The sequence below is a fragment of the Petromyzon marinus genome, chromosome 3, assembly GCF_048934315.1.
Source record: "Petromyzon marinus isolate PM22_M1 ecotype Great Lakes invasive population chromosome 3, UKy_Petmar_22M1.pri1.0, whole genome shotgun sequence".
Taxonomy (NCBI): Eukaryota; Metazoa; Chordata; class Hyperoartia; order Petromyzontiformes; family Petromyzontidae; genus Petromyzon; species Petromyzon marinus.
The window spans coordinates 25,782,570-25,854,658 of record NC_133669.1 but is presented as its reverse complement, the minus strand read 5'-3'; the positions used below and the strand labels follow the sequence as shown (position 1 = coordinate 25,854,658).

Below are 72,089 nucleotides of genomic sequence, written 5' to 3'. Positions count from 1 at the left end.
GGCCTCCTTTGCAAGCAGCAGGGGTGGATTTGAGGCCAGCAGTGGCAGTCGCAGGGGTGGTGGCAACGGCAATGGTGGCGGTCGATCCGCCGGCATCATCTGGAGTTGCCATGGTGGACTTGCGGGCGGTGGCCCACCAGTGAAAGTTCTGGTATAATTTTCGAAATCTATCGGCCCTGGTGGCTTTGCCACGGGCAGAGGTGGTGGTGGTGGTGGTGGCGGCGGTGGTGGCGGCGTCGGCGGTGGCATCAGCAGAGGCCGACCTGCCAGGGGCAGCCGGAGTAGCGATGCCGGTGGATGATTTACCGGTAGCGGCAGCCGACTGAGGCCGTTTTATCACAAATCTCGGCACGGCAGTGGTTGGGGTGTCAATGCCGGTGACTATTTCCCCAGCAGCAGCCAACCAAGGCCGCCTTAGGACAAGTTTAGGATTGGTGGCGGCAGCTGTGGCGGTTTCATCGACGGCGGCAGCGGTCGAGGAATGGTGCGATGTGGCGGATGTGGCGACCATCATGTGTCCAGCTTTGGCGTTGGAGCCTTCGGCGATGGCGGCGGCGGCGCCGGCTGGGATGGCGGTGTTGCCATAGGTGGTGGCGGTGGCTCCAACAGCGGCGGCAGAGATGCTCTCAGTGGCAATGCCATCAGCATCGTCGGCTCCAACGTTGAAATTGCCGATGCCAGACACGAGGGCTGTCAGCTGAGCTTTGTTTTTGCGCAGCTGGGAAAAGAGGCCCCCCAGGTCGGCCTTCCTGGCCTCCTCCGCCCGGAGCATGCGACGCTGCGCCTTGACTTTAGTACGGAGCACCACGTTCTCCCGTTCGTAGCCTGGGATGGGCGGTAAAAATTGGCATTCTGTCAGTCGCGGCAGGAATAACTGATTACGCATCAGGGCATTCTTCTTCATTGTCATTGCTGCATTGCTAATGGCAGCCCCCTGTTGTCTTTTCATGCGGCCCTTGACATGCGGTTCTCGACAAAACACAAATGTGGGAAACACCCCATCGTCGTGCTGTCACAAACCCCAATGGTTTGAAATGTGCGGCGTGCCATCACATTGATGTCTTGTCGGCGAAAGTGACCCTCTTCTGAAAAATGGTGAAGCTCACTACATCGGGGCTGTGAAAATGTCGGAGCCCCGTGAGCAATGTGCTAGAATCAAGTTGCACAGACGGGTCCATAGATTCAACCAAGTTGCTCAGACAGACGTGTAGATTCACGCAGAGGTCTGTAGTCTCAAGTACACACAGACAGACGTATAGATTCACACAGAGGTATGTAGACTCAAGTTGCTCAGACAGACGTAGAGATTCACACAGAGGTTTGTAAACTCAAGTTGCACAGACAGACGTAGAGATTCACACAGAGGTCTGTAAACTCAAGTACACACAGATAGACGTGTAGATTCACACAGAGGTATGTAGACTCAAGTTGCACAGACAGACGTATAGATTCCCACAGAGGTCTGTAAACTCAAGTTGCTCAGACAGACGTATAGATAAACAACACAGAGTTCTGTAGACTCAAGTTGCTTAGACAGAAATAGAGATTCACATAGAGGTCTGTAAACTCAAATTACACAGACAGACGTGTAGATTCACACAGAGGTCTGTAAACTCAAGTTGCTCAGACAGACGTATAGATTCACACAGAGGTCTGTAAACTCAATAACACACAGACAGACGTGTAGATTCACACAGAGGTCTGTAGACTCAAGTTTCTCAGACAGACGTGTTGATTCACACAGAGGTCTGTAAACTCAAGTACACACAGATAGACGTGTAGATTCACACAGAGGTCTGAAGACTCAACTTGCACAGACAGACGTGTAGATTCACACAGAGGTCTGTAGACTCAAATTGCACAGAGAAACGTATAGATTCACACAGAGGTCTGTAAACTCACGTTGCTCAGAAAGACGTGTTGATTCACACAGAGGTCTGTAAACTCAAGTACACACAGACAGACGTGTAGATTCACACAGACGTCTGTAAACTCAAGTTGCACAGACAGACGTGTAGATTCACACAGAGGTCTGTAAACTCAAGTTGCACAGACAGACGTGTAGATTTACACAGAGGTCTGTAGACTCAAAGTTGCACAGACAGACGTATAGATTCACACAGAGGTCTGTAACTCAAGTACACACAGACACACGTGTAGATTCACACAGAGGTCTGTAATCTCTTGTACACACAGACAGACGTGTAGATTCACAAATAGGTCTGTAAACTAAAGTTGCACAGGCAGACGTGTAGATTCACATAGAGGTCTGTAAACTCAAGTTGCACAGACAGACGTGTAGATTCACACAGAGGTCTGTAGACTCAAGTTGCACAGACAGACGTATAGATTCACACAGAGGTCTGCAGACTCAAGTACACACAGACAGACGTATAGATTCACACAGAGGTCTGTAGACTCAAGTGGCAGAGACAGACGTGTACGTTCACACAGAGGTCTGTAAACTCAAGTACACACAGATAGACGTGTAGATTCACACAGAAGTCTGTAGACTCAACTTGCACAGACAGACGTGTAGATTCACACAGAGGTCAGTAGACTCAAGTTGCACAGAGAGACGTATAGATTCACACATAGGTCTGTAAACTCAAGTTGCTCAGATAGACGTATGGATAAACAACACAGAGGTCTGTAGACTAAAGTTGCTCAGACAGACGAAGAGATTCACACCGAGGTCTGTAGACTCAAGTTGCACAGACAGATGTGTAGATTCACACAGAGGTCTGTAGACTCAAGTTGCACAGACAGACGTGTAGATTCACACAGAGGTCTGCAAACTAAAGTTGCACAGGCAGACGTGTAGATTCACACAGAGGTCTGTAAACTCAAGTTGCACAGACAGACGTGTAGATTCACACAGAGGTATGTAAACTCAAGTTTCACAGACAGACGTGTAGATTCACACAGAGGTCTGTAGACTCAAGTTGCACAGACAGACATGTAGATTCACACAGAGGTCTGTAAACTAAAGTTGCTCAGACAGACGTGTAGATTCACACAGAGGTCTGCAGACTTAAGTACACACTGACAGACGTACAGATTCACACATAGGTCTGGAGACTCAAGTTTCTCAGACAGACGTGTTGATTCACACAGAGGTCTGTAAACTCAAGTACACACAGATAGACGTGTAGATTCACACAGAGGTCTGTAGACTCAAGTTGCACAGAGAAACGTATAGATTCACACAGAGGTCTGTAAACTCACGTTGCTCAGAAAGACGTGTTGATTCACACAGAGGTCTGTAAACTCAAGTACACACAGACAGACGTGTAGATTCACACAGACGTCTGTAAAATCAAGTTGCACAGACAGACGTGTAGATTCACACAGAGGTCTGTAAACTCAAGTTGCACAGACAAACGTGTAGATTTACACAGAGGTCTGTAGACTCAAAGTTGCACAGACAGACGTATAGATTCACACAGAGGTCTGTAACTCAAGTACACACAGACACACGTGTAGATTCACACAGAGGTCTGTAATCTCTTGTACACACAGACAGACGTGTAGATTCACACATAGGTCTGTAAACGAAAGTTGCACAGGCAGACGAGTAGATTCACATAGAGGTCTGTAAACTCAAGTTGCACAGACAGACGTGTAGATTCACACAGAGGTCTGTAGACTCAAGTTGCACAGACAGACGTATAGATTCACACAGAGGTCTGCAGACTCAAGTACACACAGACAGACGTATAGATTCACACAGAGGTCTGTAGACTCAAGTGGCAGAGACAGACGTGTACGTTCACACAAAGGTCTGTAAACTCAAGTACACACAGATAGACGTGTAGATTCACACAGAAGTCTGTAGACTCAACTTGCACAGACAGACGTGTAGATTCACACAGAGGTCAGTAGAATCAAGTTGCACAGATAGACGTATAGATTCACACAGAGGTCTGTAAACTGAAGTTGCTCAGATAGACGTATGGATAAACAACACAGAGGTCTGTAGACTCAAGTTGCTCAGACAGACGAAGAGATTCACACCGAGGTCTGTAGACTCAAGTTGCACAGACAGATGTGTAGATTCACACAGAGGTCTGTAGACTCAAGTTGCACAGACAGACGTGTAGATTCACACAGAGGTCTGTAAACTAAAGTTGCACAGGCAGACGTGTAGATTCACACAGAGGTCTGTAAACTCAAGTTGCACAGACAGACGTGTAGATTCACACAGAGGTATGTAAACTCAAGTTTCACAGACAGACGTGTAGATTCACACAGAGGTCTGTAGACTCAAGTTGCACAGACAGACATGTAGATTCACACAGAGGTCTGTAAACTAAAGTTGCTCAGACAGACGTGTAGATTCACACAGAGGTCTGCAGACTTAAGTACACACTGACAGACGTACAGATTCACACATAGGTCTGGAGACTCAAGTTTCTCAGACAGACGTGTTGATTCACACAGAGGTCTGTAAACTCAAGTACACACAGATAGACGTGTAGATTCACACAGAGGTCTGTAGACTCAAGTTGCACAGAGAAACGTATAGATTCACACAGAGGTCTGTAAACTCACGTTGCTCAGAAAGACGTGTTGATTCACACAGAGGTCTGTAAACTCAAGTACACACAGACAGACGTGTAGATTCACACAGACGTCTGTAAAATCAAGTTGCACAGACAGACGTGTAGATTCACACAGAGGTCTGTAAACTCAAGTTGCACAGACAAACGTGTAGATTTACACAGAGGACTGTAGACTCAAAGTTGCACAGACAGACGTATAGATTCACACAGAGGTCTGTAACTCAAGTACACACAGACACACGTGTAGATTCACACAGAAGTCTGTAATCTCTTGTACACACAGACAGACGTGTAGATTCACACATAGGTCTGTAAACGAAAGTTGCACAGGCAGACGTGTAGATTCACATAGAGGTCTGTAAACTCAAGTTGCACAGACAGACGTGTAGATTCACACAGAGGTCTGTAGACTCAAGTTGCACAGACAGACGTATAGATTCACACAGAGGTCTGCAGACTCAAGTACACACAGACAGACGTATAGATTCACACAGAGGTCTGTAGACTCAAGTGGCAGAGACAGACGTGTACGTTCACACAAAGGTCTGTAAACTCAAGTACACACAGACAGACGTGTAGATTCACACAGAAGTCTGTAGACTCAACTTGCACAGACAGACGTGTAGATTCACACAGAGGTACGTAGAATCAAGTTGCACAGATAGACGTATAGATTCACACAGAGGTCTGTAAACTCAAGTTGCTCAGATAGACGTATGGAAAAACAACACAGAGGTCTGTAGACTCAAGTTGCTCAGACAGACGAAGAGATTCACACCGAGGTCTGTAGACTCAAGTTGCACAGACAGATGTGTAGATTCACACAGAGGTCTGTAGACTCAAGTTGCACAGACAGACGTGTAGATTCACACAGAGGTCTGTATACTAAAGTTGCACAGGCAGACGTGTAGATTCACACAGAGGTCTGTAAACTCAAGTTGCACAGACTGACGTGTAGATTCACACAGAGGTATATAACTCAAGTTTCACAGACAGACGTGTAGATTCACACAGAGGTCTGTAGACTCAAGTTGCACAGACAGACATGTAGATTCACACAGAGGTCTGTAGACTCAAGTTGCACAGACAGACATGTAGATTCACACAGAGGTCTGTAAACTAAAGTTGCTCAGACAGACGTGTAGATTCACACAGAGGTCTGCAGACTTAAGTACACACTGACAGACGTATAGATTCACACAGAGGTCTGTAGACTCAAGTTTCTCAGACAGACGTGTTGATTCACACAGAGGTCTGTAAACTCAAGTACACACAGCCAGACGTGTAGATTCACACAGAGGTCTGTAGACTCAAGTTGCACAGAGAAACGTATAGATTCACACAGAGGTCTGTAAACTCACGTTGCTCAGAAAGACGTGTTGATTCACACAGAGGTCTGTAAACTCAAGTACACACAGACAGACGTGTAGATTCACACAGAGGTCTGTAAACTCAAGTTGCACAGACAGACGTGTAGATTCACACAGAGGTCTGTAAACTCAAGTTGCACAGACAGACGTGTAGATTTACACAGAGGTCTGTAGACTCAAAGTTGCACAGACAGACGTATAGATTCACACAGAGGTCTGTAACTCAAGTACACACAGACACACGTGTAGATTCACACAGAGGTCTGTAATCTCTTGTACACACAGACAGACGTGTAGATTCACACATAGGTCTGTAAACTAAAGTTGCACAGGCAGACGTGTAGATTCACATAGAGGTCTGTAAACTCAAGTTGCACAGACAGACGTGTAGATTCACACAGAGGTCTGTAGACTCAAGTTGCACAGACAGACGTATAGATTCACGCAGAGGTCTGCAGACTCAAGTACACACAGACAGACGTATAGATTCACACAGAGGTCTGTAGACTCAAGTGGCAGAGACAGACGTGTACGTTCACACAGAGGTCTGTAAACTCAAGTACACACAGATAGACGTGTAGATTCACACAGAAGTCTGTAGACTCAACTTGCACAGACAGACGTGTAGATTCACACAGAGGTCAGTAGACTCAAGTTGCACAGAGAGACGTATAGATTCACACAGAGGTCTGTAAACTCAAGTTGCTCAGATAGACGTATGGATAAACAACACAGAGGTCTGTAGACTCAAGTTGCTCAGACAGACGAAGAGATTCACACCGAGGTCTGTAGACTCAAGTTGCACAGACAGATGTGTAGATTCACACAGAGGTCTGTAGACTCAAGTTGCACAGACAGACGTGTAGATTCACACAGAGGTCTGTAAACTAAAGTTGCACAGGCAGACGTGTAGATTCACACAGAGGTCTGTAAACTCAAGTTGCACAGACAGACGTGTAGATTCACACAGAGGTATGTAAACTCAAGTTTCACAGACAGACGTGTAGATTCACACAGAGGTCTGTAGACTCAAGTTGCACAGACAGACATGTAGATTCACACAGAGGTCTGTAAACTAAAGTTGCTCAGACAGACGTGTAGATTCACACAGAGGTCTGTAAACTCAAGCACACACAGACAGACGTGTAGATTCACACAGAGGTCTGCAGACTCAAGTTGCTCAGACAGACGTATAGATTCAAACAGAGGTCTGTAAACTCAAGTACACACAGATCGATGTGTAGATTCACACAGAGGTCTGGAGTCTCAAGTTGCACAGACAGACGTGTAGATTCACAAAGAGGTCTGTAGACTCAAGTTGCACAGACAGACGTGTAGATTCACACAGAGGTCTGAAGACTCAAGTTGGACAGACAGACGTGTAGATTCACACAGAGGTCTGTAAACTCAAGTTGCACAGACAGACGTGTAGATTCACACAGAGGTCAGTAGACTCAAGTTGCACAGACAGACGTGTACGTTCACACAGAGGTCTGTAAACTCAAGTACACACAGATAGAAGTGTAGATTCACACAGAGGTCTGTAGACTCAACTTGCACAGACAGACGTGTAGATTCACACAGAGGTCTGTAGACTAAAGTTGCACAGAGAGACGTATAGATTCACACAGAGGTCTGTAAACTCAAGTTGCTCAGAGAGACGTATAGATAAACAACACAGAGGTCTGTAGACTCAAGTTGCTCAGACAGACGAAGATATTCACACAGAGGTCTGTAAACTCAAGTTGCTCAGACAGACGTGTAGATTCACACAGAGGTCTGTAGACTCAAGTTGCACAGACAGACGTGTAGATTCACACAGAGGTCTGTAGACTCAAGTTGCACAGACAGATGTATAGATTTACACAGAGGTCTGTAAACTCAAGTTGCACAGACAGACGTAGAGATTCACACAGAGGTCTGTAAAGTGAAGTGGGTCAGACAGACGTGTAGATTCACACAGAGGTCTGTAGACTCAAGTTGCTCAGACGGACGTATAGATTCAAATAGAGGTCTGTAAACTCAAGTACATACAGATAGATGTGTAGATTCACACAGAGGTCTGTAGTCTAAAGTTGCACAGACAGACGTGTAGATTCACACAGAGGTCTGTAGACTCAAGTTGCACAGACAGACGTATAGATTCACACAGAGGTCTGTAAACTCAAGTTGCTCAGACAGACGAATAGATAAACAACACAGAGGTCTGTAGACTCAAGTTGCTCAGACAGACGTAGAGATTCACACAGAGGTCTGTAAACTCAAGTTGCTCAGACAGACGTGTAGATTCACACAGAGGTCTGTAGACTCAAGTTGCACAGACAGATGTGTAGATTCACACAGAGGTCTGCAGACTCAAGTACACACAGACAGACGTATAGATTCATACAGAGGTCTGTAGACTCAAGTTGCTCAGACAGACATGTTGATTCACACAGAGGTCTGTAAGCTCAAGTACACACAGACAGACGTGTAGATTCACAAAGAGGTCTGTAAACTAAAGTTGCACAGGCAGACGTGTAGATTCACACAGAGGTCTGTAAACTCAAGTTGCACAGACAGACGTGTAGATTCACACAAAGGTCTGTAAACTCAAGTTGCACAGACAGACGTGTAGATTCACTCAGAGGTCGCTAGACTCAAGTTGCACAGACAGACGTATAGATTAACAACACAGAGGTCTGTAGACTCAAGTTGCTCAGACAGACGTAGAGATTCACACAGAGGTATGCAAACTCAAGTTGCTCAGACAGACGTGTAGATTCACACAGAGGTCTGTAGACTCAAGTTGCACAGACAGACGTGTAGATTCACACAGAGGTCTGTAAACTCAAGTTGCTCAAACAGACGTATAGATTCACATAGAGGTCTGTAAACTCAATTGCACAGAAAGACACACAGCTTTACAAAGGGGCCCATAGACTCAGTCACTGACAAGGTTGGACAGAGGCTGAAACGCCATTTTGGGGATGAAAATCTGAACTCGACTGTGATGTTCCCCAAGGAAGCAGGAACACGTGTAATGGTGGATCGTTTATATACACATTTGTACCCGAGACTGAGACACTCAGAAACACACAGACGCACACAGAAACCAACAGATAAACACAGATACCTTCAGACAATTACAAAGACGTAGATACACTCAAATAGACCCACACATATGCACAAAGATGCACATACATGCATAGTAACTCATAGGCTTGCACAGAGACCCACAGGCAGATGCAGAGACACACGCACACGCAGATACTCACAAACAGATAAAGAGACCCACAGAAACGCAACGAGACCCACAGATACTCAGAGAGAACCAGAGACACTCAGAAACGCATAGATACTCATACAGACCAACAAACGAGCACAGAAGCCAAAAAACACTCACAGACACCTACAGACACACACAGAAACCCGAGGATGCCCATAGAGACCCAGACACATGAAGAGGCCCAAACATTTTCAGACACCCACAGATACTCACGCAGTTCCAGACACATTGACAGAGACAAATAGACATGCAAAGAGACCCGCAGATGAGCCCGAAAACCCACAGACACACGCAGAGACCAACAAACACTCATAGAGTGTGCACAGAGACACAGACACGCATAGAGACCCACAGACATGCAGGGAGAACCACACATGAGAACAGAAACCCACAGACACACGACGAGACCCGCAGACACTCAGGGAGACCCAAAGACCCACACAAAGCCCAACAAAGACAAAGATCCCCCATATAGCCTTAATATACTGTAGGGGAAAGTGCTGATAGCGAGCAACTATGAAGGCCGGAACGGTACACTACGGGGTGGGTGGCCACCACCACGCCCGACCGCCTTTGTCTTCCCAGTGGCAATTTATAAACACCGAACCAGGTCCTCATTTGAGACTAAGGGAGGCCCAGGGAATCGAACCCGGGTCGCCGGGTTCATAGCGCAGCGCGCTAACCGCTACACCACCGCTCCCCAAAGATCCACACAAAGCCCAACAGACACGCACAGAGACCCACAGACACAAACAAAGAACCACAGCCACGCACGGAGCCCCACGTATGCACGTGGAGACCCATGGACGCACAACAGGGACTCGCGGGCATCCAAAGAGACTCACAGATGCCCATGGAGGCGTAGAAACACGCAGAGAGCCACCGACACTCCTCAGGCATATTCTTAGTTTTTTTCGGTAAAGTCACGTTGAAGGGAAACAACAAAATAATAAAATATATATATAAAACAATAAAAAAAATTATCACGACGTTTCGACCATAGCTCAAACGGTCATCTTCAGGTGTGTTGGTTTGCATAAATTTATTTTTAAACGGCGCATTTATTTATAAAAACGTTAGCGCCACGCGCAACGATTTGGCAGTTTATTTAGGACTAGTTCATCTATATTCTGAAAAGAGGAGGGGGGAGACGATATTTTTTTTATAATGTATGCTGTCTGAAAGCCACTGTAAGCGTGAACAATCAATTAAGACCTGAAATGGTTTATCAAGTCTTAATTGATTGTTCAAGCTTACAGTGGCTTTCAGACAGCATACATTATAAAAAAATATCGTCTCCCCCCTCCTCTTTTCAGAATATAGATGGACTAGTCCTAAATAAACTGCCAAATCGTTGCGCGTGGCGCTAACGTTTTTATAAATAAATAAATAAATGCGCCGTTTAAAAATAAATTTATGCAAACCAACACACCTTAAGATGACCGTTTGAGTTATGGTCGAAACGTCGTGAGAATTTTTTTATTGTTTTAAATATATTTTATTATTTTGTTGTTTCCCTTCAACGTGACTTTACCAAAAAAACTAAGAATATGAATTACTGCAGTCACGAAAGCTTTAAATCAAAACTCCTCAGGCACTCGCGGATACTCGCAGGCACTTACAGAGAGTCGCACAACGAGCGGCTTTGCTACTCACCACTGCTCCTGCGAAGAAGGACGAGGATCAATGTCCAGGAGACGGCGAAGCCCACGGCCACCGCGACCCTCCCGGCTGTCGCCCCTGTAACCTCCATGGGGCTGCCCTTAGTTGGGGGCAGCTCACACGGGCAGCTGTTGCAGTGGTTCTCAACAGCTCCTCCTCCTACTCCTCCTCCTCCTACTCCTCCTCCTCCTTCTCCTCCTCCAGCGCTGAAGCAGACCGACAGCGCTAGCCAACCGAGGCCGAGTAGCATCTCGAATTTGCGGTATAGCTTGGCGTCGTCTGACTCGCTGCGTGGCTGCTGTTGCTGGCTGTGGCTTCTGTGTGTGAGGTCACACTGCAGCACGTCACCGGAAAGGGGCGGGGCCTAGGCGACATCCACATGACGACACCCTTGAACGACGGTCACGTGGGCTGCTGCATGCACGCACCTTGTGATGTCACAGACCCGCGTTCTGTGCTGTGTATTGCCCTTAAAGATAACACCCTGGTGGTGTTTTATTATCACTGGTGGTGTTTTATTATCACTGGTGGTGTGTTACTAACACTGCTGGTGTGTTATTAACACTGGTAGTGTGTTATTAACACTTGTGGTGTGTTATTAACACTGGTGGTGTGTTACTAACACTGGTAGTGTGTTATTAACACTGGTGGCGTGTTATTAACACTGGTGGTGTTTTGTTGAAACTGGTGGTGTGTTATTTACACTGGTGGTGTGTTGTTAACACTGGTGGTGTGTTATTAACACTGGTGGTGGTGTGTTGTTAACACTGGTGGTGTGTTACTAACACTGGTAGTGTGTTGTTAACACTGGTGATGTATTATTATCACTGGTGGTGTTTTGTTGAAACTGGTGGTGTGTTATTAACACTGGTGATGTCTTGTTAACACTGATGGTGTGTTATTATCACTGGTGGTGTCTTGTTAACACTGGTGGTGTGTTGTTACCACTGGTGGTGTGTTATTAACACCCGTAGTGTATCGTTAACATTGGTGGTGTTTTGTTACCATTGGTGGTCTGTTGTTAACACTGTGGCCGAGAAGACCTGAAGCTTCATGTGGAGCAACAGACCAGGTAGCTTTCACACAGCATTACGCAACAGATGAAAAGATAATGACTCTGCTGTAAAACTGGAACCGGCCATGAGCACACTGCCCAGGAATGGGAAACTCTCCACTCTCTCCACAACTGCCCTATCACCGATTGGGAGTTGTGGGGGTGGAGTGTCCGATGGTACAAAATACCCAGGCAGGTGCTTAGTTTTAGTGGGGCTGATGGTAAGGCCCCACCTCTTTGTGGCACACTCCAGGTTCAACAGCAGCGTCTCCAACTCCTCCTCTGAGTGAGAAGTAATTACCAGATCATCGACATGCATCAAATGGTTTACCGATAGGGCAACCATCCTTTAACAGCACCCGGGCATCGATCATTCTCCCGTTGTATTTGTACCAGATGGGAATTCCCCTGTTACAGCCATCGAAATATTCACAAACTACATGTTCGAAATAGATGTTAAATAATGTGTGAGCCAGAAGACATCCCTGTCAAACCCCAAGGTAAACGGAATGGCTCCGACTCCTGGCCACGCAGTTTTATCTGGGCCCTCTCACTATCTTGAAGGTCCTTAATGATTGGGAGCAGAGAGTCAGCGACTTCCAAAGCACGAAGAACGACCCAGAGGCCAGGCCTACTGATGGTATCATCGGCCTTGACCAGGTCAATAAAGCAGAAATGTAGGTCTTGTTAGAATTCTCTACACATCTGCTTTAGCAGACAGACATAAAACATGGCATCTGTCCAGGACCGCCCTTTCCTGAAACCGCATTGGAGCTCCGTAAGACTCTGCTCAGTATGCCTGGCAAGGCGATGTTGAATAATCCTTGCCAGACCTTTCCCGGCACACTGAGGAGTGAGATGCCCCTGTTGTTCTTATAGTCTGTGCGGCCCCTCTTCTTAAAGAGGGGGACCACTAAGGCATCCTTCCAATCTTGCGGAACCCATCCAGTGGTCCAGACTGTTATTTGATGTCATGTAGGGCAATCTGGGCACAAACGTCACCATCCCTCAGCATTTCTCTTGGGAGATCATCTCTGCCCAGTGCCTTCCCTGGGTTCAGACTCTGGATCACCTTCAGTACTTCCTCAACAGATGGCACCTCAGCCAGCCACTCACGGGGGGTGACTTCTTCTTCCAACATTTGTGGCACTGCAGCGTCAGCAGGGTCATCCCCACGTTGTGCCAAGATGTTTTCCAGGCTGAGGAATTTCCACTCCCTCAGGACCTCACAGAAATGCTCAGCAAATCTGCAAACCTGTTCCTGGGGGTCAGAGATTGGATCGCCGTTCTTTCCCCTAATGATGGTAATAGGTAAGGCACTGCAGGTTATTTTTGATGGAATTAAAGAGCGATTTGTGATCGCGGGATGTTGAGGCGGACTCCATCTCTTCAGCAACTCGCGACCACCACCCATCCTTGCAGCGCCTCACGGCTCTCCGACTTAAGGCTGCGATAAGCCTCCTCATTCTCTGACATGGGATGCTGTAGTCGATGAGAGTGGGCCTGTCGCTTTTTGTCAGCCAGCTTGAACAACTCCTCTGTCAGCCAGGGTCTATGGGGAGGTCTGAACCGTGTACCCAAAGCAGCCATTGCAGCTGCATGAGCCACAGTCACAAACCTCGCCTATTTCCCTTCGACATCAGGAGGAATGGGGGACGATGCCAACCCCAGCCGCAAGCGATAATTAAATTATCGCTTGTAACTTTCATCAGCTAGCTGAGACCATGCCACTATGGGTGTGAATGGGGTCCTGGGTGTACCCACCACTGGAGTGGAAGAATGGCAGGAGCATCTTACAGATGACAAGTCGATGGTCAGTGGGGAGATCAGCTCAACGGTAGGTCCTGGTGTCCAAGATATGGGCCCACATCCGCTGATCCGTCACTATGTAGTCCAGCAGATGTTTTTGCATGGATCCGGCATACATCCATGATGTTGTGGATGCGCCGATGTCGGAACAGCGTGTTGGTAATTACAAGCCCATGGGCTGCACAAAAATCTAGCAGCCTCTTGCCGTTGTTATTGAGCTGATCTGGCCCATGCCTGCCAATCACTCTAGACCAGGTGCCAGCATCATTAATAACTCGGCAATTGAAGTCACCCAACCAGATTTCTCTATCCTGAGGAGCCACTTTAGCTAGCACCTGTGACAGGAGGTCATAGAAGGCATCTGATTTATTGGCCTTGCCTGCATCCCTCCACGAATGCTCGTCTTCAGTGGGGGCATAAGAAACCACGACCACCACTCCTCGACTCCGGTTGATGGGAAGGGAAGCCCAAAGTAGCCTGGTGCTTACAGATTCCCACACCTCACAACCACGCTCCCACGCCCCCTTAATTATTTTGTTAAGAAGAGCCACCCCTTGTTGTTTGGAAGTCTGCTGCCCGGAGAAGAGGACTGTCCACCCCTCATGGTGGCAGGAGCCAGCGCCGGTCCACCGGACCTCCTGAATACCACAGAGATCCAGGCGGTGCTGGTCCAGCTCCCGACGGAGGAGTGGCAGCCTCTCCTCCGCAGTGAGCGTTCGATCAAACCACGTGGCCACACGTAGTGGTTTTTTGTTGTTTCTGGCCAGGAGATGTCTTAGACGCCTGTCCCCCTGGGGCCTCTGGGACAAGCTTATTAATTACATTTTTCCATCGTGGTTTAGCGGTAATTAATTGAAGGTGGAAGGGTTACCAACCCCACCCAACCAGAGCCCCCTTTTGACCGCTGTCGTGGTCACAAACGCCATAAGGGGAAAGGCCAATCGGAATGCACCCACTCACCCACTCACTCAGCCACTCGCTCACTCACTCATTGATTCGTTCGCTCACTCAAACAGCCACTTGTTGTATATGTGGGTGTGTGAAAATTGATGAAAAATAATTAAAATTAAATGAAATTCGAAATTTGCATAATTAACCCGAAATTATGCTAATTCGTGTAATTATGCGTGTAACTATGCTAATTAGAGAGGTAATCGTATTAATTTATACGAGTGGGTGTGGTTGTGTTAATGATAGCCTTCATGATAATCAGGCCCCGCCTCGTTGACGAGGTGGGGTTATCAATCAGGATAACGCAATCAATCGTGTGCAGTTACGCTAGTGTCAATTCGGCCTCGTTGTCTAACTTCGTATTATTGATCAGCATAATACAATGATTCTCGCTTTAACACTCCCCGAGTGTTCATATTTTAGGTCCCAAGTTCATATCGTTCGCTTTAGTTTAATGAGTGTGTATTGGTGTGTTTATAGTTTAGGTTCCCGAGTTCCTATCTCGTCGCAGGATACAGATCTTATGCAAAAATTTCAGGAAAGAATCACACGACCACTTCTGTATTAATCAATTTATTTTCTAATTAAACCTTATCTATAATATGTATGTGAACTCTCAATCTCGGAACTTCAACACGGTATCCACACGGTATCAAGACAGTATCATCAACGACTGTACGATTTCACTTTGATAACACATGGACCCCGCATAAAGCGATTGCGGTTAGTGAGAGAGAGAGAGTCAGGACATGCAAATGCTATGCTACACAAAAGCTTGTACATTATAATATGAACGATCATTATGCTTGAAATGGTCAGCACATTATCACAGGCGATTGATTAACATGCAACGGTATTCATATAAAAAGACAATCAAACAGTTATTATTTCCAAAGGCTTAAATGTAACAACCGATCCACCCTGGACAGACTATAAGATTACCGAAATGGCTTAGTGTGAGGGTATGCGGCGGAACGTGTTATCTCACGGGATATTAATTAATTAATTCGTGAATAAGATTGTATGATCAGAAAATCGGTTTAGCACGATTCCTCCCCGGGAGCGTAGCTCCGTGGCGAAGGTGCCAAGGGTTAATTCGCATTGATGGATCGGTTGGTAACTTATGCGATTAGAAGTACAGTCCAAAACAAAATATTAAAGAGGGAAATTGTGAATATACTTATAAACGACGGACTTTTATCACACGATTGATGCTTCCACGGCCAGATGGTTCGCGGACTTGAGTGTGTTTGTGTGTCATGAATTGTGTGGAGCAGTCATTGTTTGGAGTTGAGTCTTTAGGTCCAGCGAACGTCAGATTGGTCGTGTAGTGGGGCATAGCGCATCATCGTATCGTGGAGTTCTCTTTATAGGGTAATGTGAGTGTGGTTGGTCTTCTCGCGTTAACATACGTCGACGTGTCCCTTGTATGAAAGGGATACTCGCTCCCTTTAGAGCGGTCAGGGTGAGTGGGGGTTGTGCATCATACGTATCGGCGTTCCCTCCTCCACACAGCAGCCAGCCTCTGTCCACGGGGGAGAGTTGCTTGATCGCTCTCAGTGCTGCTCAGTGGCCACCTCTCTCCACTGCTGGATGAGCTGCGCAATCACGTTCGTGCTGGTTCGCTGACAGCAGTTTCTCTCCGCTGCTGGATGAGCTGCATCGGCACGCTCCCTCTCTCTGGGTGGAGAACTCGAACGTTCGTTGCTGGTTTGCTGAAAGCAGGTTTTTCTCCACTGCTGGATGACTCAAGTAGCACGTGCTCTTGCTCTGGTTTGCAGAAGCTCTTGCTTGGTGCGTCGGTCGCTGTGCAGCTGGACTAAATGTAGAATCAGCAATACTCTGTCTTTCAGCTCTTGTAAATCACACTAGGTGACGCCTCACTACCCTGCGAGTCTTGCCAACGTCAGTGGGTAGCGACGGGGCCACTTTGGCCTCTGCTCGCCGCGCCCTGCTCTGCAGCTCGCCGGCTGGCGACCTGTTGCTCTCGTTCCCGATTTGAACTGCTCCTGAGCTGACCCACTGGTCGAACTCTCCGCGTTCCGACCCCTCCGAGTCGAACTCCCCGAGTTCCGACCCCCCGAGTCGAACTCCCCGAGTTCCGACCCCCCCTGGTCGAACTCCCCGAGTTCCGACCCCCCCTGGTCGAACTCCCTCGAGTTGAACTCCTCCGAGTCGAACTGTCTCCCGAGAGTCGACCCCCCGGTCGAACTCTGGTGAGCCGACCCCCCCCGGGTCGAACTCTGGTGAGCCGACCCACTCCTGTCGAACTGAGGTTTCAATGCTCAGGATACTCTTTTTATGCCCAAAAATCCCTTCACTCGGATCCTGCCCACAAGGCGGGGTTTCTTTCGTTTTTTGCTGTGTCAGGATTTGTCCGTATGTATCTGCGTCCGTGTGTGTCCGTACGTGTGTCAGTGTGTGTCCTTGTGCATCACCCACGGTATATTCCGTTGTCATACTCCTACCATAAAACCCACAAGTAAAACAATCAAATGTTATAAATTGTCTCGAAGGCGCCTCTCTGTCTGGGTGCACAACCTGGAGGGAGGGGCGATATTCCCTCCGACTTTCACCGACGCACAAAAAAATGGTTTAAAAAGTTTTTAGTTAATATTTCATTTCATCAGAGTTCCACAGTTATGATTATGTATTAATCCAAGGTCTGGGTCAGCTTCCCGTTGTGGTGTTTGACTCGTGTTTCCCCGAGCATATACACACTCCTACCCCGTGCTGCGGGGATACAAAGACGGCCGGGATCTCCCTTTCTCTCCGACCCTGGGTTTAACATCGCCCTTTGCTTACGTTGCAGTTTTGCTGTGCGCTTGCATTTCTTTTCCTCTCTACTCTTACTTTAACCCTGCTTATTATTTGCGTATGGGTGGAGGCTAGAGCATTCATGTTGACTTAGGAAAACCTGATTGTTATAGGCTTCGGGTCAAGTCGTATAGAAATTATTAAAATATGTAAATACATTTCATATTAAATTAATAGACGGGTGATGGTTACATTGACGTAGCTTGTGGCAGGGTTCAATTGAAGTGGGTGTGAAGATCAATAACTTTAGCCTACCCTGTCGTTAAATTCCGACTTTAAGTTACTTTAATAGTAATGCAGAACCAATTATTTTTTTGACTTAACTAGATCTAGGCTAACGCAACCTCCCAGTGACCCTGGCTTTGTGTTTACGTCAGCCCCTTGCAATCCGCTGTGCTCTGCTCTCTATCTGCTCCCTCTGACCCTGGGAGGGCTCTGAACGTCAAAATCGTGTTAGTGGGTCAAGGTAAATATGACCTCCACATGCCATGCTGAGGCCTGGTTTGGTGTTTTTATTCATTATTAAAATTGAAAGAAACAATAGAAATATGTATCTATATGTATTGAAAATTACTTGTTAATATTAAGATGTAAAGGGGGGCATACACAACAGCCGCACGTGGTGGATCAAAGAGCCTGCGTGCAGTGAATTGAAGAGCTCCATGTGGTGGATTAAAGTGCCCTGGGTGGTATGTTAAATAGTCGCGTGTGGTAGATCAAAGAGCTGCGTCTGGTGGATTAAAGAGCTGTGTGCTGTGGTTTAAAGTCTCGCATGTGTTGGATTACAACCCCCCTTGCGGTGGATTAAATAGCCCCATGCGGTGGATTAGAAAGCCACACGTGGTGAATTGAAGCGTCGCTTGTGGTGGATTCAAGAGCTCCGTGTGGTGGATTAAAGAGGTGCGTGCAGTGAATTAAAGAGCCGCAATGGGTAGATTAAATAGCCCCGTGTGGTGGATTAAAGTCTCTTATGAGGGTGGATTAAAGAGTCATGTTTGGTGGATTAAAAAGCCGCGTCTGCTTTATTAAAGAGCCATATGCAGTGGATTGGAGAGCACCGTGTGGTGGTTTAAATAGCCACATGCGGTGGATTAAAGAGTCGAATCTGGTGGATTAAAGAGCTGCATCTAGGGGATTAAATAGCCACATGCGGGGGATTCAGGAGCCCCGTGTTGTGGATTGAAGAGCCACGTGTGGTGAATTAAAGCGCCCTATATGGTGGATTAAAGAGTTGCATGCTGTGAATTAAAGAGCCGCATTGCGTGGATTAAATAGCCCCGTGTGGTGGATTCATAAGTCGAATGCGGTGGATCAAAAGAGTCACGTCTCGTGGATTAAAAGAGCCACGTCTGCTGAATTAAAGAGCCGCGTCTGGTGAATTAAAGAGCCGCATGCGGTGGATTAAAGTGCCGCATGTGGTGGATTAAATACTCAAATCTGGTGGATTAAAGAGCTGTGTCTGGGGGATTTAAGAACCGCGCCTGGTGAATTTAAGAGCCACATGCATTGGATTTGAGAGCCGCACGTTGTAGATTAAAGAGTCGTGTGCGGTGGATTAAAGAGCCGCGTCTGGAGGATTAAAGAATCGCGTGCGGTGATTTAAAGAGCCCCGTATGGAGGATTAAAGAGTCGCGTGCGGTGGATTACACAGCCGCGTCTTTTGGATTAAAAAACAGCATGTGATGGATTAAAGAGCCCCGCATGGTGGATTAAAGAGCCATGTCTGGTGGAAAATGTCCATGGCCCAAATCCCAGCAAACGGATCCTGGGATACATTCCCCGGAGCCCAGGGAGGGGGGAACCGGGGGATGATGTCACCTTACAGAATGTTCCAGAAGGAAGGCGTGGCTAGGGCGGAGCAATCCACGAACCAGTATATAAGCCGGACCTTTCAGAGGCCTGGCTCAGTTATCTGCAAGCTGAAGAACAAAGACCTGGGCTTAAGATAGGACCCTGGACCCCAAGCTCCGTTGTCCTTCTAAGGGCCGGAGCTCAGTGAGGCCAGTGGTAAGGACCCACGGGCCAGGAGGGTCGGGTCAGATAACCTCCCCTAGGTCCCAGCCAGAGGACGATAGGGAGCGGGTTACCCAGTGATAGGGCCCGTACAGTCCGGAGGCCATACCTCCCCAGGCATCGGGTAAAGGGACCGATATACCCTTTGTGTTAGGGACCTTGTAGAAAAGACAACAAATATCGTTTTAAAATTTTGATTGAAAGCGTTCGTGATTGCAGTAATTCATATTCTTGGCTCTTTCGGTAAAGTCTAGTTGAAGGGAAACAATGAAATAATATATATAAAACAATAAAAATTCTCGACGTTTCCACCATAACACAAACGGTCGTCATCAGGTGTGTCAGTTTGCATTAATTTATTTATTTTTCGACGGTGTATTTATTTATTTATGAAAAACGTCAGTGCCATGTGCAGCGATTTGGCAGTTTATTTAGGACTAGTCCATCTATGTTCTGAAAAGAGGAGGGGGGAGACGAAAAATTAATGTATGCTGTCTGAAAGCCAATGTAAGCGTGAACAATCAATTAAGACCTGAAATGGTTTATCAAATCTTTCCAATGATTGCTAAGCCAGAATCCATCTTCTCAGTTGAAATTGTCTCTGTGCTTGTATATGTGGATAGCCTCATGAACGAATCTCGCATGGTAGCCAGATGGCTTACAAAGAACCTCTGTCTTGGAAAAGCAATGTCATGTGTGCCTACTGAATTATAACAATGATCTGCCACGGCCGAGGTGTTGGTCCTACCGTGTTTAAGGTCTGCTTTGTGTTCACGAATGTGGTCCGAGACATGGCGTTTGGTTTCTCCAATGTAACTACTACCACAGAGGCAACTTAGTTTGTAGACACCAGGGTACTGTATGTCCGGAATCACATCTTTTCCAGACGGAAATAGATCACGGATTTTATGTAATGTGTTGAAACGGACCTGGATCTTGTGTTTATTCAAGATTTTGGAGATCTTTTTGTGATCCCCGCAATGTAGGGTAAAGTGATGGTTTTGAAAGGCTCCTCAAGAGGGTCCTTCTTCATGGTTTGAGTGATAGCTTTACGGATTGTATAGTCGGAGTAACCATTAGCCTTAAGAGCTTGATGTACGTGCTTGAGTTCACTGCCTATGTGTTCCTGGTCGGATATGCATTGGGCTCTATGATACAGAGTCTTGATGAGAGAATTCTTCTGTGATGGATGGTGGTGGGAATACGGTTTCAGATAAGCATCCGTATGGGTAGCTTTCCTGTAGACAGAGTGGCTCATTGAACCATCTTTTTAATTAGGACATCCAAAAAAAGGTAGCTTGCCATCTTTTTCAACTTCCATGGTAAATCTGATGGCTGGGTGTATGGAATTGATGTGGTCGAAGAATTGGTCTAGAGCAGGCCGGCCATGTGGCCAGATGACAAAAGTGTCATCCACGTACCTCTTCCATAAGGTTGGGCGCAGAGTGGCAGTCTGGATGGCGTCAGTCTCAAATTTCTCCATGAAAATGTTAGCTTTAACTGGAGATAGGGGGGAGCCCATTGGGGTGCCCTCAGTTTGTTTTTAGAAAGTTCCATTCCAAGTGAAGTATGTATTGGTTAAACAGTGTCTCACCAGGGGGGTACCTCAGTGTTTAGTCCTTGATGAACCAAGTCTTCAATGATTGCGATGGTGTCAGGTACAGGAACCTTGGTGAATAAGGAAATTACATCAAAACTGACAAGCAGGGCGTCTGGGGACAGGGAAATACCCTTGATTGTCGATACCAGGTGAGTAGAATTGTGTACCGCAGAGGTGGTTTTTCCAGTGAACGGACGCAGGATTTCAGACAAAAAACGAGCCAGATTATAGGTGGGGGAGTTGATAGTAGAGACGATGGGACGAAGGGGTGTATCTACTTTATGTATTTTTGGTAAGCCGTATAATCTTGGTGGCCTGGCAGCAGAAGATTTCAACGAAAACTGTTTAGATTGATCAATTAAAGAGCCACACGAAGTTAAATCGTCAATGTATACCCACTAGATGTAGTAGATTAAAAAGCTGCATATGGTGCATTAAAGAGCCCGCGTGATGGAATAAAGAGTCCCACGAGGTGGATTAAAGATACGCAGTGTGGTGGATTAAAGAGCCACGTGTGGTGGATTAAAGCACAGCATGCGGAAGATTTAAGAGTCCTGCGTGGTGGATTAAAAAGTCGCGTGTGGTGGATTAAAGCGCCCAATGTGGTGGATTAAAGAGTTACGTGCTGTGCATTAAAAAGCCACATTGGTGGATTAAATAGCCCTGTGTGGTGAATTAAAGTATCGCATGTGGTGGATTACACAGCCCTGTGTGGTGGATTAAAGAGCCACATGCGGTGGATTGGAGAGCCGCATGTGGTGGATCAAACAGCCTGCGTGCAGTGAGTTAAAGAGCTCCGTGTGGTGGATTAAAGTGCCCTGGGTGGTATATTAAATAGTCGCGTGTGGTAAATCAAATAGCTGCGTGTAGTGGATTAAAGAGCTGTGTGCTGTGGTTTAAAGACTCGCGTGTGTTGGATTACAACCCCCCTTGCGGTGGATTAAATAGCCCCATGCGGTGGATTAGAAAGCCGCACGTGGTGAATTGAAGCGTCGCGTGCGATGGATTCAAGAGCCCCATGTGGTGCATTAAAGTGCCGCGTCTGGTGGATGAATGAGTCGCGTTTGGTGGATTACAGAGCCCCATGAAGTGTATGAAAGAGCCACATGCGGTGGATGAAAGAGTCTCATGTGATTGATTAACGAGCCGCGTGTAGTGGATTAGAAAGCCGCACATGGTGTAATAAAGAGACCTGTGTGGTGGATTCAAAAGTCGCGTGTCGTGGATTAAAGAGCCATGTGTGGTGGATTAAAGAGCTGCTTGTGGTGAATTAAAGCGTCCCATGTGTCATAAAGAACTGTGTGCTGTGCACTAAAGAGCCGAATGCATTGGATTAAAAAGTCTTGTGTGGTGGATTAAAAAGCCGCGTTTGGTGGATTAAGGAGCCGCGTGTGATGGATTAAAGAGTCGCGTGTGGTGAATTACAAAGCCCCATGTGGTGGATTAAAGACCCGCGTGCGATGGATTAAAGAGACGAGTCTGGTGGATTAAAGAGCCGCATGTGGTGTATTAAAGAATCGCTTGTGGTGAAATACAGAGCCCTGTGCAGTGGATTAAAGAGTCGCTCATGGTGAATTAAAGAGCCACGCACGGTGGATTATAGAGCCGTTTGTGGTAGATTAGAGAGCCGCTACATGGTGGATTAAAGAGTCGCCTGCGTTGGATTAAAGAGCCGCATGCGGTAGATTAAAGAGTCGCTCGTGATGAATTACAGAGCCCTGTGCGGTGGATTAAAGAGTCGCTTGTGGTGGATTAAAGAGCCGAGTTTTCTGGATTAAAGAGCAACGTGCGATGGATAAGAGAGCCGTGTGTGGTGGATGAAAGTGTCGCACGTGGTGGATTAAAAAGCCCTGCGTGATGGATTAAAAAATCGTTTGTTGTGGATTAAAGAGCCGCATGTGGTGGCTTAAAGAGCTGCATGCGGTGGATTAAAGAGCTGCATGTGGTGGATTAAAGAGCTGCATGCGATGGATTATAGAACCCCGAGTAGTAGATTAAATAGCCACGTGCGGTTGATTAAAGATTCGCACATGGTGGATTAAAGAGCCCCGTGTGGTGAATTAAAGAGCCGCGTGTGGTGGGTTAAAGATCCGCGTGTTGTGGATTAAAGCGCCGCTTTTGGCGGATTAAAGTGCCCCTTGTGGTGGATTAAAGAGCCGCGTGCGTCATGACAGGTTTCCCTGATGAGGAATCTGGATCCTCCAAAACTCTGCAACGGGGCTCCGCTCTGTGTGAAACAAGCTACTTCCACATGTCACTGAGGAAACTATAATGGCAGGGTGTGCCAAGGCAGAAGATGTCTTTATTCCTCGCATGCCACTCATACCTACTGATGTCCTTATGAGTTCAAATTGTTACAGTTCTCCTGTCCGGCTGTCCTTTGTAATGTCCATCAACATGGCACAAGGACAGTCGCTACAGGTTGCAGGGGGTAGACCTCCTAACTCCCTCTTTCTCAAATGGGAAGCTTTACATTGCATGCTAAATCGACTCACATCCAGCGACTCACATTTTAAATCAGAGGATAAACAGCCACATAGAGATTAGAGCAGAGACAGCCAGACAGAGGTCAGAGCAGAGACAGCCAGATATAGATTACAGCTGAGATATTGTAAATATTGTGGGTTAACACACACACTGGTTAGCTTTGAACTAGTAAACTAATTGGTCACGTTTTGTGTTACTTGACAAACCCCTCACCATTGGCTGTGTTGGGTGTTGATGATGGTGCTGGGTTTAATGACGCAACAGTTCTACTTGACGCAATCTGTCCCCCACCAACAATACAACATAAACCTCTTTGATGTCGATTCTATTCGTATCCTGGGAAGTGGCGTTTCCGGGGCTCTCTTAGGTGGGTTGCAACAGAACCGTGATAAATGCCATGACGGATGTGGCGGATGGAGGAGGGGTGGAGGGGGGGAGGAGGTCCGGATTGAAACTGGATAGCATGACGAAGGGTCACCACCTATTTCCCAGAATCGGTGCCACACGTTCTGGGAAGCAGCAGGGAATACCCATGGTGGCGTTTGCATGTGTGGGCATGTGTCTGTGTGTGTTAGTTTTGAACTAGTAAAAAACGACCCCTTACCTCCTCGTTGGTGCAGGACGGCAAAGCTGTGGTGGGCAGTGCCGTGGGGGGAGGGCCAATTTAGATTGGCCTTCCGCTCATGGCGCTTTTAACCACCACAGCGGTCAAATGGGGATTCTGGACGGGTGCGAGGGGATGGTAACCCCTCCACCAAACCACGATTAATTAAGCCACGACTTAAATATATAACTAATAAGCTTGTGCCAGAGGCCCCGGGGGGACAGGCGTCTATGACGTCTCCTGGTCAAACCCCATTTGGTGGAGCCAGGAGACTGAATCCTTACCCTCGGGGCTCCTCCAGAAACAATAAAAAGCCACTGCAGGTGGCGACGTGGAATGTTCGAACGCTCACTGCGGAGGAGAGTCTGCCACTCTTCTGTCGGGAGCTGGACCCGTACTGCCTGGATCTCTTTGGCATTCAGGAGGTCCAGTGGATTGGCTCTGGCTCCTGCCACCATGAGGGGTGGACAGTCTTCTACTCGGGGCAGGAAACTGCCAAACAACAGGGTGTGGCTCTTCTTCTGAACAAAAGAATGAAGGGGGCGTGGGAGCGTGGTGGTGAGGTGTAGGAAGCTGTAAGCCCCATGCTACTTTGGGCTCGCCTTCCCATCAACTAAAGAGGAGTGGTGGTCGGGGTTACTTATGCCCCCATTGAAGACGAACATCTGTGGAGGGATGCAGGTAATGCATATTAGGTAGATGCCTTCTATGACCTCCTGTCACAGGTGCTAGCAAAAGTGGCCCCTCGGGATAGAGTCATCTTGTTTGGCGACTTCAATGCCCGAGTTGGTCGTGATGCTGGCACCTGGTCTGGAGTGATTGGAGGACATGGGCCAGATCAGCTCAATAACAATGGTAGGAGGCTGCTAGATTTGTGTACAGCCCATGGGCGTGTAATTATCAACACGCTGTTCCGGCATCGGCGTATCCACACAAGATCATGGATGCCTGCCCGTGTCCAAGCAAGAACATCTGCTGGACTACATAGTGATGGAACAGCAGATGCGGGCCAATGTCCTTGACACCAGGACCTACCGTGGAGCTGATCTGCCCACTGACTATCGACTTGTCATCGGTAAGATGTGCCTGCCATTTTTCCACTCCGCTGGTGGGTGTACAACCAGGACCACATTCAAACCCATAGTGGTCTGGTCTCAGCTAGCTGATGAAACCAACCCCAGCTTGGGGCTGGGGTTAGCATCGTCCCCCACTCCACCTGATGTCGAGGGGAAATGGGCCAGGTTTAGACTAACACAGAAACCCACAGACTCACACAGATACCTACATACCCACACAGAGGCCCAGAGACTAACACAGAGAACCATAGACTAACACAGAAACCCACAGACTGACACAGAAACCCACAGACTGACACAGAAACCCATATACACACACAGAGACCAACAGACTGACACAGATACCCATAGACTCACACAGAGACCCACAGACTGACACACAAACCCATATACTCATACAGAGACCCATAGAGTCACACAGATACCCATAAACTTGACACAGAGACCCACTGACTCACACAGAGACCCATAGACACACAGAGACCCAGACTCACACAGAGACCCATAGACTGACACAGACCAATAAACTCACAAAGAGACCCATCGACTCACACAGAGCCCCACAGACTCACACAAAAACACAGAGTCACACAGATAACTATTCACCCACCCCGAGGCCCAGAGACTCACAGAGAGACCTATAGACTCACAAAGAGACCCACAGACTTACAATGGAGATCCATCGATTCACATAGAGACCCATTGACTCGCATAGAGACCCATAGACTCATACAGAAACCCACAGACTCGCACAGAGACCCATAGACACTCACACAGAGACCCACGGATTCACACAGACCCATAGACAGACACAAACCCATAAACTCATAAAGAGACCCATAGAATCACACAGGGCCCCACAGACTCAGAGATCCATAGACCCACACAGAGCCCCTAAAACTCACACAGAGACACATAGAGTCACACAGACGCATCGACTCACACAGATACCTATATACCTACACAGATGCCAAGAAACTCACAGAAAGACCCATAGATACTTCCACAGAGATCCACAAACTCACACAGACCAATAAACTCACACAGAGACCCATAGACTCACACAGCGCCACGGACTCCAGATCCAGACTCAGACAGAGACCCATAGACACTCACACAGAGACCTAGAGACTCACACAGAGCCCCATAGAATCAGAGATCCATAGACCCACACAGAGCCCCTAAGACTCTAACAGAAACCCATAGACTCACACAGAGACCCACAGACTCACACAGAGACCCATAGACTGACACCGAAACCCATACTGATAGAGAAACCAATACACTCACACGCACACTCAGACCTATGACTAACCGTCCTGTTTATATTTTATAATATAATAATGTGGGCTCAGTGTGGGCAGGCGACCTGTCAAACACGTGCATGCTGTATAAACACACAAGCACTGTATTGTCGTGGTTCGCACAGATACCCAGAGAGCACGGATTCTCAGACTCCCCGTCCTTTCGGACACCCACCACTCCCCATTCAGGTACACATCGATTCGGTCGACACCGTATGTGCCTGATGATTGACAAACATGCCCCACGTGTTACACATGTAGTGACGCCGACACACGTTCTTAATTCGCTAGGAGACTTTACGCTATTCCTAGGCCTGGGCTTCGATTATTTTATGCTTGAACTTTGTCTTAATCTCCAAGCGTCCCCTCCCCTCGTCCTCTCCCCATTTTATTTTCCTCGAGGACCCCTTTCTCGAAGGTTTGCTCGCCCCATTTCCCTCAGCCAATTATCGTCCTTCTTATCTAACGGTTGGCAACCGTTAGGGGCCGTCCATAACTGACGTCACACGATTTTGGACGATGTTTTACACCCCCCCCCCTCCTCGTCACACGGCGTCACAAAAAGTCAGACCCCCCCCCCTTAAATAGGACGTCACTCTGCTCATCGATTTGCACTAGATGTACTATACAGTACTCACCATTGTGACCTCTACTTAAAGTCCAATCTCTCATCACTTGATGCAAGAAGAAATCTACATTTCTAGATTTGAAGCTTTCGTGACTGCAAGGATCCATACTCTTTGCTTCTATTCGGTAAAGTCACGTAGGTAAAAAATAAAACAACAAAAATCACGACGTTTCGGCCACAACACAAGCGGCCTTCATCAGGTGAAGGGACCAGACTGTCTCGAGGACAGCGCTGGAGTGAACACAGCCAAGCTCAGACCGCGACCTTAAAGCTGTGTGAGAGGAATTAAGGTGCCTTGACAAAGGAATTAGCATAATAATTAGCATTTAATTGGCAGACTTAGCATGATGAACGGTGTAGAGGGGGTGAACATGTGCAGACCGGCGAGGGGGTGGAGGGGGAGTTTACATATTGATGGTGTGAAAAGGGAATTTTAAGAAGCTGCGAAAGTTTGGGGTACCACTACTTGAAAAAATATACTGCACCATTGAAAATTAGTTTAATGTTTGGTTCGATTTAGAACATCTTTCCAATGGTTGCTTAATTTGAAACCATCTTCTCGGTTGAAATTGTGTCTGTGTTTGTAAATCTGAATTGCCTCGTGAACAAATCTCTGATAAAAAATAAATCTACATTTGCCCCTGTCCATCCATGAAATCCGTATTGAAAAATCCGTGCTATACTTAGCGAATTCATTTACTCCATTGCGAAATCCAAGAAACCCAAGGCGTCACTCTAATTGCCTTTTTCCTATGGGGCCGTCCATAAATGACGTCACGCGATTTTGGACGATTTTGACCCCCCCCCCCCTCGTCACACGGCGTCACAAACAGTCAGACCCCCCCCTCAAATATGACGTCACAAAGCTCTGCCCCCCCCCCAAAAAAAAAATAAAACATGCTTCAAATCGCTTTAAACTATTGTCATTGTAGTGCGTATTTAATGTGGCGCTGCACTCTGATGTTGTAGGAGAAAACATTTATTAAAAAGTCTATTTAATTAAGTAGAACGTGTTGTCTATATTTATTTAAAGTTGCGCATTTTGATGTGACGTCACATTTCTCAACCCACCCAGGTGCGTGATGTCATTTATGGACGGCCCCTTACCAAAAGGTGAACTGATTATTAAGGACGATCGAAATTGGAATTGAAACAGAGACCCAAAGACCCACACAGAGGCCCATAGACTCACACACAGAGACCCATAGACTCACACACAGAGACCCATAGACCCACACAGAGACCCGTAGAACCATACAGACCCATTTGCCCACAAAGAGACGTAGAGACCCATAGACTCATAGACCCATAGATAGACCCATAGAGAGACCCATAGAGAGACCCATAGAGACCCATACACCCACAGCGACCCATAGACACCTACACAGACCCATAGATTCACACATACACCCGTAATCACACAGAGAGCCCCGTAAACCCACAATTAAACTCATAGACCCACAAAGAGACTCATAGATGCACACCAAAACCCATAGACCCATACAGAGACCCATAGACCCACACAGACCCATAGACCCACACAGACCCATACCCCCCACACAGACCCATAGACCCACACAGAGACCCGTAGAACCACACAGACCCATATGTTCATAAAGAGACGCAGATACCCACAGATAGACTTATAGAGAGACCGATAGAGACCCATATACCCACAAAGAGACCCATCGATCCAGTCAGAGTCCCATAAACCCACACAGAGACTCATAGACCCACACAGAGACCCATAGACCCATACACCCACACAAAGACCCATAGACCCACACAGTCCAATCGACCCACACAGAGACCCGTAGAACCACACAGACCCCTATGTTCACAAAGAGACGCATAGACTCGCAGATCCATAGACCCATAGAGAGACCCATATAGATCCATAGACTCACAGCAACCCATAGATGCCTACAGAAACCCATATATTCACACAGAGACCTGTAATCCCAAGCAGAGCCCGGTAGACCCACATAGAGATCCATATGTTCACAAAGAGATGCCTACACCCACAGATAGACTCATAGACCCATAGAGACCCATACACCCACAGCGACCCATAGATGCCTACAGAAACCCATAGATTCACACAGAGACCCGTAATCCTACGCAGAGACCGGTACACCCACATAGAGACCCACACAGAGACCCCTAGACCCACACAAAAATCCACAAAACCAATGGTTCACACGGAAACCTATAGACACACAAAGAGATCCATAGAACCAAGAAGAAAACCATAGACCCACTCGGATACCCATATACCCACAGAGAGACCCATAGAAACGGACAGAGACCCATAGACCCGCAAACAATCCCATAGACCCACACAGAGACCCATATTTGCACACATAGACCCACAGAATTACAGGTTCACACGGAGACCCATAAACTCACAGCGAAATCCATAGACTCACAGAGAGACCCATATACCCACAAAGAGACTCATAGACCCACACAGAGACCCATAGAACCACGTGGGAAAATAGGTTCACACTGAGACCCACACATAGACCCATATACCCACAGCGAGACCCATAAACCCACACGGATATCCATAGACCCACAGAGAAACCCATATGTCCACACAGAATCCCATAGAACCACAGGCTCACACGGATATCCATAGACTCACAGAGAAACCCATCGATACAGAGACCCATAGACTCACGAAAACCCATAGACCCACACAGAGACCCATATAACTACACAGAGACCCATAGAACTACAGGTTCACACGGATACCCATATGCTCACAGAGAGATCCATAGACCCACAGAGAGACCCATAGAACCGGATAGAGACCCAGAGAGAAGTGCGTGACTCACGGTGTGTTGAGGCCTCGGCCATGCCTCTCATTGTCGGCAGAAATGAGCGATACCATGAATAGGGGGGCTGGGACTGTTGCCGGTCGACATCCTCTATCGCTCCCATTCCTCACTGGCCATGGCTCACCATGCCTCGACCCGTCTGACTTCGCCTGCCACGCCCACATCAAAGGGTTGACATGACACTAATTTTGCTTTCATTTTACCAGGCAAGGCGGCTTACCACTGAGCTATGTAGTCGCTCTTTTCCATGAAGCCGCCTGCCCATCACCAATGAACGCTCAGCGAGGTGGCTTATTATGTGGCAATGAATAGCATTCAAATACTATAAACTATTTTTATTTTACCGTGTAAGGCCCCATTGAGCTGTATAGCTCTTTATCGGAAGCGACCATGACTATCACAACTGACAGCTCAATGCAGCGGCTTATCATGGGGCAATTTCTAGCATCCAAATACTAAAATAATTGTTTTTTTTACCGTGTAAGGCCCCATTGAACTGTGTAGCCCTTTTTCAGCCGTGACCCGGCCATCACAAATGATAGCTCAACGTAGCGGCTTATCATCATCACGTGGACATCTATAGCAGGAGCCGAATGCTCTAAAACGAAGTGGCTTATCGTATGTGGGATACTTCGACATGAAAGGCGCTTTAGGAAATAGACGTTATTGTTATAATTATAATTTAAAGTCGCAGCAAAATGTGGAGGGAAACACCAGAGGACCTAGAGAAAATGCCATGCGACCACGAGGAGAGAGAGAGACACAGCAGGCGTCAAGGTCGGTATCGATCCCACAACCTCCTTCATACCAGGCGAGGTGGATAACATCTCCTAGCCACCGCTGCGACCTCCTCCATCCACTGCTGGATGAATACCTAACGCCTCTTCCCCAAAATATTCTGCTGGCAGCTGCCACGACCGTACCATGCAACGATCCACCCGTTACCCACTCTGCCTACACCAGGGAACTCATTCAATCGCTCCATCTCCTCGGCAAAACACATTAGGTGGGTGGGTGGTGAGCACCACGCCCGACTCGCCTTCGTCTCCCCTAGTGAAATTTTGACACTCCGTAAATACCAGGTAGTCATTTGAGGCTGAGTCTACCTAGGAGCGGAGGGTCTCGGGACTGGTTCATACAATCGTCAACGGTGTCGGTGGTGGAGAGCGGGGAATCAAACTCGGGCTCGCTGGGTTTGTAGCGGCGCACGTGCCACTCATGGATCCTCCCAGTCTGGTTCATGCCACTTATCTGTATGTGGCATCCAATCCAAGTCTTCATCTCTATTATCTTTCAATGGGAAAAAAAAAAACAGTGAGCTTCTCTCCACGCTATCGTTATCCTTTTTCCGCTGCTGCATAAGGACTACGATTACTTGCAATTCGTTCGGTTTGTGTTCGGAATTGTACATCATTGACCCACACAGAGATCCGTATACCCAAGCAGAGACTATAGGTTCACACTGACATCCATAGACACACACAGAGACCCATAGACGCACATAGAGACCCATAGACCCAAACAGAGACCCAAAGACCCACACGGAAACCCATAGATTGCACACAGAGACCCATAGACCCACACAGAGACCCATAGACCCATAAAGAGACCCATAGGTTCACAGCGAGATCTATACACCTACACAGAGATCCATAGACCCACAAAGACACTATAGACCCCCATAGAGACCCACAGACCCACAGAAAGATCCATAGGCCCACACAGATCCAGACCCACACAGAAACCCATATACCCATATAAAAACCTGTAGGTTCCCACCAAAACCCATGGCCCCACACTGAGACCCATAGACACACAGAGATCCATAGACCCACACATAGGCCCATAGACTCACGAAGAGCCATAGACCCACAAAAGAACCAAACACACCCACAGAGACCCATAGACCCACACAGAGAACCATAGACCCACACAGAGTCCTATATATGCACACAGAGTCCTATATGCACACACAGAGCTCAATAGACCTCCACAGAGACCCATATTTCATCTTAAAGCTTTCGTGACTGCAGGGATTCATATTCTTGGTTCTTTCGGTAAAGTCACATAGAAGGGAAATCGTAAAATAATACAAATAAAACAATCATCATCAAATGTGAAAACCACAGCAAGAAAAATTTTGAAAAAAGTGCCGTTTTTTATTTTTGTTATTTTTTTATTTTTATATTTCCCTTCTATGTGACTTTATCGAAATAACCAAGAATAAGAGACCCATATGTTCACACTGAGATCTATAAACCCACAAAGAGACCAAAAGATGTACACAAAGACCCATAAACTCGCAGAGACCCATATATGCACTCCGAGATGCATAGACCCACACAGAGACCCATAGACCCACACAGAAACCCATAGACCCACACAGAGACCCATAGATACACACCGAGATCCATAGCCCACATAGAGACCCATAGACGCACTCCGAGATCTATAGAATTACAATCAGAATATGTATTTATACTGGAGGAATCTGATGTGCTATAAAGCTCTTTTTCACAGATTTCCAGTGGGGGTGGGTGAGACGGTTACAACAACAAACAATACAAAAACTTGAATGGAGTTCAAAGTACAAGAAATGTAAACACACCAAAAAGCATACAAATTCAACTAAACCATACCCACCCTACCAGGCAAAGCCCACTGAGTAATTAATTTATTTTTCATAAGCGACCTGGCCACAAATGATAGCTCAACAAAGTGGCTCATCATTTGGACATTGATAGCGGCAAAAATAATCAAATACAGTAGAATGTTGGATTGCGAGCATAATTCGTTCTGGAAACGTGTTTGTAATCCAAAGCACTCGTATATCAAAGAACTCGCATATCAGTTGTGATCACGTGACGCTCGGCAGACAAAGCGTATATGTACTGCTCGTAATGCAAGACCTCGCTCGTTTATCAAATTAATATTTATTTTAAAAATTTGCTCGTCTTGCAAAACACTCGCAGACCAAGATACTCGCAATCCAAGGTTTTACTGTAGTCGTAATGTTTGTTTCTAAATGTGGAGGGAAAACTCGGAGGACCCAGAGAAATTATTCACGAGACCACGGAGAGAACATGCATACGAGGCGAGGTAGTTAACATCTCCAAGCCACCGTAGCGCTTCCCTAAAATAAATAGACAAAGTATATGAATAAATTCCAAAGCTTTGGAAAGACAGTAAAACAACAGCAAAACAGTCTCAGACCACACCAAGACAACACACTGTCCCTTAATAAAAAAAAATTGTACGTTAAAATTTAACTCTCAATACGTTTATAATGACGTAGAATCAGTCACTTAGCATCATAGCGCTGGTTGCTGGCAAAGAAGGGGTATTGCAGTTGCAACATTCCTGACTGACAGCAGGTCACATGATAGACCAGAGAGAGGGATGAGGGGAAAGGTTACAGAAGGGGCACGTGATGGAAGCCCGGGAATCTGCTAGTAGGTTCTAGAAAGGGGGGGGGGGTTGAGAAATGTGACGTCACATCAAAATGCGCAACTTTAAATAAATATAGACAACACGTTCTACTTAATTAAATATACTTTTTGATGTTTTCTCCTACAACATCAGAGTGCAGCGCCACATTAAATATGCACTACAATGACAATAGTTTAAAGCGATTTGAAGCATTATTTAAAAAAAATTTTGGGGGGGGGGGGGGGGGGGCAGAGCTTTGTGACATCATATTTGAGGATTTTATGGATGGACAGGGGCAAATGTAGATTTTTTTTTTATCAGAGATTTGTTCACGAGGCAATTCAGATTTACAAACACAGACACAATTTCAACCGAGAAGATGGTTTCAAATTAAGCAACCATTGGAAAGATGTTCTAAATCGAACCAAACATTAAACTCATTTTCAATGGTACAGTATATTTTTTCAAGTAGTGGTACCCCAAACTTTTGTAGCTTCTTAAAATTCCCTTTTCACACCATCAATATGTAAACTCCCCCTACACCCCCTCGCCGGCCTGCACATGTTCACCCCCTCTACACCGTTCATCATGCTAAGTCCGCCAATTAAATGCTAATTATTATGCTAATTCCTTTGTCAAGGCACCTTAATTCCTCTCACACAGCTTTAAGGTCGCGGTCTGAGCTTGGCTGTGTTCACGCCAGCGCTGTCCTCGAGACAGTCTGGTCCCTTCACCTGATGAAGGCCGCTTGTGTTGTGGCCGAAACGCCGTGATTTTTGTTGTTTTATTTTTTACCTACGTGACTTTACCGAATAGAAGCAAAGAGTATGGATCCTTGCAGTCACGAAAGCTTCAAATCTAGAAATGTAGATTTATTCTTGTATCAAGTGATGAGAGATTAGACTTTAAGTAGAGGTCACAATGGTGAGTACTGTATAGTACATCTAGCACAAATCGAAGAGCAGAATGATAAAGTGGATTTAGACTTTTTAGTGATTCATTAGTAGCCGATCTGTTAGCAGCATCACCGTTGTCAAACAGTGGTAGAATGATAACTTCAACAATTTGCAGGCGTAACCAAATTGGAAAACAATGTTTGTTTCTAAAATGAAAATCTCATGTTGTTTTCATTTTCTTAGAGATGTGATCAATATGGGGTTGGAATGTAAGTTTAGAATCAATTAGTATACCCATGTATTTGAGGTACTCCGGTTGTTCAATGATCGTATTTATGATCAGTAATAGGTGAAGAGAATTAAACTGGATTTTGGTTTGAAGAAAATCCCATGATCTTCATTTACTTAGGAGTAATTTTCGTGATGGAAATTGATGTTGAATTAAATCAAAATCGTGTTGGAAATTATGTTTAACTTCGTGAGGAGATTTACCGAATACTGGCATGACAATATAATCAGCAAAGAGATATAATACTGAGTGATTTCAGTTTAGTCCAAGATTGTTTAAATATAATGAGAACAGAATTGGACCCAGCACTGAACAGTATGGAACACCCTTTGTTATTTTAATACGTATCGACGAGATGTTATCACTATGTTACTTTGTGAGAACGGTTTGAGAGGTAGCTCTTAAACCATTTTAATGTACTGTCCGAAATTTTTAGTTGACCAAGTCTTGTGAGTAGAATGCCATGCTCAACTCTATCAAAAGGCTTTTGACAGGTTACTGAAGAGAAATTTTACTACAGTGTAACGCCAACCCTGAAACACCAACCCTTGAAAGCCAACCCTTAAACACCAACCGTTAAACATCAACGCTTAAAAACCAACCCTTTAACGCCAACCCTTAAACGCCAACCATTAAAGACCAACGCTTATTCTCCAGCCATTAAACACCAACTCTTGAAAAGCCAGCCCTCAAATGCTAACCTCAACGCCAATCCTTAAACAGGATACCCTCATACGGCAAAGCTTAAAGGCCAACTCTTAAACACCAACCCTTAAACGCTAACCCTTAAACGCCAACCTTTTAAACGCCAACCCTTAAACGCCAACCCTTAAACACCAACCTTTAAATACCAACCCTTACACGCCAAACCTCATACGGCAAAGCTTAAAGGCCAACTCTTAAACACCAACCCTTAAACGCTAACCTTTAAACGCCAACCCTTTAAACACCAACCCTTAAACGCCAACCCTTAAACGCCAACCCTTAAACACCAACCTTTAAATACCAATCCTTACACGCCAAACCTCATACGGCAAAGCTTAAACGCCAACTCTTAAACACCAACGCGTAAACGCCAACCATTAAATGCCAACCCTAAAACACCAACCCTTATACGGCAAAGCTTAAACGCCAACCCTGAAACACCAACGAGTAAACGCCAACCCTTAAACACCAACCCTTAAACGCCAACCCTTAAACGTGAACCGTTAAACGCCGTCCCTTAAACGCCAACAATCATACGCCAATCCTTCAACACCAACCCTTAATCGCAACCCTAAATCGCCAACCCTTTAACGCCAATCATTAAAGACCAAACCTTAAACGCCAACCCTTAATCACTACCCCTTAAACAACAACCCATAAAACGTCAACCCTTAAACACCAACCATTCAAAACCAACCCTGAAACGCCAAGCCTTAAACACTAACCCTTAAATGCCACACTTTAAACGCCAACCCTAAAACGCCAAGCCTGAAACGTCAACCCAGAAACGTCAACCCTGAAACGTCAACCCTGAAACACCAACCCTTAAACACTTAAACACCAACCGTGAAACGCCAACCCTTAAAGACCAACCCTTAAACACCAATCCTTAAATGCCAACCCTTAAACGCGAAAACCTTGAAGACCAACCATTAAACTCCAAACCTTAAATGTCAACCCTTAAACGCCAACCCTTAAACACCAACCCTGAAACACCAACCCTTAAACACCAACCCGTAAAAACCAAACCTTAAAAACCAACCCTGAAACATCAAACCTTAAACGCCAACCCTTAAACGCCAACCCTTAAACGCCAACCCTTAAACGTGAACCCTTAAACGCCAACCCTTAAACACCAACCATAAAACTCCAAACCTTAAACACCAATCCTTAAATGCCAACACTTATACGCCAACCTTTAAACACCAACCATTAAAGGCCAAACCATAAAAATCAACCTTTACATCCAAACCCTTCAACATCTACCCTTAAAAACCAGACGTTGAACGCCAACCTTTAAACACCAACCCATAAACGCAAACTCTTAAACACCAACCCTTAAAGACCAACCCTTAAACGCCAACCCTGAAAAACAAACTCTTAAACACCAACCCTGAAACACCAACCCTTAAACGCCAACCATCCAACACCATCCCTTAAATGCCTAACCCTAAACGCCAACATTTATACGCCAACTTTTCAACACCAAACCTTAAACGCCAACGCTTAAACACCAAGCCCCTTAAACCCAAACCCCTTTAAACCCAAACCATTGAGCGCCAACCCTTAAACGCCAACCCTTAAACGCCAATCCTTAAATCACTAACCAATGAAACGCCAAACCTTAAACACCAACCCTTCAACACCAACCCTTAAACACCAATCCTTAATCACCAACCCTTAAACAACAACCCATAAAACGCCAATCCATAAAATGACAACCCTTAAATGCCAACCCTTAAACGCCAACCCTTAAAGGCCAAAATTCAACACCAACCCTTAAACGCCAATACTTATACGCCAACCCTTCAACACCAATCCTTAAAGACCAAACCTTAAACGCAAACCCTTGATCGCCAACCTTTAAACACCAACCCTTAAACGCCAATGTTTAAACAACATCCCTAAAACGCCAACTCTTAATCACCAACCCTTAAACAACAACCCATGAAAGCCAACCCTTAAACACCAACCCTTCAACACCAACCCTGAAACGCCAACCCTGAAACGCTAAACCTTAAACACCAACCCTTAAACGCAAACACTTATAAGCCAACCCTTCAGCACCAACACTTATACACCAAACATTAAAGACCAACCCTTATACACCAAACATTAAAGACTAAACCTTAAACACCAACCCTTACATGCCAACCCTTAAACACAAACCCTTAAACAGAAACTCTCAAACACCAACCCTTGAACGCCAAGCCTGAAACGCCAACCCTGAAACGTCAACCCTTAAACACTAACCCTTAAACACCAACCCTTAAACGCCAACCCTTTAACACCAACCTTTGAAGACCAAACCTTAAACGCCAACCCTTAAACACCAACCCTTGAAGACCAATCCTTAAACACCAACCCTTAAACGCCAACCCTTTAACACCAACTGTTGAACGCCAACCCTTTAGCACCAACCCTTAAACCCAAACCCTTGAACGCCAACACTTAAACGCCAACCCTTAAATACCAACCCATGAAACGCCAACTCTTAAACACCAACCCTTCAACACCAACCCTTAAACACCAATCCTTAATCACCAACCCTTAAACAACAACCCATAAAACGCCAACCCATAAAACGACAACCCTTAAACGCCAACCCTTAAACACCAACCATTAATCGCCAACCCTTACACACCAACCCTTAAACGCCAACCCTGAAACATCAACTCTTAAACACCAACCCTGAAACGCCAACCCTTAAACACCAACCCTTAATCGCCCAACCCTAAACACCAACACTTATACGCCAACCTTTCAACACCAATCCTTAAACACCAACCCTTAAACGCCAACCCTTAAACACCAACCCTTAAAGACCAAACCTTGAACGCCAACCCTTCGACACCAACCCTTAAACACCAACCATTGAACGCCAACCCTTACACACCAACCCTTAAACCCAAACCCTTGAACGCCAATTCTTAAACACCAAACCTTAAACGCCAACCCTTAAACACCAACCCTTAAAGACCAAACCTTGAACGCCAACCATTAAACACCAACCTTTAAATCCGAACCCTTGAACGCCAACCCTTAACCGCCAATTCTTAAACACCAAACCCTTGAACGCCGACCCTTACACGCCAATCCTTAAACACTAACCTTTAAACACCAACCCTTAAACGCCTAACCCTAAACACCAACCCTTAAACACCAACCTTTGAAGACCAAATCTTAAACGCCAACCCTTAAACACCAACCCTTGAAGACCAATCCTTAAACACCAACCCTTTAACACCAACTGTTGAACGCCAACCCTTTAGCACCAACCCTTAAACCCAAACCCTTGAACGCCAACCATTAAACGCCAACCCTTAAACGCCAACCCTTAAACGCCAACCCTTAAATACCAACCAATGAAACGCCAACCCTTAAACACCAACCCTTCAACACCAACCCTTAAACACCAATCCTTAATCACCAACCCTTAAAACAACAACAACCCATAAAACGCCAACCCTTAAACGCCAACCCTTAAACACCAACCATTAATCGCCAACCCTTACCCTTACACACCAACCCTTAAACGCCAACCCTGAAACATCAACTCTAAAACACCAACCCTGAAACGCCAACCCTGAAACGCCAACCCTTAATCGCCCAACCCTAAACACCAACACTTATACACCAACCTTTCAACACCAATCCTTAAACACCAACCCTTAAACGCCAACCCTTAAACACCAACCCTTAAAGACCAAACCTTGAATGCCAACCCTTCGACACCAACCCTTAAACACCAACCATTGAACGCCAACCCTTAAACACCAACCCTTAAACCCAAACCCTTGAACGCCAATTCTTAAACACCAAACCTTAAACGCCAACCCTTAAAAGACCAAACCTTGAACGCCAACCATTAAACACCAACCTTTAAATCCGAACCCTTGAACGCCAACCCTTAACCACCAGTTCTTAAACACCAAACCCTTGAACGCCGACCCTTACACGCCAATCCTTAAACACCAAACCTTAAACAACCCAGAAAACGACAACTCATAAAACGCCAACCCTTAAACACCATCCCTTAAACGCCAACACTGATACGCCAACCCTTCAATACCAATCCTTAAACACCAACCCTGAAACGCCAACTCTTAATCACCAACCCTTAAACAACCCATGAAACGCCAACCCTTAAACACTAACTCTTCAACACCAACCCTGAAACGCCAAGCCTTAAACACCAACCTTTAAACGCCACACCTTAAATGCCAACCCTTAAACGCCAACCCTGAAACACCAAACGTTGAACGTCAACCCTTAAACACCAAGCCTTAAACGGAAACTCTTAAACACCAACCCTTGAACGCCAAACCTGAAACGCCAACCCTTAAACACTAACCCTTAAACACCAACCCTTAAACACCAACCCATAAATGCCAACCCTTTAAAACCAACCTTTGAAGACCAAACCTTAAACGCCAACCCTTAAACACCAACTGTTGAACACCAACCCTTTAGCACCAACCCTTAAACCCAAACCCTTAATCAACAACCCATAAAACGCCACCCCATAAAACGACGACCCTTAAACGCCAACCCTTAAACACCAACCCTTAAACGCCAACCCTGAAACATCAACTCTTAAACACCAACCCTTAAATACCAACATTTAAACGCCCAACCCTAAAGACCAACACTTATACGCCAACCTTTCAAAACCAATCCTTAAACACCAACCCTCAAGCGCCAACCCTTAAACACCAACCCTTAAAGTCCAAACCTTGAACGCCAACCCTTCGACACCAACCCTTAAACACCAACCGTTGAATGCCAACCCTTAAACACCAACCCTTAAACCCAAACCCTTGAAAGCCAACCCTTAAACGCCAATTCTTAAACACCAAACCTTAAACGCCAACCCTTAAACACAAACTCTTAAACAACCCTGAAACACCAACCATTAAACACTAACACCAACCCTGAAACGCCAATCCTTAAACACCAACCCTTAAATACCAACCCTTAAATACCAAACCTTATACGCCAACCCTTCACCACCAACCCTTAAACGCCAACACTTATACGCCAACCCTTCACCACCGATCCTTAAAAAGAAACGCTTAAAGCCAACCCTTAATCGCCAACCCTTAAACACCAACCCTTAAAGACCAACCCTTAAACGCCAATACTTAAACACCAAACCTTAAACAACCCATAAAACGCCAACCTTTAAACACCAATCTACGAAACACAAACCCTTAAACACGAACCCTTCAACACCAACCCTTAATCACCAACCCTTAAACAACAACCCATAAAACCCCAACCCTGAAACACCAGCCCTTAAACGCCAACCCTTCAACACCAACCCTTAAACGCCAAAGCAGTGTTGGTTCAAGCGAGCCTGTAGAGTACTATGTGTAGCGCCATAGATGGAATGTTACCTTCTACCATCAGGGGAGGGGCTGCAGTGCCAGCCCAAGAGGGGAGGGGCTGCTGGGGGCTCAGGATCCCCAGACAGCTAAGCCCCTCGGCGCCCCCAACGAGGCGTGGGGGCTGCGGGGGTTCTGGTATCCCAAGCAGCCCCACCCCTCAATGGGCAAGGGGCATACAAGGGGACCTCCCCGACCGATCTGGACCAGTTGAAGACCGAAGCCGAAGACCGGCTAGATAGGACTCTGAGACCCCTAGCCCCGCTGTCCTTATCAGGGCCCGGACTCTGTGCGGCTCAGTGTTGAGACCCTGGGATCCCCTGGCCTGACGTCCTTGTAAGGGCCTGGTCCAGTGGGTAAGTGGTTGGAACTCGCACCCTGGCTAGGGCGAGTTAGAATAGCCTCCCCCTAGGCACCCATAGCCGGAGGACCCTGAGTGTAGTCCTGTGTTAGGGCACGTTAGCCCGGAGGCAGTACCTCCCCAGACAGTAGGTGTAGGAGGACAGTAACCCTGAGTGTACTTTGACTGTACTGCCGAGCGAGGTGTATCAAGTGTTGCCTCCAAGAACCGTCTCCTGAATCCACAACACTCCATATCTACTGATAACTATGTCTATGTTGGTTAGGTTATGTAACTCGCGTCCATGTTGTTTAGTGCAATTAGTGGGCGTCCAAGTTGGTTAAATAATTTAGCAGGTGCTCATGTTTGTTAGTTAATTTATCACCCATGTTGGTTAGTTAATTTATCACCCATGTTGGTTAGTTCATTTATTGAGTTGAGCCATGGCCGAACTTAAGCTGGCCTGCGACTAGGTATTAGTCTACAGTGACTGAGTGTTGTGCAGCTGTATAGAAATTGCATCACTGTGAGGGTCAGTCTATTTAGACTGTCTACCTCCCCTCCAACAATGCCGGTCCGTCCCTTCATCCAGCCCGGGCAACATAGCCAACCATATCTAAGCAAACACTACACCCACGGATACATTAATACTCAATCTCTGTGACGGGTAACCAACTCTGGCGTTACCACACAATTATCTTCACCATGGTGAACTATGGTGCAGGCTGGTCGGCCTCACAAAATTCCAGGGAAACCCACGGACCAGGCTTTCAAGGGCTGACTCAATTTTACTTCTTTGCTTATGCCAGGTTAGACAGTAGGGGGAGATGTGTGCAGGCCCCCAACAGGGCCACACACCCACAATTCAACAGAAACACGGCTCAACCTCGAAAACTACTCAAGCCTATGACCCTACGCAATCCTGACACACACACACCGTCTCAGTAGTGGTGGTCGTTATGCCGTTTTACCATTTCATACATAGGACCAAAACCTACTCCACTGTCCACACACACTGTCGACAGTCCGCGGATACCCCTGCAGAGTCACACCGCATATTAAGTTCATGGGACCGGGAAAACAGCACCCAAGTTTTAGGTGTCAGTCTGAGAGGCCTACAGTAAGGCTGAATCTTGATTCGTGCGTTCTCCCTTCTGATCCCCACACCAGTTCTTGGGTCTTTGCACCGACCCCAAAGTGCTACACAACAGGGAAAAGTGAGAAGCCCCACTGCCACCTTCCATGTGTGCATTACTCCATACTGCATAGTGAAACAAGTAACTGTAGTTCTGACTGTACTCACAGCTGCCTTGCTCACTCAACTCACTGCTGCTGGTGCTGTTGCTTCTTTTGTTGGTGCTGCTGCTTCTTTTGTTGGTGCTATTCTAACAGCCAGCCCCTTTCATACTGGAAGGTGCCAGTGGGGGTTGTCTCCGGTCCACAGCCACATCCAGATAATTCCATTTCAACCCTCTGGCTTCTTGGCTCATGCAAAAACTGGTCCAGAAACGAGTCGGGCCAGATTCTTGAGGCTCTTCTCTCCAGCACCCCCAACACAGCTCACCAATTGTACCATCATTAAACATCACTTTGAACCTCATTATATTGTTTCCATAACACTCTCCAACACAATTTAATTAAGGAAATAAACATCAACACTTGACAACAATGAATGTAATAAATGTACATTTGCTGTCGGAGTGAATTGCGTTGCTCCTGGATGACTTGTTGAACACATTACTTTTGTTTTTCATATCATGGAAACATGTATAAACAAAAACATTAATGATGCATTTTAACACACATGCGTATATAATTTCCATTACAGGGATTCAAATTAAAAGTTAAACGGTTATCGTGGAGTGGCACCTCTCATAAACAGGGGTTTTCACTGGGAACTCAGGTTTCCTGCCACATGCAGCCGTTATGATTCACTAGTCTTTTTTACGTTACGCATTTTTAGTAAAATACAGGGTGCTTCTAAAAAATGTTAACACTTCCGAGAATTTGCAACAATACCACAAGAATGTCCCTCCGGATTCTGGACACCACCTGGACAATATTTCAGGCATGTTGACAATGATGGCGAACAAGTGGAGACTCTTTGAAGCTATTAACATACATTTGTTATCATGTTAGTGTATTATCCGTTATTTTCCCATTAAAAACGATAGTCCCATACAAGTGCTAACAAACATTTTGAAGCACCCTGTACATGGCTACGTACTGCCCATGGTGGCCATATGCAGTATTACAAGTTATACATTACATTGTATGTTGAACTTCTTTCGAACCATTAAGTAGCCAGCCGAGATAATTGGGAGATGCGGGAGGACAACTTCCTCAAAAAAGTTTTTGAGCAGGACAGCATCTTAGAAAGCAGCATTCGCTGTTATTTTTTGCTATCTGTGCTGTTCGTTTTAGGTACCTAGGTTCCTACGAAGGAGCTGCCAGGCTTTACGGCTGGATTGAATTATGTCAAAATCTGTAGTGACGCCTTCCCAACGTTTTCTTTGCACACAATTTAAGGACTCCAGTAGTGTGGTGTGCTTATTTTGGTCACAAGTTGTTGAACTCTCTCAAGAGATGTTCTATTTTTGGCTACGAACATGGTGTGTAGCTTTTCCGAAACCCTCTTCGGGTGTTTTTTTGCAGCAGATATAAAAAAGAATTGCTGAACTTCAAAGTTTTCAGGATCTGGCTCCAGGTTGTTCAATTGCACTTTGGTTATATTTTTTGTAGCCAGGCCAGTTGACCTTCCAAAAGTTAGGTGGGCATGATTTTGAGGTTATGACTGGTATCAGTAATCCAATGTGTGACCACTGGTCTGTGTTGGCTCTTTATAAAATTGGCTAAAATTGATCGCAAAGCAGTTAGTGGTTGTCCATTCTTGTGTTTGGAGATGAGGCATAAATCTGGGTTATATTACATTTTCCATTGGCTTTCGTAAATAAATAAATGCGCCGTTTAAAAATAAATTTATGCAAACCAACACACCTGAAGATGACCGTTTGAGTTATGGTCGAAACGTCGTGAGAATTTTTTATTGTTTTATATATATTTTATTATTTTGTTGTTTCTCTTCAACGTGACTTTACCGAAAAAACTAAGAATATGAATTACTGCAGTCACGAAAGCTTTAAATCAAAATGTGCCCGGCTGTTGAGGGTCGCATGAGGAATGTTCCTTGTGTCAACGACTATTCCTCGAGTTTCTGTCAGGCTTCATTTTCTGAAAACCCCAATTGTGTTGTGGCAATAAAAGTAATTATTGTGCTATTAAAGAAGTATATGAATACCGTGAACAGTGTAACTTCTTCAACTTGGTCTCCTGGTTACATATTTACCCACATCCCAGGGTCCACAATGCTGGCTGCTCCTATTCTGCATCATCCATGATTTCCACCCACACACCTCCACAACCAGTAACTGCAGGGGGTCATCTCACTCTTCCTCAGAGTCCACATTATTATCCTGCTTCACACTGCCTGCATGAAACTGGAGGTCAGGTCTTGGGAGTCTAAACTTCTTCATATTTCACCTCCACTCCTTGCCAGGTTGTGAGGCTTGAATTTTCTGTTTCTTTTTTCACAAGAGCCGAATCATCTTCACATTTTACCTCCACTTCTGGCCAGGTTGTGAAGTTGGAATTTTTTTCTGGCTCTTTTTTCACACGAGTCGAATCATCTTCACATTTGACCTCCACCCCTGGCCAGGTTGAGAAGCTGGAATGTTCTTCTGGCTCTTTTTTCACAACAGTCAAATCATCTTCACATTTCACCTCCATGCCTGGCCAGGTTATGAAGCTGGTAATTTCTTCTCGTTTTTTCACAAAAGATGAGGTCATTGCACAACCTTGACTTTTACATTTCGATTTCACCTTCCTCTCTTTGTGGATCTTCTGATGCTTGTTTCGGACCGATGACCATGCAAATGCTTTCCCACACACAGTGCACTTAAAGGGCTTTTCACCTGTGTGTATTCTACGGTGATTGCGAACATGTGATGACCTTGTAAATGCCTCCCCACACACAGTGCACTTAAATGGCTTCTCACCTGTGTGTGTTTTCTGGTGCCTGTGAAGATTTCCTGACATTGTAAATGTCTTCCCACACTTGGTGCACTTGAAAGGTTTCACTCCTGTGTGTGTTCTCTGGTGATTGCGTAGAAGTGTTGACCGTGTATATGTCTTCCCACACAGAGTGCACTTGAATGGCTTCTCACCCGTGTACATTTTCTGGTGATTGTGAATGTATGACTGTGTAAATGCCTCCCCATCCACAGTGCACTTCAATAACTTCTTGCCTGTGTGTGTTTTCTCGTGTCTGCGAAGATCTCCTGATCGTCTAAATGCCTTCCCACACACAGTGCACTCGAAGCGCTTCTCATCCGTGCGTGTACTCTGGTGTCTGTGAAGATGTGATAAGCGTGCAAATGCCTTCCCACACACAGTGCACTGGAAGGGCTTCTCTCCCGTGTGTGTTTTCTGGTGATTGTGAAGAGCTGATGGCTGTGAAAATGCCTTCCCACACACAGGGCATTGGAATGGTTTCTCGCCCGTGTGTGTTCGCTGGTGATTCTTCATGTTGCCAGAGTGATCCGTGCTATATGAACACTGGTCACATTTGTGTCTCTTAGTGCCGGAATGCGCCGGGTGTCTCTGCTCCATGTTATTGATTCTGCAGAGCAGAGGCACTGGTAGCTGCAGACAGAAAACAGCAATATCCACTCAACCTCCATCAACATAAGGCAAAGACATGCACGGGTATGCACACAAATACAACAATCCTCCAAATAGCCTGTAAGATACTGTTATGGCAAGTTTTTTTTAGCAAGCACCCACGAAGGCCGGAATGGCACACAAGGGGGTGGGTGGTCAGCACCACACCCGGCTACCTTTGTCTCCCAGTGCTGATGTTTTCACACTGCACCAGCTACACATTTAAGGTTGAGTCGACCTAGGAGAGGCCCTGGATCAGTTCAGATATTCGTCAGAGTTGGTCATGAGCAGGAACCGAACATGAGTGGTCAGGTTCATAAAGCAGCGCACAATCCATTCCACTTTTTGTTGTCCTTCCACCGCACCTCCGATTAACACGGTTGGCTACATACGGTGTGAAAGCAGTTCAACATACACGACTGTTCTCCAAAGTATACTCATACAGACGCACGTAAACATTAGCAACGTAAACATACGTGCACAAACACAAAATATCCCCAAATAAGTCACATCGGCTTTTAGGCCAAGTGCTACAATTATGTCGCACTAATGGGAATCGGCACGACATATAATGGCAGTGTGTTCTGCACTTTGCAAATACAGGAATACCCCAATTTTTATTTTCTCCCTTTTACGCCATTTCGCAAAATACGTCGGCAATTTATTAATACCATTACCTCATTTGCATTGCCTCAACCAACACTTACGTCGCTGACAGCATCTGTCCTTTCTCGTCTTCGTCCCACAGCCTCCGCCTCCACCTATCCTGTAAATTACTTTCATTTATATTTTGATTTAAAGCTTTCGTGACTGCAGTAATTCATATTCTTAGTTTTTTCGGTAAAGTCTCTTCAACGTGACTTTACCGAAAAAACTAAGAATATATATACTTTCATTTATGTTATATTTTTAGTTTTTTCGGTAAAGTCACGTTGAAGAGAAACAACAAAATAATATAATATATATAAAACAATAAAAATTCTCACGACGTTTCGACCATAACTCAAACGGTCATCTTCAGGTGTGTTTTATATATATTATATTATTTTGTTGTTTCTCTTCAACGTGACTTTACCGAAAAAACTAAGAATATGAATTACTGCAGTCACGAAAGCTTTAAATCAAAAATTCATTTGTTGTTTCGATATTCATCGCACATTTCAGGAATGCATCCCAGACGTAAACCGAGGTATTTCTGTACACAGCACATTCATACACAACAAAGAATTTACACTCTCACCAACTATGCAATCACACACAACACACAGTTTACTCCCACACAGTATACTAACAGACACGATACACACACTGCACTCACACAATGTATTCTGCCCATATTTGATAATTGTGATACCATCTACCACCTAGCATGTGAATCTAGAACTCATCATTGCAACATGTACATTAATTCAAATCTGTCCACCCTGGACATCCAGAGACACCATGACTAGTCTGTCTTCATTCTTAAAGTCCTCTTTAAACAAATCTGCCAATCACCTAAATTAACACATTCCTGCGGAGGGAGCTGGTAGGAACGTTGGTGTATTCCGCAAATATGCCCGACTGTGAGGGCGGGCACAAGCCGGCGTGAGTAGGTTAAACGTTGAGATTTATAAGGGCACCACGGGGTGACCAGCCCCTCCCCACCCAGCCCCTCCCCACCCAGCCCCTCCCCACCCTCCCCTCTCCACCCAGCCCCACCCCTCCCATGCACGACGGACGGACACAATAATCTCCCCTGTGGGCTGGTGTAACCAGAGGTTTCTACCAGTAATAGTTCCTCTAACTCTCGCCATGAGTTTCGATTTAAAGCTTTCGTGATTGCAAGGATTCATCTTCTTTGGTTCTTTCGGTAAAGTCACATAGAATGAGAATAAAATAATAAATTGATAAAATAAAACAACACAATAAAATTCTCACGACGTTTCGGCCACAAAGGCCGCTTGTGTTGTGGCCGAAAACGTCATGAGAATTTTATTGTGTTATTGTTATTTTATCAATTTATTATTTTATTCTCATTCTACGTGACTTTACCGAAAGAACCAAAGAAGATGAATCATTGCAGTCACGAAAGCTTTAAATCGAAATTTAACTCACTGTTGTTGTTGTTGTATCCTCAAATCTTGCAACTCAATTTTAACCCACTTCCCAATGTGGTATCGACTGCAAACTTGGTATACTTATGTCAGACTGATGACAATACTATATTCTATCATAAAAAATATATTTTTTTAAACATTCTTTTTTTTAATACGTTATGTTCGGCTTAGGTCTAATCGTTTGTTGTAATTGGCCACGGTCCCTTACGTTATGGCAAGCTTCGGGGCCACTTCCTGGAGTCGTGGAGTTCTTCCATGAATAGTACATTTTATAAAAAAAAAAGCGTGTTTAATTTTTTTTGTTTTAAATATTACTTATTCTAGCTTCCCTTGCTCCAAGATAGTTGCAGTTTTGATTTGCGCGTTTCCTTAACGACCCTTAAATACCTCGTGTTAGTTGTGCAACATCCCTCAGACCCTGTACTTATCTGCAATATTGCTGTTTTTTTTTGTATTGTTTACATTTCACTGTGCTAAATGGGATCATCCGTTTAACAAATAAACGCACACCTATAGAAACCTATACGTACAAATTTACACGGACAAAAAGACAATCTCTCACCCACACCCATCCACTCAACTCACCACCCCCACTCTCACCCAGCAACAACACTCGGCAGCGGGTTGACCATGACGATGTTCACCATGTGATCTATGCAGTGCTAAGTATCCGTATGTATATTCAAGTCAAATACACTTATTTAGACTATACATCCTAAATGCATATACTTGTCTGGGCAATTCTAATCGCATATAAACACTACGCCACGTACCTATCTAAACTATGCTGATCCGCACTACGGACGTCATATATATATCAAAGCGTAAGTCCAATCACTACCTATTTACATTACGTATTCAAAATAAATACACCTTTCTGTATTATAACCGGTACATTACGAAGTCTGCGATAGGCTTAGGCCTAGCCGCTCGGTCTCGAACATAGGAAACCCGGCGCGAGTCGTGACAAGCCGTCATTGCGGCGATACGGGAAATTCTGCAGGTTATATATATTGAAAAATTGGCGCAGAGGCAAAAGTTTTGCGAACAGGAAACTCACATCACAAATCAGTCAAGAACGGATTCCAACACGACTAAATAATGATCGTAGATCGATTCTACTCGTCTGAATCGCGACATACGGATCGGATCGATTCTCATACAAGAATCTGTAGTGCGATCTGATTGGATCGATTCCACATTCAAAGGTTTGTGGATCGATGCTGGTAACATGGAATTTACCTACGGAAATTAATCGAATAAAATATTTTTCTTAAACTCGCATAGAATCACACGCGTCAGAAATATACACATGTTTTATTTTCCATTTTATTTGGTTGTAAGGGGCGAGAGAGGATGTGGAGATGACGTCCCTAAACAGCAGTCAAGGAGGACCGGGAAGGCAGACCCCACGTGAGTGGTAAGACTAAAAGGAAAAATACATTTAACTAAGGTGGTGGTGCAAAAGACAACAATATTGGTGCTTGAATTGAATAGTGATCTCAGATCGTGACACTTCATCGGATTGCAAGGGGAAGCATCAATCATTACACACCTTTACTATTTAACTGGAGGCCTTTAGTATGTGGTTCTGATTTTGTTTCACATGGGCCGACGTCCACATGCAGCATCCAAACAGCAGTGCAGCAGAAATGGAGGTGTACATCTCCCCCCTATTTATTCTCCCATATTCACTCACGGTCTTTCCAGCGCTCGGCTGGGAAAAAAAAAAAACACCTTTTAAAACACGACAAAATTCGTCTTGAATTCCTGATCCTGAATGGTAAGATGCATTAAGGCACCAAGGAATAGTTTTGCTATTCCTCCATAGGACCGCAGACTAAAGTGGTTTAGTTTAACACGTAGGCTTTCTTGAACAATATCATCCATAATGCAGGTGTCTGGGGTTAGATCGCGTAAATATACAAATGTGTCGTTGAACCCGCCACCACCCAACACAGCCAACTAGTAAGGTTTGTCACGTCAGCAGAACGTGCCAATTCGTTACACGTACAGCACACCGGTGTGTTGGAGAGCCAGGCCAAATATGGCTGTCGCCTGATGAAGCTAGTTGTAATTACTGGTGAAACGTCGTACTCAAGATTGTAAATGTTGTGGCTTGGCTCTCCAACACACCGGTGTGCTGTACTAGTGACGAATTGGCCACGTTCTGTTTACGTGACAACCCTTACTAGTTGGCTGTGTCGGGTGGTGGCGGGTTTAACGACACATTTAAATATTTACGCCAACCCAAAAAAACCTGTATTATACAGTAGTTTACTAAATGGTCTAAAGTTTGGAATACTGAACCCTTAGAATCCTAAACGACGACTTATTCTGGCAATCACTTTGTCCCCCAATGCAGCATAGGAGGGCACGAATGGAGCTTTTCAGGTGGGATTTTAACCGTGTAATTTCGCATCCTTTTCATCGTAATAGTGAAATCCACTACACCGGCGTCGTGGCTTTGAAGAAACAATGAGTCCAAGTCCATCTCCTCGTCGACCACAGTACCAGCCACCTTACCGGTGGTGTGAGTGGGGCGGCGGGAGTGACACGATGTTCTCCTTGCCGTCCAGCATGGCCTCCAGCCTCTCCCGCCAACGCCTGTGCTGCTGCCTCAGCGAGGCACGCAGGCGGGTGAGATGCCCGCCCAGCTCACGCGTCGCCTCCCACAACGCCAACTCTGGCGTCCCCATCGCGCCGCTTTCTCTCTCCTGCCGGTGCCCGCCCCGGTGCTGTCTCTGCAGCTGCTTCTGCTGCTTCAGATGTAGGTGGAAGGGCAGGTGCAGAAGCAGCAAGGTGGCGGTGAGCCGCTGGGCTGGAGCCTGCAGAGCTCGCACCACCGCGCTCGCCTCCTGCTGTGCTGACTCGGCGAGATCTCGCACGGCTGATGGTGCAGTACCGCACTGCAGCAGTCGCCGCTCCTGTGGGTGAAGTAGTTATGCCAATAACAGATGCAGATCGGAACAGAGCGAGTAAACAGGCAGCACGATATTATGGGAAATTGCGTGATACCATGTAAGAACATATACAGATGGATATGGCACTCCTTGGGAGTAGGACCAGGTGTGTTTATATTTGACGTGTGCTTTTATGACAATATATAGTGCCATTTCTTGAAAATTGCATCTCAAACCATATACAATTTGTCGCTCTAATTTTCATATTTTCATTATTAATCCACAAAATCGGAAATGCATCGCTGGTGTAATGTATGTATGGTCGTGCGAGATCCCGAACATTCCTTACAGATCCCTGGGATTCCCGTAATGTCATTTTTCACAATAGTTACAATATAAATTTTCATGATAAGACGATAATCGGGTATCAGTTTCTCTCAACTCTGCAACTGTATTTCACATGCGAACTATAGATTTTGTTTTGATTTAAAGCTTTCGTGACTGCAGTAATTCATATTCTTAGTTTTTTCGGTAAAGTCACGTTGAAGATAAACAACAAAATAATAAAATATATATAAAACAATAAAAAATTCTCACGACGTTTCGACCATAACTCAAACGGTCATCTTTATTATTTTGTTGTTTCTCTTCAACGTGACTTTACCGAAAAAACTAAGAATATAGATTTTGTGTTTTGCAGTACTTGGGAATAAAGATTATCAGTATAAATTAAAATTACTTATAGTTAAATGCTGTTCAGTCAACAAGCCTGCCATAATTATTGTAATCACGGCAACTTTACAATCTACAACACATACTCTCAGTTAAACAATAGTGAATTATTTGTATAAAATACAAGAATTGCAACATTACATAATTGCCATGCTGATAAAAACAAGTGTTAACTGTTAGCTATTACTACTTGGATCGTGCTGTTTGTTGCTATCCGCTTAATGATTTGGCCATTTTGGCATGTGCTCAGAAACTGCGTTTAAAAAAAGAATTTTTTTTCAAAGTACGAGTTTAAATGGAACTATTTATTTAGGGATCTAATTATCATTTCATATTTTGTCAAGAAATAAGATTGTATAAAAATAAAATGACCCACGCATCACGATGCGACATTCAGTACAACGGACGATACGCAAATTATAGTGGATCTTGTATCATGTGGTGTATCGTATTGTCACATTGCGGTGACCCTACTAACCCCTAACTCCGTTATGCAAGACCATGACAGTACCGTGGGGTCGTGCCGCACCTCACTGAGCCACGTAGCGTGATTGGGCCACAGCGCGCAGCGTACATCTCTTTCAATCCTCGCGAGACTCTCGCTCACCGAGCCGAGCCGAGAATCGAGGGCCATATCCCGCACCCCCTCCGTCCCCCGGTGACACGGCACAGCTGAGCTGGGGCAACGACCCCGATGCTCTAGCTGAATCAGCTTCACTTCCACAACACTCTCCTAGAAACCAGCACGGCACAGCAACCATTATAGATGGTACGTGGTCATTTTCCTTCTCTCCAAAATTCCGTGAATCCGTACAACTCTTTTATAAAACTATTTTTTATTTACCATTCACTCTTTTTCAGAAGCTACCTGGACACAAATTATAGCTCAACGAAGTGGCTTATGCCATTCAAGGTCAACATTTGATTCTTGCATCTTGTCTTTCTTAGATGTGATTAGACAAAAAAATGGTTGTGCTAGATAGGACGTGTGCACAGTGGGTGGGCCGATCGCAGAGACAGGCATGGTAGTGGTCTCCACAAGTCCTGTAACCAAGGGGGAGACCTAAGAGCAGATGGTGGAAATAAGTATGTAGGTAGGACTGTTAGGGCAGACCTATAATTGTTTGTGTAAGTCTATGGGCCTCTGTTAGTCTACGTAAGTCTACGGCGCAATAATAGGCGACTGTTAGGGAAGATTTTCGAGGTCATGTGTGTACTGTGCAGCAGCTGCGGGATCTGGCGAAGGGCAGAAAGTTTTGGTGAAGTCTGGTGGCATCAACAGCTTTGGCCACGATGACTTTTATAGTCTTTTAATGCATATATATGTTTAATTTGTAATGTGTGTTCCATTAAAATGATCTGTTATGTTAATTTATCAATCTGGTTCGTCTGTCATGTTTGTTACATTAGCCGAAAAGTCCACAAATGCATATTACTAAAAAAATGTTAGAGACTCTTATCAATCCACTGCTGATTAAAAGGTCTCCCCATGCCGTTTCAGTCATGAGGATTGTTTAGCCATACTCCACGATGCTGGTTAGTGTGGGTTGGTGAAGGGGAACACCAGCACCAGTTCAGATATCACCACTGATGGTAGCCATAATTGAAATAGAACTCAGATCACACAGGACACTACTACACAAGGTTTCTAGGCGCTCACTCAGAAAACATCTTGTGCCCTGATGTGTCACTACAGCTGGTGTCATGCTCACCATCCACTGCCAGAAAGCAGGCTCCACATTCCTCCACTCAATGAAGGCCTCCAGTCTGGCATTTTCTTCTCCAAGCTGCTGCAGGACCTGGGAAATGAGACACTGTCCCATAAACCACTCCCTCCCTCAATGACCATAGAGATTACACCTTCACATAGCAGAAACCAGGCAAGGTCAGGGAGTTGGTGGTGAAAAGATGATGACTTACAATTGTTTCTTTAAACAAAGTTTAATGGTAAGTTTTTACATCTCATTTATTGTCCTGTGTCTGCGATTCATTTCCCTGTGTTAGATTCTTAGTTATGGATCTCTGGTTGCAAAGCCCTGGTTCCAGGCTTGGCCATACCCATATGAGTCTGGACTCGTGCAAGTCTGTGAGCCTGTGTGAGACTGTGTGGGCCTGTGTCAGTCTGTGTAAATCTGTGAGAGCCAGTATGAGCCCGTATGAATCCATGCAAGACAGGCCACACCTGTGTAAATCTGCGTGCTTGTAAACCCGTGCGAGTCCACGTGACTGGTCTCACCTGCGTCAGTCTATTCGGGTGTCTCAGCAGGTATGCCTCGGCGCCGGAGAGGTGTTTGCCAGGTTGGTGTGGCTGCCTGCATGTGGAGTGTACACGGTGCAGCAGGGTGCAGAGCTGCTGGCGCGCACTGTGCAGCGCCCGCACTCGCAAGCGCAGCTTCCCCATGAGCCACAGCGCATAGTGCACGCCATCCTTGGGCAACGGGGCGCCATCAACGGGACGCAGGCGCCACCGCTCCTCACCGGGCAGGTCACCGTTTGCGAGCTCCTGTTTGAGAGGCAGTGGGAAGCATTCCCAGAATCAGAGCCTCAAGAAAGCGCCACTCTAGTTAGAGCAGAACACGTCAAGGAAGCTCGATAATTCACTGGACAGCAGTCGGTACGGTCATATTCTTGCATTCGGCAATATTTTCAGCAGCTAAATGCCGACGTCTGCTGGCCACGACAGGACTTGGGAGAGTTTGTCCATTTTGCTATTCCTACGTTGATGGAGCGCAAACTACTATCATGGTTACTGTTTTTTCTGTGGACGTCAATCCTTGATTCCTCCGCCAAAGTTAAGAACTCGGTCTATTAGACTCTTACATCTCATCAACACTGTGCTCAACCTCACACTGCGTCCCTTGTATAGAGGCGTAGATGTGTTGACCACGCTTCTGCGCTCTTGCAAAATGTGGGGGGGGGGGGATTACTGAGGCAACGTACATTATGCAACGACATGTAACCACACCAAGAAACAGTTAGACTTCTCCACAAATCTGGCTGTCGCCTGATAAAGCTAGTTGTAATTACTGACGAAACGTCGTACTCAGATTGTAAATGTTGTGGCTTGGCTCTCCAACACACCGGTGTGCGGCACTAGTGACGAATTGGCATTTGTTTACGTGACAACCCTTTTACTAGTCGGCTGTGTCGGGTGGTGGCGGGTTTTAACGACACATATATGTACGCGATTTAACCCAAAAACCTCTATTATGGAGATGGTTCGAATTATCCTGTGTTAGTGATTTACTGTAATAGCTGAGTGGCAATATTTGCTGCCAACTCTAGACCCTGAATATGACACAACAATGAGGAAACGTATGATTATGAATTATTTGTATGACATATACACACTGAGAGGATGTATCTAATGATGAGCAATAAAGGTATGTCATGCACTCACAGGAAACAATTTCATGGCACCATCGTCAAGTTGCAGAGCACCCTGGGTCAGGAGGCGAACCGGGAAGTGGGTGGTGTGAAGAAGCCATGAGAATGCGAGGAGCAGCTCCAGAGAACCCAGCTGCTGGGCTCGCCCCAGCTGGAAGATCTCAGGGGCCACGTAACCATGATGCAGCAGCCCAGCCTTCACATTGGAGATGACATCTATGCATAGAGGGGAAACCACGCCAGGCACCAATCTCTTGCCTAGAGGCCCCATCAGAGGTTGGTCTTACAGTCTATTTTGCTGACAGACCAGATCGTATTAACATATCATTCCAGACATACATTTCCCTGTACGATTTTTTTTAAACAAGAAATACTTTGAGTGTTAACTTTACTGAGCCTCATTGCCCGAATGCCCTTTGGCTTCGCGGAAGGATCACCATGAATGCACCCGGCCTCATCCACTTAAAAAATATAATCAGGGTTACACTTGGTTACTATTGGAGAGACCATCTGGGAATACCAAGTGTAGTTGGTATGGGCTGCAATGCGGCAAGATGAGAGTACAATGGATTCTAGAATCCATCGGCATAGTGCTTTTGTAGGGAGTAATTTTTATTTTGTTGCATTATAGACATTCTGCATCACACCAAGGATTCCTTTTAAAATGTATGCCATTGGGATACATTTATCTGGAATTACATGTCTATTTTTTCACAAAAAATGTGTTTGCCTCACATCCTTATGTAGGAAACCCATCATAAGACTATGTGATGCTTTTCTATATTTAAAAAAAACAAGAAATTATTGTCTTTAGTTCCATTAAGTAAATTTATACATAATTTCACTCATTCCAGTCTGTCATCTGCTCTCAACTTGGCTTCAAATCCAAACTCTCTGCATCCCCACATGACCCAAGTCTCTCAAGTCTCCTATGTCCCCATGCCCATGTCCCCGTACCATCAGGTGTCTTCCGGTCCAGCGCTGTCATTTCCATATTCCTGTTCTCCTCCACCACCGCAGCAGCAGCATCGCCCGTGGTGCACACAAGCACCCGGGACAGGAGAAACCAGAATACAGGTACCTGCTCCCAGCACGAGTAGTGACACGTGCAAGTCACACATCCACCACCACCACAGTTATTGTAAAACAGACTCTGGTTATTGTAAAAATGGCCATGATGGTTATTGTAAAATAGACTATGATTGTTGTTGTAAAACAGAGAATTATGATTATTGTTAAAACTGGTGAGTGTTATTTTGCAACAACAAAAACTAGAAAATGGTGGTTATTTTTTTATTTAAAGCTTTCGTGACTGCAGTAATTCATATTCTTAGTTTTTTCGGTAAAGTCACGTTAAAGAGAAACAACAAAATAATAAAATATATAAGATTTTTTTATTGTTTTATATATATTTTATTATTTTGTTGTTTCTCTTTAACGTGACTTTACCGAAAAAACGAAGAATATGGTGGTAATTGTCCAAGAGATAATGATTATTATAAAACAAGTTATCATTGTAAAATAGGTGATGGTTATTGTAAAACAAAGTGAGGAGGAGAGGGACGTACACTCTCTGGTCGGTCATACTTGGCTTGCCGAAATTGTTCTGGGCTGACCGTGCCAAGCCCGAGGCTGGAGAGCAGCCGGCACAGGGCCTGGATTGCATCCTTTGGCCTCGGTGCTGCACGGCTCATAATGTCCTCCACGGGCGAGACACAGCCCTGTGACACCTACCCAGAACCACGCAGTTGCCATCAGATTAGCTGCTGCTCTCAAATCAGAATTTTTCATTCTACACGAAATCATTAATCCATAATTGACGTTTTTGGGTGTGATTACGTAAATATAAATGTGTCGTTAAACCCGCCACCACCCGACACAGCCAATTAGGTTGGGCACGTAAACAAAGCATGCCAATTCGTTACTATCTTGATTTGAAGCTTTCATGACTGCAGGAATCCATACTTTTTGGTTCTTTCGGTAAGGTCACGTAGGTATAAAATAAATCACGACGTTTCGGGCACAACACAAGCGTCCATCATGAGGTGGTAAAGCATGGTCTGCTGCTGAGGCAGACTGTTTTAAAAGGTTTGAAATGGGTGTAGCTCAAGGGTCATAAAGAAGTGGCCGGGGCTAGTGATGTTAATGTGAGAAATTAACTGTAAGATAGGGCAGCGGCCTCCTCGATGAGGGCACAGAAGTGGCTATGTTAATGTGAGGGATTAGCATGATGTTAATGTGAGAAATTAGCATGTAACTGTAGCAAAAGAAGGAGAAGAGCGGCCTTCTCGACGTGGGAGTGCAACCCAACGGGTATAATCCAAAGGGCCTGTGAGTATGAGAGTGTAATCCAAAAGACATGTGAGCATGAGAGTGCAATCCAAAGGCATGAGAGTGCAATGCAACGGACATGTGAGCATGAGAGATCTAAGAGAGAGAGACATAGAGAGAGAGACACAGAGAGTCGAAATAACAGCTGACATAGGCAGGTTGGATGGAAACATTACAGTCAGTTAAGACTTTACCTGGTTAATAACATCCTTCCAATGATTGCTCAGTTTGTACCCATCCTCTCGGTTCAAGTTGTGTCTGTGTTTATATATCTGGATGGCTTCATGAACAAATCTCTGAAGGTAGCCGGTAGGTTTGCAGAGTACCTCCGCCGTGTGAGCCCACAGCGTTAAAACAATGATCGGCAAAACAGCAGAAGTATTGGTCCTACCGTGTTTCAGATCTCCCTTGTGTTCACGGACGCGGTCCGAGACATGTCGTTTCGTTTCCCCAATGTAACTGCTGCCGCAACCACAGCTCAGTTTGTAGACACCAGGGTATTGCATGTCAGGAATCACATCTTTACAGATGGGATTAAATAATGGATTTTTTGTTTAAGATTTTGGAAATCTTTTTGGTACCCCTGCTATGTACGGTAAATTGATGGTTTTGGTTGGATCCTCAAATCCAAACCATCACGGCACACCCGGTGTGTTGAGGAGTAAAACCACAACAATTCGAGTTTGATGTTTCACTGGCAATTACAACCAGCATCATCAGGCGACAGCCAGTTGTGGAAAAATCCTCCTATTTTGGTTTTAAATAGAGGGATAAATGTGATGTTACTCATTGGTTTTTTTTTCGGTAAAGTCACGTATGTAGAAATACAATAAAATTATATTAAAACAAAAAACAATCACGACGTTTCGATCACAACGCAAGCGATCTTCATCAGGTGTCAAGAACAAATCACGGAGGTAAATACAACAAAAAGATGAGAGACATTGTTTAAATAACACTTACTTCTTATGGAGAGGGGATTTCTTTAAACAAAAGGAAGGAGCAGCAATGGGCTCTCCTATATCCCCTGCTATAGCAAATTTGTACATGGAAAACTTTGAAATAAGAGCACTTGCCTCGAGCACATTAAAACCATCTTTTTGGTTTAGATATGTGGATGACACTTTGGTTGTCTGGCCACATGGTAAAGATACACTTAATGATTTTCTAAATCATCTCAATGCACAAAACCCGGCCATCCAGTTCACCATGGAAATGGAGGTGAATAACACACTCCCATTCCTAGATATTTTGCTTGGACATGGCCTAAACGGTAAAATACCACAGCGTTTACAGAAAGCAAATGCACACTGATGCCTATCTGAATGCAGATTTGCATCATCATCCAGCTCAGAAATCCTCTCTTATCAAGACGCTCATACATCGGGCTAAAACAGTGTCAGATGGTGAAAGTCTAATGAGAGAGATTAAACATGTTAAAGACGCACTACGACAGAATGGCTACAATAATGCTCAAATTAACAGAGCACTGAATGCCAAATCACGATCGCAAAGCAATACTGCTGAAAGCGATCAGATTGTTAAAACAATAAAAATTCCATATATCTCAGGAGTAACTGACAAATTAGCCCGTGATTTGCAAAAGCAAAACATTACAGTAAGATTTGGTACAGTACACAAAATTCAAAAACTAGTATCTTGCACTAAAGACGAATTACCTAAATTATCAACAGAAGGTGTATATCGGATTAATTGTTTATGTGGCAGATGCTATATTGGACAGACGGGACGTAACATCAGCATAAGACTAAAAGAACATCAAAGAAATATTAAATTATCTCAAACACAACTGTCGGCAGTGGCAGAACATGCTTGTCAACAAGGACACTCAATTGATTTTGATAACGTTGAAGTGTTGTGTAAAACTAATTATTACTGGCAAAGACTAATTAGATAATCCATTGAAATTGAGAGGAATAAAAATTACTTTAATCGCTCTGACAGCTACAGGCTTAGTGCGGCCTGGAAGCGTATTATAAAAAATTACATATTACAATTCCTTATAGGGGAAACACATACTAATTAACGGATTACTAACATAGCATATAATCACTAACACACATTACAACTAATTACTAATCTACAACTCATTACTAATCATAACCATTGACTGATTACTAATCGATTACATAATTACAATACCCCCCCTCCACCTCAAATCACTGCACCTGAAATGAGTAAAATGATGACGTCATCATGCTGCTCTATTTAAGACCGGGAGCAAGCTACGGCTTTGCCATTCTGGCGAATTGCCCGATAACGCTGGATGTAATTATTAGCGAAACGTCGTACACAAACTGTAAATGTTGTGGATTCACTCAACACACCAGTGGGCTAAAGTAGTGAATTATTTGTTTTTTGTCAACGTGACACTTATTTTGCTGATTGGCCGTGTCGGGTGGTGGAAGGTGACGACGCATTTATAAATAACGCGATCTAACCCAAAAACCTTTATTATGAATATTGGTCGCGAAAGCCTATGTGTTAAACTGATTTAATACTTTATTATCACACTTCTACGGGGAAGTTACCGTTGTAATTATGTGTAAGATGTGCCCTTTTTGAGCTGCCGTTTTGTATTTACAAGAGGTGGTCATATTTTGAACTGCCGTTTTGTATTTACAAGAGGTGGTCCTTTATTGAGCTGCCGTTTTGTATTTGTAAGATGTGCGTTTTTGAGCTGCCACTCTCGCTCTGGCCCCTCCCCCCCTCCAACCGTATTTCCTATTTAAGCTTCTGTTCATCCCTCCGCCCCCCCTCTCTCTCTGCCTCCCTGTCCGTCTTTCCTCCCTCCTTACCTCTTGGTGGACTTGTATATGTATTTCTACTGACCGTGTACCTCGTATTTTTCATTCTATCTATGCTGGTATGTGCAATCCAAAGGTTGAACACGAAATTTAACACTCTTCTGAAATTCGTGGTCCGCCAGGAAGTGTCTAACTGTGTTGTTGGCCTGACTGGATGTGCTTCACGTAATGTTTTTTCAGGTTTGTTGAATTCTCGTCTCTCATCTTTTTGTTGTATTTACCTCCGTGATTTGTTCTTGACACCTGATGAAGATCGCTTGCGTTGTGATCGAAACGTCGTGATTGTTTTTTTGTTTTAATATAATTTTATTGTATTTCTACATACGTGACTTTACCGAAAAAAAACAATGAGTAATTTTATGCAGTCACGAAAGCTTTAATACTTTATAAATGTGATGTTGTCACTTGTGAGAAAATCAGGTGCGAAGACCAGAGGGAGGAGGGTTAATGTATGAATAAAAATTACACTGGATATCCATTTCTGGTTAGGTTAGTCATAGGGTAATCAACATACATAATGTGCATGCACAACATGTATGCGCGATGCACATATATATTATGCATGCACGTTGTGTATGTACACCATACTTGCACACATCCTGCCGTTTTGGTGGGTGCAAGAAATCGCAATACTTGTTATTGGCTGCTCACAGTTAATCACCATGGACGTGTCGAGGATAACCCACCCATGTTCACACAGCCGCACCACACAAACAACATGCATACCATCTGCACTCGACATCACGCACGCCACACACATCAATCACGCACACGGGGGGATGCACCAGAGAAGGGTTGGAGGTCAAGGGGCCACTCGCGTCATGCACACACAGCACGCTCGGGCAGGGAATAGAGATTGGCGGTGTGAGCACTGACATGCAAGACACGCAATCCGATGGGTGAGTGGATGACACAGATCGGATTGGTGCAGAGAGCAGATCGTGGAAGAGCGGGAAATTTGAAAAAGTTGATTGAATAATCACCCAAAATGTATTTTGATGTTTCCTTAGCCTTAACTTTACTATTCATGTTTTTTTTAAAGTGTGTTGTACAATCAAGTTTATGTTACTCCAAATGTACATTCTTTAGCATTAATTATGTATGCACACTACTTTTGAATTATCAAGTAACGCCTTTTTTTACTCTAATTTGTATTTCGTTGTTTTTTTTGTGTCGATTTATTTTTGCTTCATTGATGTTCTCAGTTTTCATGCTATAGCTTTGTAATTCTGTTAACGCATGTAACCCTTGAAAATTAAACTCATTCTTGTCTCCTAACTATTCGCCTTGCCACAAGGCCACGGTTGTCGGTGCCACAAGGCCACGGTGTCACTACCACAAGGCCACGGTGTCACTACCACAAGGCCACGGTGTCACTGCCACAAGGCCACGGTGTCACTACCACAAGGCCACGGTGTCACTGCCACAAGGCCACGGTGTCACTACAAGGCCACGGTGTCACTGCTACAAGGCCACGGTGTCACTGCCACAAGGCCACGGTGCTACAAGGCCACGGTGTCACTGCCACGGTGTCACTGCCACAAGGCCACGGTGTCACTGCTACAAGGCCAGTGTCACTGCCACGGTGTCACTGCCACAAGGCCACGGTGTCACTGTCACGGTGTCACTGCCACAAGGCCACGGTGTCACTGTCACGGTGTCACTGTCACGGTGTCACTACCACAAGGCCACGGTGTCACTGCCACAAGGCCACGGTGTCACTGCCATGGTGTCACTGCTACAAGGCCACGGTGTCACTGCTACAAGGCCACAGTGTCACTGCCACAAGGCCACGGTGTCACTGCCACAAGGCCACGGTGTCACTGCCACGGTGTCACTGCCACAAGGCCACGGTGTCACTGCCACGGTGTCACTGTCACAAGGCCACGGTGTCACTGCCACAAGGCCACGGTGTCACTGCCACAAGGCCACGGTGTCACTACAAGGCCACGGTGCCACAAGGCCACGGTGTCACTGCCACAAGGCCACGGTGTCACTGCCACAAGTCCACGGTGTCGGTGCCACAAGGCCACGGTGTCACTACAAGGCCACGGTGTCACTACCACAAGGCCACGGTGCCACTGCCACAAGGCCACGGTGTCACTGCCACGGTGTCACTGCCACAAGGCAACGGTGTCGGTGCCACAAGGCCACGGTGTCACTGCCACAAGGCCACGGTGTCACTGCCACAACGCCACGGTGTCGGTGCCACAAGGCCACGGTGTCACTGCTACAAGGCCACGGTGTCACTGCCACAAGGCCACGGTTGTCAGTGCCACGGTGTCGGTGAGGTCCACGCAGCTGCGGCAGTGAAGCCGGCCCAGCGCGTGCTTACTGGACAAACCAAGCCATCTGAGTCGGCCATCTGAGTCGGCCAGCTGAGCGCTAGAATCAAATTACAGGACTGAGCGCTTGAAGAGTGAGCACTAGAACCCAGTTACAGCACTGAGCGCTTGAAGAGTGAGCACTAGAACCCAGTTACAGCACTGAGCGCTTGAAGAGTGAGCACTAGAACCCAGTTACAGCACTGAGCGCTTGAAGAGTGAGCACTAGAACCCAGTTAAAGCACTGAGCGATTGAAGAGTGAGCGCTAGAACCTAGTTACAGCACTGAGCGCTTGAAGAGTGAGCGCTAGAATCAAATTACAGCACTGAGCGCTTGAAGAGTGAGCACCAGAACCCAGTTACAGCACTGAGCGATTGAAGAGTGAGCGCTAGAATCAAATTACAGGACTGAGCGCTTGAAGAGTGAGCGCTAGAACCCAGTTACAGCACTGAGCGCTTGAAGAGTGAGCGCTAGAATCCAGTTAAATCACTGAGAGCTTGAACAGTGCCAAACCCCAATTGCAGCACTGAGCACTTGAACAGCGGTAGGGCTAGAACGATTGTAGAGCACACGCTAACGCTAGAAAACTGTTAAAGAGTACGCTATGTAACCGTCGGGTGGCGGAACACCGTGAGAACGTTCTGAGAGAGCGTTGCTTAAATGTTGAAATCGCTAAAAAGCTGTCCACCGCGCTAGAACCTCCCACGAGGCCGCGCTAGAACCCCCCACGACGCCGCGCTAGAACCCCCCACGACGCCGCGCTAGAGCCCCCCACGACGCCGCGCTAGAGCCCCCCACGACGCCGCGCTAGAACCCCCCACGACGCCGCGCTAGAGCCCCCCACGACGCCGCGCTAGAGCCCCCCACGACGCCGCGCTAGAGCCCCCCACGACGCCGCGCTAGAACCCCCCACGACGCCGCGCTAGAACCCCCCACGACGCCGCGCTAGAACCCCCCCACGACGCCGCGCTAGAACCCCCCACGACGCCGCGCTAGAACCCCCCACGACGCCGCGCTAGAACCCCCCACGACGCCGCGCTAGAGCCCCCCACGACGCCGCGCTAGAACCCCCCCCCCTACGACGCCGCGCTAGAACCCCCCCCCCCCACGACGCCGCGCTAGAACCCCCCATGACGCCGCGCTAGAACCCCCCACGACGCCGCGCTAGAACCCCCCACGACGCCGCGCTAGACCCCCCACGACGCCGCGCTATACCTGCGAGGTCTCCTGCGAGAGGCCTGCGGGAGGCCGCGCAACCAGTCGAGTTTGCCGGGGGGCAGCGCAGGGACCGCGGCGATTTACAGCGCGTTCACCGTCGCGGGCAATTCGACTCCTCAATGTGAAGACAGTCGTCAACAACGCCGCGGTCCCTTAAAGAAAGCCTGTTATACACATTGTATATTTTTAAGGCCAAGGTAGAGCGCTGACATCGTTAGGGTTGGGGTTATTGCGATGGAAACAATAAATTAGGTCCAAATAGAAGTCTCTCGGGAACGAGCGAATGCTATTTAAGGACAAGGTCTATTATTTTCCAAATGTAGGCAGTATTTTTTCATGAAAGGTCGGTTGCTCGTATTTCTCTAAACGTAAACGCTGACGGCGCGACCAAGTCTCGGGCTGCGTGTCAAATCTGTCGAGTGCCCGAGTCAAGACGAGTCAACCGTGAACTGGCTTGGGTTGCGAAACGGCGACACTGAAGCTTCGTGTTCAGCTGCTCAACAACGTTCGTATTTCAACTGCTTCGACATCACGAGAACCGTTGTTGACACACCGCAATATTTTTTTCTGACCGGTGTTTGTGAATTGTCGGAAGAAAATAAAAAAAAATTGCGGACAAAGTGCTTTTTTGTATACCGTGTACCGCCAATGCGTTCAAATGTAGTATTAGGTTAATCTACCTTGATTTGAAGCTTTCGTGACTGCGAGAATCCATACTCTGGTGCTTTCGGTAAAGTCACGTAGGTAGAAAAATAAAATTATTTTTGTTTTATAAAATTATTTTTGTTTTATTTTATTTTTCTACCTACGTGACTTTACCGAAAGAACCAGAGTATGGATTCTTGCAGTCACGAAAGCTTCAAATCAAGACTTTACCGAAAGAACCACAGAGTATAGGTGAATCTAATCTCCCATTCCCCCCACCTATATAGATAATTGAAGTTCCACTTTCCAGGAATCGTAACTCCTCTCATGGTTGACGTAGGAAGGGGAGATGGTGTAATTTATACTTCTTGAACAGATCTGTGTTTTTCATGTTGAAAGGACTGAGACAAATTGAGTGCAAATGTTTACAATATTTTTACTTGACCTTTGCTCAGATGATGTGACCTCGGATTTTCTTCAAAATGTCACATATCTAGCACACGTACTTGGCAATGATGCCTGCAAGTTTGAAAGCGTGCACTCCAACACAGTTATGACCATATCTTTCGCACAGCTTCAGGCTATTCATCCAGCTCCTGGACACACAATGACTCAAGGTGTTATCGGCCAAATAATGAGGCGTTTACATGTGAGAGGAAACCGAGCACCTGAAGAAACTCACATGCGCGAGGGGGCAACACTATCCCATAAAGGGAACAGGCGAAGGTTAACATTTTGCTGGACTACATTCTCCGGGCAAGCCAGGGTATGGATCCTAGACGCCCATGGGATGGGAGTTTCACAACTGTTGTGATCCACCAACCCTCACTTCCTCCATAGTACCTGATCACAGGCCACGTGCACACCCACCACAGCCAGGCAGCTGCTCATTTGAATGTATACTACCCAGGACCGGCTCAAATACGAATAAACATAATGATACAGTCATATATATGACAGTGTGTACAGGCCTATATACTGTATATACTCACCTCTAGTTAATTGTCTAAGTGGCACCCTATGGGACGTTGTGCTGTGTTCAGTGTGAATTTGTCAAGAGTCAATTGTTCACGCACTTGGCAAATTATTTAATTAAATCTCTATGGTACGAACGTATGAGAACCACCCCTCCACATCTCCTTTTCCAAGAAACCCCTTCCCAAAATTATGTTTCAACATAAACGTGTAAATGCTATTTATATAAGTTATTATCGTGTTATCGTTATGAAGGAGCTCGAAGACAGGACTTGGGCACCCATACCAGTCAGGTCACTCAGTAACCAGCACTGACCGGCATAGTGAAGTATGGTCAAACAACCCTCATGATTAACACTGCCGAGAGTGGCAGACGAGTTCAGTTAATGTGGCAGGAGTGAGATGGTTTGTGTCATCAGAAAACCACGAGGGATGATGACAGAATGAGGCCATTATTTGACAGTGAATAAACAAAGGCTGACGACGATGAAAATTATTGGTGTGGTTACTGATGACGTGCATGCAACATGTAATGTATACATTATATACATTCTCTCAGTGGGAAATATAACTCATTTTATAGAGAAGCATAGCTCCCAATCGTGAGATCACGAGTTCTTATTCCAGAGTTGGCCAAGTGCTACTATCAATATTATCTTAATCAATCCCAGGATGAGTATAATGAATATGTAGCCAATCTACCCGGTCCTCTCTCCTCCTGTCGCGAATGCTTGCGAGGGGGGACAGGTTGGCTAAGTAGACAATAACAACGATAAATAATAAAGTTCTGAGACAATGAATAGTGGCTCTGCGTTGTCGACAACAGCCGAGCACCAGGGGTTTGTAAAGCGGCAACACTTTATTTCAAAAGTCCTCTTCAGAAGGACAATTGCATATCTGCAATAGTGATCAGAGGCACCCTTCACATCACAACACCGCAGCTGAATTGCTCGGTCCAGAAGTTATCCCAAATCTCAATTATGATAAGAGCCGCTTATCATATTTAACAACATTAACATACATATTTAACAAGAAACATTTTAATATCTAACATCTGCCCAATACATATGTAGCACCTCCTACAGACCCTGATAATACTGCATAAACGAGACAACACGTACTTATATAATACTTTTTTATATCTAATTTTATGAACAATATGTAAATTAGAGAAATATTTTACTAACACTAAACATATAAAAACAATTATTCTTTCTTATACCAGAATCGGGAACGTAGCCTCCTCAAAAAGTACCTGACCTGCTCACCTCATTAGCTCAATGTTAAAATTAAGCTAAGTCAGCCATTGTGTGCCTTCCCAATGAACATGTAGTGGCACAGCGCCGACTGCTGTCCAGCAGCAGCAACTGCGGTGGACAGCACACACGCCGTTGAGCATATATACGGTGTGTGTGCCTGCAGGGCGGAGAAACTGGGGCATAGGTCATGGTACAACCTCATAGGGAGGCCCCTGGAACCCTCTGGAGGGTTTAAGAGGGGAAACGCGGCTCGGACGGAGCCAAGCCGCGCCGATGGGGAATAAAAGCAGCGGAGAGCGAGAGCTCCGGGCTGCCGGTTCAGGGAGTGGACTCATCTCATCGTCGCTGTCGTCGCTGCTGCCTTCATCGCTGCCGCCTTCACCCGATCATTCTGCGGCCGAGCAGTAGTTGGCTGTCTCGGTAGACGCCGTCGGTGCAACGCGGACAGGGTCGTGTCTGGGCCGGGCTGTAAGGCAGCGTGGTCGTGAGAGAGGAGGTGCCTCCTGCAACTACCTCATCTCCGACTGAGCGTGTGCGCCGCACACCATACGCACACACACGCCGAGAGGAAGGACACTACAAACATCGCAATACAATACCAAACGTTATTAACTTTTACGAAAATAACTTCTAATTTCATCAAAAAAACACTCTAATCATCTTCTAACTCCGTTATATCTACTGATTCGTGATGGATTGATAAAAATACAAATTAACAATACAAATTACATAACTCACTACGAGCCGCGCGCCACGCGGAAAATGGCAATCTAATACAACAAAAGGAACCTCCCGTACCTGCAATAGCGATCAGAAACACCCTCCATGTCACAACACCACAGCTCAATTCCTCTGTTAATGGGATTGAGCACTGTAATACAATAAATGCGGACTGAAATATGTGCGGCACTTAGCCAATCAAAGAAAGGGAAACGAGGGGGCATGCCACTTGACCATGACGTTACCATCTTGATCCACAAAAGAATCACATGCATTTATTAAATGTTATTGATTCTGCTCATTGATTTTCCTACGGAATTTAAAAAATCCAAATGAAAATTCACGTCTGCTTTCATTGTATTACAGCACCCTATATAGAGAGAGCATCGCACAGTCACAGACAGCGGCAGAGGCCTGCCAGTGATTAGGGATTCTGTGAAAGTTCAACAATTAATTCAATAGCTACAGCGACGGCGACAATTAAAATACCACTTTATTGTCACTATAAGGGTGCACAGTGATGATAATTTTATAGGCCAACTAGCGGGAAGTACCCGGCGTTGCCCGAGCGAAAAAGACATACACACATCGACTTACACATACACAGACATCGACCCACACACATACAAACACACACGCACATGTGGACTCATACACACAGACATCGACTTTCGACACACACACATGGAGTTACACACATCGACTCATGCACACACACATGGACTTGCACATACACATCGACTTACACGACCTACACACACACATGGACTTACACACATATCGACTAAGACACACACACATGGACTTACACATGTACCCACGCACACACATCGACTTACACGACTCACACACACATCGACCTACACACACACATATCGATGCACACAACAACAACCGCCATTCGCCACTAAGTGGCGGTGACGTCACTACGACGTTTGTGCCAGGCCATGTGCACCTTGAGACCACGTGAAGTGTCGAATGCCCGCGGGCAGGAGGTCACGGGGCAGACCCAAGTGCCACGGGTCGATTGACTAAGATGACTGGCTGATGCACCACCTGTGCCTTCTACTGTGCCAACCTGCTGTCCTTTAGCCACCCGGCGCTCCGCTCGTTGTTGTGAGCGTCGCTCCTCCGCCCTCCGTTGTTGTTGGAGGGTGACTACCTCCAACTGCCCAGTAGCGTCCTTCACGAGCCTCCTCCACAGAGGCCGATCTTGACACCGCTGGTACCAGTCATCGGCAAGTCCACTCAGCTCCATGTCCTCCTGTACCACATCACTCCATCTCTTTAGCCCGTGCTGCGCCCGTTTAGCCCCCTCGATTCGGCCGAACAAAAGCTGTTTCGGCATGCGGTGGCTGGGCATGCGGGCTACATGACGCAGCCAACGCAGCCTTGCCTGCCAGAGGAGCTCACTGATGGGACCTTGCCCAGATCTTTCAAAGATTTGTGAGCTCAAACAATCCAGCCTGGTTAAACCCAGGATGGATCGTAGACAGGCTAGCCTAAATGTTTCTAACCGGCGAAGATGTTCCATTAGGGTGGTTCACGTTTTGCAACGTAGAGAAGGGAGGGAATGACCGTGGCCGAGAAGACCTGAAGCTGATTCGGAGTGAGACCTCTGCTGTTAAACTGGAGCCGGTCATAAGCACATTGGCCAGGTATGGGAAACTTTCCACTCTCTCCACAACTGCCCCATCACCGATTGGGAGTTGTGGGGGTGGAATGTCCGATGGTACAAAATACCCAGGCAGGTGCTTAGTTTTGGTGGGACTGATGGTAAGGCCCCATCTCTTAGTGGCACGCTCCAGTCTCAGCAGCAGCGTCTCCAACTCCTCCTCTGAATGAGCAGCTATTACCAAATCATCGGCATACATAACGTGGTTGAGCAATAGGAAGCCATCCCTTGACCGCGCCCGGGCATCGATCAGCCTCCCATTATATCTGTACCATATGGAGATTCCCCCGGTACAGCTATTGAAGGCTTCACGAACTACGTGGTCAAAATAGATGTTAAATAATGTGGAAGCCAGAGGAAATCCCTGTCGCACCCCAAGGTGTACAGGGAATGGCTCTGACTCCCATTCACGTAGTTTTACCCGGGCCCGCTAACCATCATGAAGGTCCTTAATGATCGTGAGCAGAGGGTCAGGTACTCCAAAAGCACGAAGAACAACCCAGAGCCCAGGCCTACTGATGGTATCATAGGCCTTGACCAGGTCAATAAAGCAGAGATGTAGGTCTTGCTGGAATTCCCTACATCTCTGCTGTAGCAGACGGACAGAAAATATGGCATCTGTGCAGGACCGCCCTTTTCTGAAACCGCATTGGGGCTCCGCAAGCCTCTCCTCAGCGTGCCTGGCAAGGCAATGTTGAATAATCCTTGCCAGGACCTTTCCCGGCACACTGAGGCTTGAGATGCCCCTGTAGTTGTTACAGTCTGTACGGTCCCCCTTCTTAAAGAAGGTGACCACCAGGGCATCCTTCCAATCCTGCGGAACCCGTCCAGTGGTCCAGACTGCTGTTATGATGTCATATAGGGCAGTCTGTGCACAAACGCCACCCTCCCTCAGCATTTCGCTTGGGAGATCATCTCTGCCCGCTGCCTTTCCTGGTCTCAGACTCCGGATCGCCTTCAGTACTTCCTCAACAGATGGCACTTCAGCCAGCCACTCACAGGGGGTGACTTCTTCCAATATTTGAGGCACCGCAGCCTCAGCAGGGTCATCCTCACTTTGTGCCACAATGTTTTCGACACACACACATAGTCTCACACACACATCGAAAAACAACAAAAACACATATGGACTAACACACACACATGGACTCACACACACATGGACTCACACACACAATGACATACACACAGACACACATATCGACTGACACACATAGACTTACACACACATATCGACTCACGCACGCACATGAACGTACACACATCGTCGCAGACACACACATCGAGTCACACGGACATAAGGACTTAGACACAATCATTATTTTAATATTTACCAACTTAATTTTGAAATATTAGTTGTCTACACACAAACATTATTTTAATATTTCCAAACTGATTTTTTAAATATTAGTTTTCTATATACATGAGTTTAGCGAAAGAAGCAAGTAAAGGCAGCAGACATCGGAGCTATTGCGATTTTCACCTGAAGACGGGCGCTTGTGTTGCGTCCGAAACGTCGTGATTTATTTTCTTTTTATTTCTACCTACGTGACTTTACCGAAAAACCAGAGTAAAAAAAATAGTACTTATTGCCGTGGTGAGACCTAGTCCCGTGCAGTACCCCCAGCCTCGCCTAGATTGCCCAGCCGGCTGAGGTGGCACCTTGGCAGGCTGGGCCTGGGCTGCTTCCCCCCCACCCCCCCCCCATGCACGATCCCCCCGCCCGCTCTGCAGTAATATCTACAGCCTATAGCAGTAGCATCTACCGACTCTATAGTAGTAACTGCACGCATTGGGTTGGGGGGGAGAAGAGGACATCACACTTTGAAGAATTTACCTTAGCATTTTGTGTATTTTTATTCAATTTTTAACGCAAATGCGAATTTCCACCCCCTCCACCGATGGCGCATGTGCGTTGTTGCTAGGGGCAACCCCTGGTCAGCTTTGTCGCGCATGCGCGAATGCGTGCTTTGGCGCTCGCAGAGCGGCGTAAGAAAATCAATCAATCTACTAAATAGCACTGAATGGTTAATTTAACTACTTTAAAGTTGACGGGTGGGAAAATGGAATAGCGCTGGCTCGCCACGGGGCTGATAGCGTGGTACCTGGCTACTTTTCTAAAACTTTGGTTAACAAAAAGACCAACTCCTTTGCAAGTTTCGTCCACATGCAGACAGACAGACAAAAAATGACATTTATAGGTAAAGATATAGATTACGGAGATAGTGTGTACACCAAGGTAAGGTGTATCGGTGCATCCGCATGTGGGGAGTGGGGGCATGGTGGTTAACATATTGCGCTTCAAACCCAGTGACGAATATTAGACCCTGTTCTCCTAGCGTGCGGCTCCATGTCCGACTCGACCGGGGGCACCCGGGTCACCCGACCGTGAGCCCCGGTGCCCCGGGCTCTGTCTGACACCTTTCCCTTGTGGGACAATCTCGACCAAATGCTCCCCTTCTCATCCGACTCTGGCACGGGGCAGCTCGCTTGTTTTGTGTACGATGCGTGGGTAATGGGCATCTTGACACTACACTCGCTAGGGGAGAACACTGCTCTTCCTCGCATGCACACACTCCATCTACGACTTACACAGAAATCAGGGGAACCACGCCACATAGTCGGCATGCAACAATTAAGCTCCGGTGATTTTCTAACTTTTTAGTATTCTATTCAAGGATTGAATCATTTGTCTTGTATGTATGTATGTTGAACTTCTTTCGCACCCAACGTACCCAACCATTCTAATTGTAGGTGCGGGGGGAAGGACAACAAACTAAACACAGAAAGCAGTTCTAAAGAAACTAGTTTTTAATCTTCGTACAGATAGGTTCAAAGAAAATTACAATAATAACAATTATTGTCGACGTAGCCCTTCAGGGTCTGGGACACATTACTGCAGACGTGGCAAGATCGGAAATCGCTGCAATCCTCAAAAACGATAAGACACCTATTAGCAACATCAGTAAGGATGAGTGCTTTGAGCTTTCTCAATCATCCTTTCAGCCGACATGGGCAATGCCACAGTCATCATGGACAAAACCACATAAAATAACAAAATTCAGCACCTACTTAATGATGGTAGCTATACCAAAATTAAAAGAGATCCCACCAACTGCCTCGTTACGAAAAACAACAATATCATTACTGATTCGACATCTTTAATCGAACCAACC

The 72,089-nt window shown here is 45.9% G+C and overlaps 1 protein-coding gene and 1 long non-coding RNA gene across 9 annotated transcripts; one reads left to right on the top strand and one right to left on the bottom strand.

Annotated features, from left to right (window-relative positions):
• Positions 1–42,697: 42,697 nt before the first annotated feature.
• On the bottom strand, positions 42,698–63,798 carry TEDC1 (tubulin epsilon and delta complex 1). 8 transcript variants are annotated; one of them, XM_076053541.1, is made up of 10 exons: positions 63,637–63,798; positions 56,506–56,667; positions 55,895–56,018; positions 54,951–55,153; positions 53,787–54,053; positions 53,263–53,349; positions 52,062–52,283; positions 50,442–50,842; positions 46,524–46,582; positions 42,698–45,798 (listed from the first exon to the last, which is right to left on the bottom strand). In XM_076053541.1, exons 2-10 carry the CDS (start codon positions 56,629–56,631, stop codon positions 45,767–45,769), a joined length of 1,521 nt encoding a protein of 506 aa, XP_075909656.1. In that variant the 5' UTR covers positions 56,632–56,667; positions 63,637–63,798; the 3' UTR covers positions 42,698–45,766. The 8 variants fall into 8 exon arrangements, with proteins under 8 accessions (XP_075909656.1, XP_075909640.1, XP_075909635.1 ...); XM_076053525.1 differs by lacking the exon at positions 63,637–63,798 and adding an exon at positions 57,463–63,146 and having other exon boundaries at positions 46,494–46,582; XM_076053520.1 differs by lacking the exon at positions 63,637–63,798 and adding an exon at positions 57,463–63,145.
• Positions 63,799–64,160: 362 nt separating this feature from the next.
• LOC142906094 (uncharacterized) lies at positions 64,161–65,752 on the top strand. Its single transcript, XR_012930063.1, has 2 exons — positions 64,161–64,291; positions 64,497–65,752. It is a non-coding gene; the product is annotated as an uncharacterized LOC142906094 (long non-coding RNA).
• Positions 65,753–72,089: the final 6,337 nt, after the last annotated feature.

Excerpts from the sequence above, each read along its gene's own strand:
- TEDC1 (XM_076053520.1), bottom strand. The coding sequence starts at position 57,774 with ATGCAATACCCTGGTGTCTACAAACTGAGCTGTGGTTGCGGCAGCAGT. Across the intron at positions 56,668-57,462 it reads GGAAGGATGTTATTAACCAG|GTGTCACAGGGCTGTGTCTC; the intron begins GTAAAGTCTTAA and ends GGTTCTGGGTAG. Across the intron at positions 46,583-50,441 it reads CCGCCCCACTCACACCACCG|GATAGGTGGAGGCGGAGGCT; the intron begins GTAAGGTGGCTG and ends AGTAATTTACAG.